General features: G+C 41.5%; 3 protein-coding genes across 6 annotated transcripts in view; 2 read left to right on the forward strand and 1 right to left on the reverse strand.

Moving 5' to 3' along the window:
- The window catches only part of LOC120539958 (protein GPR108-like), a 57,203-nt gene extending 55,917 nt beyond the window's left edge, over positions 1-1,286 (forward strand). The window contains exon 18 of the mRNA XM_039770352.1: positions 1-1,286. This exon is cut by the window's left edge and continues 1,109 nt beyond it. The gene's annotated coding sequence lies outside the window, so the exon portion shown is untranslated.
- A 5,042-nt stretch (positions 1,287-6,328) lies between these two features.
- LOC120539959 (retinol dehydrogenase 8) lies at positions 6,329-16,149 on the reverse strand. 4 transcript variants are annotated; one of them, XM_039770356.1, is made up of 8 exons: positions 16,026-16,144; positions 12,966-13,064; positions 12,431-12,556; positions 10,966-11,127; positions 8,675-8,854; positions 8,196-8,289; positions 7,121-7,301; positions 6,329-6,855 (listed from the first exon to the last, which is right to left on the reverse strand). In XM_039770356.1, exons 3-8 carry the CDS (start codon positions 12,525-12,527, stop codon positions 6,637-6,639), a joined length of 933 nt encoding a protein of 310 aa, XP_039626290.1. In that variant the 5' UTR covers positions 12,528-12,556; positions 12,966-13,064; positions 16,026-16,144; the 3' UTR covers positions 6,329-6,636. The 4 variants fall into 4 exon arrangements, with proteins under 4 accessions (XP_039626290.1, XP_039626289.1, XP_039626287.1 ...); XM_039770355.1 differs by lacking the exon at positions 12,966-13,064 and having other exon boundaries at positions 12,431-12,559; positions 16,026-16,149; XM_039770353.1 differs by lacking the exon at positions 12,966-13,064.
- Positions 16,150-28,282: 12,133 nt separating this feature from the next.
- On the forward strand, positions 28,283-60,024 carry shfl (shiftless antiviral inhibitor of ribosomal frameshifting). Its single transcript, XM_039770357.1, has 9 exons — positions 28,283-28,503; positions 40,004-40,139; positions 43,185-43,234; positions 45,044-45,112; positions 49,468-49,506; positions 53,181-53,336; positions 55,534-55,637; positions 57,604-57,752; positions 59,565-60,024. Exons 1-9 carry the CDS (start codon positions 28,474-28,476, stop codon positions 59,807-59,809), a joined length of 978 nt encoding a protein of 325 aa, XP_039626291.1. The 5' UTR covers positions 28,283-28,473; the 3' UTR covers positions 59,810-60,024.
- The last annotated feature ends 924 nt before the right edge of the window (positions 60,025-60,948 follow it).

Consider the following 60,948-nt stretch of genomic DNA (forward strand, 5'->3'; position numbering starts at 1 on the left):
GGTACCTCGTTACTGCTCGCATGTGCGCGTCTGACGGCGGCTGTCACTTTTCTGATTAGAAAAAGAAAGTTTTACTTAGACTGTAAGATTTTAATTCCAGTAGTGTACTGAAAAAATATATAATTATGAATTCTTTATTTTTTCCCCTCTCATATGAAACTAAAATGAATAGCAGACTTAGTATAAAAAAAGCACTTGTAGAAGTGTGCTTATTGAAAAAAGCTAATATTAGATTGTTTTATTTTCTTTTTCTTCTCTTTAAAGCTATGCACACATGTACAAAGTTTGTATAAATATGATGTACAGCTACATAAAAATAAGGTTGACTTTATATATGGTACTATAACCTACTTTGTCATTTTACAGCTCTTTGGGAAACATTTTTTTTTCAGTACTAAATGTTGAATATTTCTGATTTGCATTTTATAGCTTTTGAGAATTTTGTCCACGCCACATGTCATATTTACAGTTTGTTGAAATGGTCAAAACGCAGCCCTTCTTTGGAAGCCTAGGCAGCACTCTTCTCAGAGAAAGGTATCTGTTTATGTCATATTACAAACCACTTCTGAATGATGATGATGATGATGTGCTTTCTTATTACTTGTTCGATTTAACTATATTTATTTAGTTGGGGCATTCTGAGGGAGCAGTGCAATGAAAAACTGACTTCTGTGAGGCCAAATGTTATCATTTCACAAGGCACTTCATGTATTTATATATAAAAAAAAATGGATAAACGACCAAAAAGTAATTTCACCAATTCCTTATAAAATATGGGTGTTAGCCATGCAGTGACTTGTGAATGCAAAGATTATATCTGTATATTGTAATATTTTTTTGTTGTTGTCCAAGGGAGAGAGTCGCACCTCAAATGTGACACTGCATTTCAGATTATTACTAATTTTTTTTTGTGAGTGGACATCATATTCAGGCATTTAGAAGTACAGTATTTCATTAATAATACATTTTTAACCTTCTGAAGTGCACAGTAGTATCCTGAGAATTCTTGCCACTCTCTGTTCTCTTCCCAGCAATGTCACAAATCTTTTATTCTTAAGCAAGTGTGTAGCCCTTTACAGTGACCGCTTTCCCCCAAAAGGAACAGGAATCTCTCTGGTGGATGATAATGTTAAAGAAATACTTGAGGTTTTGGATTTTATATAAGAAATCAGCTGTTCTTTCTGTAAACTTGGTTACCTTACACTTCAAATGTGAAATGCCTGTTCTAATTTAGTATATTTTTTAAGTCTAATAAATCCGGCTGTGCAATGGCTTCTTTGAATTGACCTTTTGATGTTTTAAATTTGTTCTTTTTTTTTTTTCCCAAAAATGAGGATAGCATTTGAAGACAGGGACAATGAAAATATGAGTAACCGTACAAACCACTGGTGACATCTGCTTTAGGAAAGGGAGAGAGAAAGCAGTTTTAAAAAATGGTGCCCCTGATGATGCTGCAACACAGAAGAGTGTTACCTGCTTGTTTTAAGGTATTTTGATTAGCTCATGAACATTCATTGCAAAAAATTGGTCAAATCAAATTGCCCAGTTCAATTGTTTCATTTTTTTTTTTCCCTCGATTTGCACTAGGGAAATGTGTATGCAAATATTTTTCTGGCAACAGTGCATGAGTTATGTTCTTCCCTGACTTTTATAACTTTTGTTTCCTTTGCCTGTTTTCAATACTTAATGTAGGAAATGCATCCGTTCAAGTCACAGGCAAGGTCATTCAGGGAACTGAGTTGGTCATGTGCATAGCAATCGTTTAACTAAACAAGAAAAAGGAAAGGGACAGTACACAGCCAGATAGTAGCTGATCTTTACCACTGAACAGGCTAATTATTTTGCAGAGAATCTATACTAATAAAAGGCAAAGCCCTCACTGACTCACTCATTCACTCACTGACTCACTGACTCATCACTAATTCTCCAACTTATTCCTTACAGCTTACTTACAAAAGTTAAGCAGGTTTCATTCTACAATTCTACACGTAACGGTCATAACGGTCGACAATGTCCGCCATGTTGAAGTTTATTTATAGCCCCATCTTCACGAAATTTGGTAGGCGGCTTCCCTGCGCTAACCAAAACCGATGTACATACTTATTTCAATGGTATGACGCCACTGTCAGCCTCCATATTGAACTTTCCAACGTCACTAATTCTCCAACTTCCCGTGTAGGTAGAAGGCTGACCCCATCTTCACGAAATTTGGTAGGTGGCTTCCCTGTGCTAACCAAAACCGATGTACGTACTTATTTCGGTGTTATGACGCCACTGTCAGCCGCCATATTGAACTTTCCAATTTGGAAGGCTCATTCCTTACAGCTTACTTACAAAAGTTAAGCAGGTTTCATTTCGAAATTCTACACCTAACGGTCATAACAGTCAACAATGTCCGCCATTATTGAACTTTCTTATTTATGGCCCTATCTTCACGAAATTTGGTAGGCGGCTTCATGCACATACTTATTTCGATGGTATGACGGCACCGTCGGCCGCCATATTGAACTTTCCAACGTCACTAATTCTCCAAATTCCCATGTAGGCAGAAGGCTGAAATTTGGTACTTATTTCGGTGGTATGATGCCACTGTCGGCCGCCATATTGAACTTTTCAACGGTCTTTGTTACTTATGGGCCCATCTTCAAGAAATTTGGTTCGCGGGTTCCCAACGCTAACTGATTCCTACTTACGTACATATATACATCCATAGCCTGCAGCTCGGTCACCGTGTGAGGCGGCATTGGGTCCCCCATCCCAACGCCTCCCACGTTGTTGGCTGCCTGCCTATATAAGGCCATCTGTCGCTCCAGTCTCTACATTCCCTTCCTTGCTTCACCACAGGATTCACGTCTCCCTGCTGATATCTACAGCCTTTTTATTTAATCCATTTTATTAAGATTATAGTTATTGTTTAGGTATATTAGATTTACTTTACATTGTTCAGGTACCCATTTCCTTTATCATTCCAACCGTACCCCCATTAACATGTCTATCGAGGTGATCACCATTGATCAAAGAACTGTCACTTACCGAGTGGTTTCCATGCCCAGAGATGGCACCTACCTTTTCCATTCTCTTTGTTACATATTGCACAGCCATATCAGGCTCACTCTTGATATCCGGAGGAACATTGTGTCTTATGTATTGAATGACTGGGATAGGTTCAAGGTGTGGACTGATGATGGTACAGGAGATAATTATACTACACAAGAGCACTAGAAGAGTGAAATGCTTAAGCCCTTCACCTATGCATCTGCATGTGAGTTGATGGCTTCCAAAGAATTGTTTGGTTGTCACTTTCAAGTGTACCGAAATGGCCAAATATTTTACACATTTTGACAACCGCCAATGCCTCTTAAACATCTTAGATTGACAGGTGACGATTTCAGTAGTGGACACTTTGATGTTTATGAATGTTTAAACTCTCAAAAGCTGGATGTGAAGTTATCGATGAAACCGGTTGTATACTTACAACGCTTGACAGATGGCGAATGTCACTTCAACACAACAAATCCTGCAAATACTGACGTAATTGAAACAAACCATGAAACTCAAACCGATTAGGACAGCAGCAATCCAAGCTGTGAGATTTGAGACAAGATTACTGTTCACATGGCCAACTGTACGTTGCATGCTCAAGAGTAAGCTCAGCGCACAGCTTGGTCAGATTACAACTGGAGGGCCGAACTCACAATGTGGTATACAAAGAGATCCTTAACAAATAATTATTGGCATATTTTCCCTCAGTTTAAAAAGGTTTAATTTTCTTCTTAATAAAAATTTTAAGGCAGTACTTTGCCGCTGCGAAGCGCGGGTATTTTGCTAGTTATTTATATTCTGCATTGGGCTGGCACCCTGCCCGGGTTTGTTTCATGCCTTGTACCCTGTGTTGGCTGGGATTGGCGCTAGCAGACCCCCGTGACCATGTGGTTAGGATATAGCGGGTTGGATGATGGATGGATGGTAGAGCAGTTATTTATCTGCCTGTTAAGCATAATTTTAGTTTGAGCAGACATATTTAAAAATACACTAATCTAATCAAAAGGATAACTCAGTAAATGAACACATAGACACTTTTATAAAATACAGAAATTTAAATGTGAAGTAATTTATGTAGTAAATTTCAACAAAATTCTATTTTTTTATTTGTAGTCAGAGCACAATCAGAAAATCTCATCAACATGAATTCCAAAAGATTTATCCAGCTAGTTTTCCAATTATTATAAGTAGGTTGTGCCACTGCATTATTTCTTGTGGAGAAAGAAGTAAATGCTGATAGATTTTTACATTTACCATACATAACGTGTTAAGAGACTCATTTAATGAAATGTCTGGTGGTTTGTTATTTGTTGTCACTAAGTTGCCCCTTTGTGGGTTTGTGTGCCTTGCAAAGGACTGCCAGCCTGTTCTGGAATGGCCACCTGCTGTGCTCTCGTTACTGGGTGGGGTTGCGTGAGAAGTAGCGTAAACAGTCTGTGTGTTTGGAGTGTGTACAGTATATCGATGTCAGCTTTAGCTTTTACTGGCAGAATAAATGGAAATGTTATCAATGCTCCATATTTAAATCAGCACCCGTTTATGTTTGGAAACAATACTGAAGGCTCTTATTTTCACAAAGACCTATTTTGTACTTTTAGCAATTAGTTTCATATCTGTACAGATTTTTTTTTTTTACTTTTTTGCAATAGCATGAATGAAAATGTATAGTTCTAGTGTGTCAGAAATGCAGTTATACTTTTTGCTAAAATCCAATTTTTTGATTGTGTACAGAGGTGGCCAAAAATATTGTCACTCTTCCGCCATTTAAAAACAATCACATTTTTCCATGAAAAAGTTTAAACTGGCAAAAGTAAGCCGTGACCATCATTCTTTACCTCATAGAGAAAACTCTTTATTTTTCCTTTAAGACTTAATATATTTCAAGAAATAAAATAGATGAAAATGGAATCAATAAAATTACTGAGACCCATAACCTAATATTTTGTAGCATACCATTTTGGGGCAGTCAAGTACTTTCTTTAGTTCTGAGTAATACCTCAGTTCCTCTCAAATGGAAACTTGGGTTTCATGGGTTCCTTCTCTCTGTGGTGAGTTTCACTTCTTTCCATAGATGGATCAGTTCAGTTCAGATCTGGACTCCTAGCAGGCCACTTCAGAACATTCCAGTGTTTTTGTTCCAACCATTCTTGGGTGCTTTCAGTTTTGTGTCATTATTCTGCTGGAGAACGTGCTGTAAAAGTCTGTGATAATTCTGTGATCTCAATGTGTCCCATACAGGATCAAGGTACCTGGTGCCAGAGGGCAGCATAGCAACCTTCCCTGTCCATTTTCAGGTGTTATCTTCTGTCAACATAGAGGTGCTGTGGCTTACCAGAAAGCTTACATTTAGTTTTATCTGTCCAAAGGACTGTGGCTTATCAACATGCAGTTTAGCAAACTCCAGTCGGGGTTTTCTGTGTCTCTTTCTGGGTCTCTACCATGGAGCTCACTTTCATTCAGACAGAGATGGTGGTGCAGATTGCAGCTGTACCTTGATGTTGGAAACCAGCCTGAATCTGTCTTGATGTTTTCATTGGATTATTTCTTTACCATTCAAACTATGCTTCTGTTGAGGCTGGGTTCAATTTTCCGCATATGGTCATGTCCAGGGACGTTGGCTTCAGTGGAAGGGTACCACTATTTATGGGCACATCTCTCTGATCACTATGGTAGCTCGGTCATGTGTAAAGCAGTTACAGGTGGCAGGATCCATTAATCCATTTTCTAATTTTGTTTTCCATTAAAATTAGCCAGACAATATGTGGGTATTAGGCAAGAACCATCTGTGCATGGGATGAATGGCCATCACGGCCATCACAGACCACATTCACTGCTGTTCGTCTACTTCAGAGTATATACAGCCAACGTACAAGAGTATATTTTGAGAGTAGCCTAAACAGACATCGGCAGAATATTCAAACTCCTGTTACACATCACTGTTCGTTGAGACAAAATAACATGCCTGAAGTTTAAACTACACTGCTGTATGTTTTTTAATATATATTCAATATATTGTGTGGCTAAAGACATTAAATGCATTAAGCATGGCAGAAGGAGATCCTTGCAAAATACTCATTACATTCAGTGTCAAAAAATTTTTTCTGCTTATTTTCACCTCTGCTGGAACGCACTACTGTGATCCTCATACCACCATGCTTTGTAAGTCAACATGATACTATATTTTTATTTATTTTGGCAATATTACTTTCTCTTTGTTTATCATATTCACAAAAGATGCAGACAGGTATAGAGCTATTACTTGCTCCAAGTATGACAGGAGTGTGCAAACCTTTAATTTTTTTTTTAATTAATGAAATTCTATTTATTACTTACAAAAGCTACAAACAGACAGTACTGCTTAATTTCTGGTATGCAGTTTTCTGTTGGTTTTTTTACCCTCTTTCTAGTCCAAGAATATGGCATAGAAGTAATGTATTAATACTCTGAAGAAATCTGTCACAAAGCCACTTCTCTTCTGTCACCCTTGGACAGCTCTACAGTGGTCTTAGGCTCTACTAGGGACTGGAGGGTGTAAGCCACCTAGGCTATTTCTAGGGCCAGTTTATGGCACCATAAAGATTTGATCACTGGTCTTCAAGAGTCCACATCTTTTTGCTTCCGCCTTAACAACAGACGCAGCAGCCCAAGGCTGGCATTGAAGATGCGCTTTTGCTGAAATGTCAGCCTGTAGAATGCATCAAGAGGCAGATTGCCACTGGGGTCTGCTTGCTTAAGCGCAATGAAGGGTGCGTATAGACGATTGGTCTGGTGACGAAAAGGAGGATTGTTGGAGGTGATGATCTTCATAGTATGCTGTGAATGAAAAAGAGAATTACATGCCTCCAGCCTTTTCAAACTTTTTGAATTCAAAAGAGTCGATATAATAAATATTGATCTCTCAAATCTAAAATTACTCTCCCTGCTGAGCTTTCAGCCCATTATTCCAATAAAGTACAAAGCCAGTTTAGTAGCCTACATTTTTCAAATGTTGAGTTCTAAATCTTATAGAGAAACTTAAAAATAAAAATACAGGACCATCAACTACAACAAACATACAGTAGATTCTTTATTCACTTACTTCTGCAACAACTTCTGGCTTTTGTCCTATTGTAAAGATTTTTTCTGAATATGGGATGTAAATGTGCTGAAATATTTCGGCTGTTAATTCATCTGCACCAGAGAGATCAATTTTGGCAACATCCTCATAAACCTTGGCCTCAAATTCTGTTGTCACGGGGCCGGGTTGAATAAGACTCATCCTTATTAAAGAAAATGTTTAATCATTGGATTAAATACATATACACCAAGTAATAGTGAAGTAGTATTTCATGGTATTTGTAGCATCTACTTCTAACAAGTGCTACTACTTAATATCAGCTAATATATTTAAACCTGAATAATTTACTTTATTTAAAATATATATATGTTACGGCCAAAACCTGAAGTTTGGCCAGTTCCTGAATTGGCCGGCCGTTTTGCATTTTGGCTGAGAGGTGTGGCCAAAGTCCAAATTACCGGAAATCACCAGCGTACATGCTACTTTGGCCGACCATTTCACGAAGTGGCAAGATCTCCCTGGCCAAAATTTGATGCACTGATGTAAGACTGTCCACTCAAGGTGCGAAGATGCTTAAAAATTTCAGATGCAGATTCAGAAGTGAGTTTTCCATTCTGCATGAGAAAGTGCTCAAGATGGGTCTTGTTCAGAAAGCGGACGCCACTTGAGACGGCCTTCCCCTCGCCCAAACACTAACCGTAAGGTCAATAAAATAGGTCCCTGATGCTAAGGGCAAAAATAACAGAAATATGAAACCTACTTATATACCTAATCTTAATTACTGTGAAACAACCAAGTGGCGTCCACTTTCTTAACAAGCCGCCAAGGCTACACTCAAATCAACTGCACTACTAAATGCACAACAAATCGCAGCTCATGCCATTTTTCTTCTGACTTTGGCCGATCGGCCCATGCCATTTCACAAAAACTGGCTGGCCAAATCTCTAAATTGAGGAAAAGATCGGGACATTGGCCATTTCCCGATTTTGATCGGACACTTCCCGCTTTGGCAGATTTCGGGTTTTGGCCGTAACATATATATTTTTTCCCTTAAATAACTGACGTTGACAGACATTAATATTCTTCCTTTACATACTTAATGTCAAATTTCATTGCTTGCACTGCAAGGCTCTCGCACAACCCTTCTACTGCAAATTTAGAGGCAGAATAAACATCATTGAACAAAAGGCCTGTTAAAAAATAGAGAAAGATAAATGTTATTCCAATTCAACAAGATAAAAGTTTTTGTTAGTAATTAAAGAGAGGTTAATTTAGAAAAAAAAAGGTAAATTAAAAAATGCACCTTACTACACTAGTCCAGACACTTCAGGACAAAGTTCAAAATGTTGCTCATCATGTTCAGTAACTATTCAGTAAGAACGTCACAAACCTGGTAAGGGGACTCTCTACTTAAAGTGCTCAATACACATCCCACTGCCCTTGGTCACTTCTACTGATATCTACATGATGTCTCCCAAACCAAAAACGTCCAGTCGACTAAACTATATATGAATTGTCAAGACAATTCTTTCTTTCTCCTTTAATGTTTCTGAATACAGTTTCTATTTGGCTCACCTTGGACACCCAAAATGCTGCTCATTACCACAATGTGCCCACACTTTCGTTGCTTCATATCTGGCAGGACTTCTTTTATCATTCTGACCAGTCCAAAGAAGTTAGTGTCAAAAAGGGTCTTCATGGAGCTAATGCTCTGTGTTTCCAAGGGTCCGATCATTCCCAGACCAGCATTGTTAACTGTAAAGACACAGCAAGAAACCCCCTGCATCAAAATAGTTTATTAGGCAAAATTCATACTAGTTCACACAGTTATGGCTTCAATAAGTCAACAAGAATCATGAAATACTCAACATGCATGGTTTTGGAATGGGATGTTCAATAAGGTCATATAGGTGTGATGGCCACTAGTGTAGGTACAGTGTCAATTCTTATATACATTACAAAATGGCAGATTTAAAACTGCTGCAAATTTATCTGAAAAATTAATTATTTCCTAGTGAATATATATATATATATATATATATATATATATATATATATATATATATATATAACAAGTCGTTTTTTTCCTATTTTAATAATATATCCTATTTCTACATTTTGGAAATTAGAGATGATGCAATGCGAAGTCATTTGGTTCAGTCATTGGGCTTCAGTTTCTATTGATCACCGGTAACACAGACTGCAGTACAATTGCTTCTTCAGTTCATCTTAGATCTTCCTTTGGTCGACTTGCCTTCTACAAGGGGTTCTGGAAAGGGGTATGGTTTGGTATTCTATTATCAGTCATTCCCCTAACAATCTTGGACCACCTTAACCAGCATTTTCTCACCATACTCTCAAATGGCCACGTTCTTGTCTTTTTTCACAGGGCCGCATTGTTTCTTCGTTTGGAAGGAGTTAGGTTTTAGCATAGACATTGTCTGTGCAAGTCCTGGCCAGGACTGTGGAGTCTTGTCAGGGTCTGAAGCAATTATTGGGCTACTGGAGTCGGAGTGAGTAAAAATGTAACTAATGCGACTAAATGTAAATTGTAATTTTTTAAAATTTTCTATTTCAGGTGTATAGATTTTATTAAACTAATTTTTCTCCTACGCTTTTGATATAGCTTTTTTAAATTTTGTCAGTTTACTCTTACAGTATATTTAACTAGCTGTCCCCCGCGGCTCCACCCACGTAGTAGTGAAACAGGACAAACTTTAAAAATCAATAAAAAAAAATTTTAAATGTAATAATTTGCATTGAGAAGAATTTATATTGATCGCTTTCTTATCTGAGGGCCTCTTGATATACAATATTTTTGGTTTTGCTATCAGGACGAGAATATAGCTCTTTCTCTTTGCCAAAAATGTAAAAAGTTGGCAAGGCAGGTTCGCTCCAACATCAAACAGTGCCACTGTATCTGACCGTGTTCAGCTGTGACAGGAGAGTGTCCCCCACATGGGGAGAAGAGCACGTGGCCGTGATATCTCTGCCAATGAGCAGGTACCCTCTAAAACACATACCCGAGATCTCTCTCTCTCTCAAATAGTCAAATGTTACTCTTTAACAATCTCTGGATGATGAGATCTGCTGAACAAACAGGTATTTCTAGCTAAGCAGAGGCAAGGTACGCTCCAACACGTGGCGATAGGTAGAGGGAATCGAACAGAGGCTGGCGCATGAGTAAGGAGGGTCCTGCCTGGCTCCCTCTCCCCTCGGCCCGCAGCCTTGCGTGAATAAATCGCTCCTACAAGTGAACTATGACACTTAGTGTGATAAGAGAAGTCGCACAATCAACCGAAATGTTCAAGCAAATTGTTGAAAAAAAAAAAACACCTGATCTAAATCTGTGAAGTAGTTCTCACGTGAAAAGTGGACAGACATAGACAGACGTTGGATTTTGTACTGTATATACAGAGATATTACTCAGTGTTTGTAAGCCACAACATCATTATGGCCTTTAAACCTGAACTTTAACAGATTATGGTGCTAAAAAGTAGCCTGGTGATTCAAGCTGGTAGTGATGTTGTATCTTATAGGCTCTCAATTAACATAGTAAATATATTGGTTTAATTACACATAGAGGCATCGGAGTCCATTACACTTACCACGCCATAAGCAACAGCAACCATAATGTGTGTCCTGTGAAAAATGAGTGGTTTATATGTTTTACATGACAGGATGCCAGTCCATCACAGTAAGTTATATTATATATTTACACAAACTGACAAATTTTCACCGGACAGCAAAATCCTAAGGTGCTTTCAAAGGTGGTAGAGGTGTCATTGCTTCTCAGCATGCTGCACTTGGATGTCTACTGCTATGTTTATTCAACAGAAGACAACTTGTAACATTTATTGACTTGCCAAGAACATCTACTTGTCTCCCAGGGATGCTGTTGACGCACTCTTTGATTGATTCCTCGCTGCATACATCCAGCTCTCTGATTTCCAGCGTTTTGTTCATTGCTTCTCCTGCTGCTTCTTCTAGCCCCTTTCGTTTCTCCAGGTTGCGCATTGTAGCAATAACTGCCCAAAAAAGACAGAACACTCCATTTTGTCAAAGACAGGCTTCGCTGAATACACCTAGAGCTGAGCATGCTTAGAATTACAGAACACGTGTACATTCAGTGAGACATATAATCATTTTTTGAATTCTGCTGGATTGCAAGGAACATTTTTAAAACACCATTCTCTCCAGTGTAACCAGGGCCGGATTTAGACTTGATAAGGCCCTAAGCTATTTGAGACATGGGGCCCTTTATAAGTCCAGATATTCTATGTAAGTGCCAAATATGATTTGTTTTGGGGGGCCCCCAAGAAGGCGGGGGCCCTAAGCTATAGATTGTGTAGCTTATACGTAAATCCTGCACTGAGTGTAACTCCTGTAATTGGAGATGACACCTAATTTGGAGCAGAACTACACTATCATTGAATGAAACTAAACTTTTTTTTTCTGTCGTGAAGTACAATCAGAGAGGGGTCTTATTGGTCCCAACATTATTCTGCAGTAGGACAATGTCCCCAAACAAACACCAACATCACAAAGATCTATCCTCCGCAAAAAGAAAAGGTATGTATGGCCTCCACAGAGCCCTCATCTCAACATCATTGAGCCTGTCAGGGATTGTTGCTACGTCATTCCTCTCATTTCAACAGATGGTGCATCACAAACACTTGTAGTAATAAAATGCATTTCATTTATCATTCCAACAGATGGCGTAGCACAAACATTTGTAGTCATAAAATGAATTGCAATTGTCATTCCAACCGATGGCACATCACAAACATCAACACTACTTTTATGAATATTAGACCAAATGGCATATAACAAACATGTGCCTCACATTTGTCCAACAGGTGGCACATCACAAACATTTGTAATAATATATGTTATTGCGACCAATGTTTGTGATGTACCACCTGTTAGAATGACAAATGTGATGTATTATATTACTACATGCATTACGAAAATACATTTCAATAGTGCAGTGCAAGCATTAACACAGAGGTTTACACAATTACTTCGATTTCAAGCCGTCTCAGATGGGTAGCAGAGGCAGTAAGCAACATATGACATAAACTATGCTCAGTTTGATTGTTTTGCAGAAGCTAAACTCATTCCATGTAAATACTTTCTCTTTCTAACTTAAGTTTCACTAAAGAAACACAAAAATAACTAAAACAACAACTTTCCAAAACTCCTGCTTAATAGTTCTTCTATGTGGAAAGAATTAGATGTCTGTCATAGCTGACTAGCAAAAGTATTTAGTTTTAATGCTTACTTTCTGAAATATTTATGACCTAAGCGCTATTTTTATGCAACTCTCACCTTTAAACCTCTTCAGCTCATCCTTTGCTAACCGAACAGCCAAGGCCAAGCCGATTCCAGAAGAGCATCCAGTGATGAGAACATTTCTGCAGGACATTGCACCTCTTTATCCAAAGTATGTACTACCTGCTGAAATGGAAAAAAGAAATGTATACAAATAATCCCATTGACAGACTTCATATCTAACACTGTTGTAGAAGTACAGGCTAATACATTAAATGCATCCATTCATCCGTTAATTTACTAAATCTACTTAACTACTGCTACAAAATCAGTAATACAAAAAGCACACTAGATGATCACAAAAATCTACTTCTCGCATTATGAGTCGTAAACTCGGTTAGCCCAAGCTCAGCGCCATGCTGTCTGCACTGTAAACCCGTGTCAAGTTTTGTCCACGCCACCTCCTCCAACCCCATGAAGCAAAACAACCTGATTTCCTGCTAATTCCTTAATCCTATTAGCCATCCTGGCGAGTCTGCTCCGATGTCTGGGAATTCCAAATGCTTTTTGACGGATTAAAGACCTCACTCACATCAATACCACGTTGTTCTGGCAGATAATCAGGTCACATCACATCAAGCAAGCTCTTCAAGTCCGCTGTGGTTTTTACACAAGATGATGCTCTGGACATCTTAGTCAAGTAAAGAGAGAGGCAGCGATTTATGTCTAGGAGAGCAGCAGATTCTTGCATTAACTCATTTGTATACACATAATCATGCTCCTTAAGTTTTTGGAGAAATACCGTAGATTCATCACTGCTTTCTTTCTATGCCATAAAATGTCTCACACTCTTTATCCTCCTTTATGTTTTAGATGACACAATGGTGTATTTAAGACTACTGAGCAGATTGAGGCCACATTTTGTCAGCTTGTAATCATCTAATACACCTCAACAATTCTGATGTTTGATGGTTCTATTTTTGCTAACTGTACAAGTGAGTTGCTCCATGTGCCTACCATATTGTGTAAAAAAAAAATAATAATTTTTTCTAGCGTTATTGTGATTTTTGACCTCTAACCACCAGTGCATCCTGCTCCTAAAGTATATTGATCTGTGCATTTAGTTTGCACTCTTAATCCAGTTCAGAGGCCTGGATCCAAACTGGGTGAAAGACAGGAATCGACACAGGTAAGGGTGCTAGTCTAGCATAAGTACATTCAACCAGAACCAAATCCGAATCATAGACGAGCTTAACCAGCATGGCATTGAGATGTGGGAGGAAAACATACAGAGACGCATGAAGAACGTGCAAACTCCTGCTGGGGCTTATTACGGAGCTGAGGGAGAGGTCAGGCACAACTGTAAACTAAGAAGACAGTGGATTAAGACCCCATTAGTGACTTTAGAACCCAAAATGAAAGTTACATAAGTACAGCTCGGTGGCGCAGTGGTAGCGCTGCTGCCTTACAATAAGGAGACCTATGGGTTCGCTTCCCTGGTCCTCCCAGCATGGAGCTTGCATGTTCTTCCCATGTCTGCTGGGTTTCCTCCCACAGTCCAAAGACATGCAGGTTAGGAGCACTGGCGATTCTAAAGTGTCCTTGGTTGTATGTGTGCACCCTGGGGTGGGCTGGCGCTCTGCCCAGGGTTCATTTCCTGCCTTGTGCCCTGTGTTGGCTTGGATTGGCTCCAGCTGACCCCCGTGACCCTGTAGTTAGGATATAGTGGGTTGGATAATGGATGGGGGCGGCACAGTGGATAATGCTGCTGCCTTGCAGTTAGGAGGCCTGGGTTTGCTTCCCGGGTCCTCCCTGTGTGGAGTTGGCATGTTCTCCCTGTGTCTGAGTGGGTTTCCTCCCACAGTCCAAAGACATGCAGGTTAGGTGCACTGGTGATCCTAAATTGTCCCTAGTGTGTGCGCCCTGCCTGGGGATTTGTTCCTGCCTTGAATCTTGTGTTGGCTGGGATTGGCTCCAGCAGACCCCCATGACCATGACCCTGTAGTTAGGATATAGCGGGTTGGATAATGGATGGATAAGTACAGCTCTAAGTTCTTAAATAAATGTACACAACCTGTAAAACATTTTGACTTATTGTTCCACTGTAAAAAGGCACTATATCAAATCATATAAGTAACTTCATAGTGCTGACCCAATATGAACGTCACATAAGTAGAGGTCTGACTTGCTAAAAGAAAGACCCAAACCTGTGAAGTACCTTGGAGATATTGTTTATTGGAGAAAGGCGCTATATAAAATCACAAAGTTAAAAGTTTAATTCCACAAGACTGAATTGTAAACCAGAATGTTGTGGATTAAGACCCCCATTAGTGACATCATAGTGCAAAACCAAGATGAAAATCACTTAAGTACAAGTATATACTTTGTAAAAAAAAAAAAAAAGTGCATATAAGCTGTAAATCACTTTGACGTCTTGTTTTTATTGTAAAAAGATGCTATATAAAATCATATGGGACTGTGGCTTAAGGCCCACATTAGTGACACAGGACAACCACTATATGAAAGTCACCCAAGTATAAGTACATGAACATAAAGTGCTTAACAGGTCGAGCTACTGTACATTGTAGAAAGGCACTATATAAAATCATAGGGTTTCATTCCACAAGTGCACGGTAAAATCAGTGAGTTACAACCCTAAGTCTGAGTCATGTCACTACAGGCTAAAATTGTCGAAAAAATTAAATATTTTAAAGTACTCTGAGGAGTTGGCAGAAGTGCAGATTCAATTCCCAGCACTTTTTTTCTGTATGTGATTGAGTTCCCTCGCACTGTAGAAGTATAACATTTCAACTGTACCTGTAAAGGTCCGTGTTCACTATGGAGAGCTGCAGGTTCAGTCCCAATACTACTCACCCTGTGGTAGTCACTTAACCTGACAGGATTCATACCGTACTGTGATATACTCACAATTAGAAAGGTGATAAAAAAGCCACAGTTTCAGTCACCAGCCCGACTCGCGCTAAAGGTGAAAATTGCACGTTACCTGTGTGGTGCCGTGGAATGATGCTATATAACGTCAATCTTCACCTCAAAATCTGACAGTGTGTGGTCAGTGCATCCTGCGGTGAACTGGCGCCCAGTCCAAGGATTGTACCAGCCTAACGCTCTATGCTTAATTGGATAGGCTTCGGCCGTCCTTCCCGCTACCCTGCTCTGGAATCAGCGCGTTTAGAAAATGAGATGGTACGGTATGTTACTTTAAATAAAGAGATAGTTAAATAAATCTTAACACATCCGCGTCCCTGCTGTTTCCGGTCCATTGCTGGTTCGTTTCGCGACGGTTCGAGAACAGTGAGGAGAAAAACTGCGTAACTGTAAAGTTTAGGTTACCCTCAGAGGCGTGCACGGTGACCCGTGCGTGCATCGATGTTGTTGCAACCCCATCGTGAAGCCTGCAACTTTTTTTAACATAAAGATGGAAGGACGGACTATGCGGTCACCGAGTATAACACGGGATTTCGCAAGCAGACAATAAGCGCAGTCGCTGCGGTGCCAAGTGCGCGGAGAACATGGCAGTTCGAAACTGCGTCTTACCAGCATGCTGTGGCCATCACGAGTAATAGATGAGACTAAAAAGACGTAATTGAAGAAAAGCCGGCTACTCGCCCTGCCTACCATCGCACTTACGTACCGTTTATTATTCTTTTTATCTAAATTATTTTGTGATATGATGAAACGACGACTCTTCCGATTCGTACACAACTTGAGGGCCAAAACAATACCCGCTATCTCACTCTTATCCAGGGTCACCTGACCTGCCCTGCCCTGACCCTCCAGGGGGTGTATGACGCATCAGCGGGCGGGATTACAAACGGATAGCGGCGTGGTCTACTCTTGTGCAGAGCATGCCGGGAGCTGTAGTCTTTCAGTTTGAAAATGACTTTCGGGTTTGAATGGACAAATCGGCAAATTTCGTACATATTGTTTTAAATGGCATTGTCTTTTTAAATAAATTCAAGACACTTAACTGACAGAACAATATAGGTTTATTCATCAGTATTAGCTGTGTAAGTATATGATTCATTTTAAAACCTCTATCAAATTTAAACATTTCAGTAGCAGGTAGTGCATATGTGTTAGCAATTTTATTTTTGCATTAAAGGTCACTTTTCCAATTGTTATATATATTTTTATTTCTTTATCACTTTTTCCATCCCATGACCGTATACTTCCCAAATATTTCAGAGCTGTCCACTTCTTCCAAGTTATCTTTTCCCATTTTTATTATTACTGGTCTCGTTCTTTCCTTTGATATTCTCATCACTTGTGTTTACTTGATACTGATCTTCATTCCATACTTCTTACATGTGTAATCTAATTTGGTCATTCATTTCTGTAGTCCTTCTTCACTGCTTGATGTTATTGCTTTATCTTCTGCAAATCTTACCAATGTATTCCATCTTCCAACTTTCAACCCCAATGTGTTGTTTGTCAAAGCTTTTTTAATTATTCTCTCGATGTAGACGTTACACAAAATTGGTGAGAGTGAGCATCCCTTACTCCTATTTGACATGCCATGTTAGTCTATATTAGAACATTAGAACAATCTGGATGAGAACAAGCCTTTCAGCCCAACAAAGCTTGCCAGTCCTGTCCATTTATTTCTTCCAAACAAACTTCAAGTGGTGTTTTGAAAGTCCCTAAAGTCTACCGCACTATTTAGTAGCTTATTCCAAGTGTCTATTGTTCTTTGTGTAAAGAAAAACTTCCTAACGTTTGTGTGAAATTTCCCCCTAACAAGTTTCCAACTGTGTCCCCGTGTTCTTGATGGACTCATTTTAAAGTCACCGTCTCGATCCACTGTACTAATTCCCTTCATCATTTTAAATACTTCAGTCAGGTCTCCTCTTAATCTCCTCTAATGGCTCAGCTCTTTTAAATTTTCCTCATCACTCATCCCCTGTAGCCCTGAATCAGCCATGTTGCTCTTCTCTGGACTTTTTCCAGCGTTATGTCTTTTTTTGTAAAATGGAGACCCAAACCGCACACAGGACTCCAGATGAGGTCTCATCAGTGCGTTATAAAGCTTGAGCAGAACCTCCTGTGACTTGTAATATATGGACAGACGTTATGATAAATAAATGTTGTTATCCAGTTATTATCTATGCCTACTTAATCCAGTTCAGGGTGAAACGGGGGAGCCAAGGCTTATCCTGAATGCAGGAGCAAGTTGGTAGTCCATCATTGGGAACATGGAGGCAAGTTAATGTCACCTGTCTGTTATATTACTGCTAGGGTTTGTTCCATGGTTTGTAGTGAGGCTAAGGATCTGTGATGGTGTCAGGAAGGTTGCCACTTTGAATCCTGTTACTGCCAAAAAGGATCCTACTCTGTTGGGCCCTGGAGCAAGGCCCTTAACCTGCAATTGCTCCAGGGATGTTGTACAGTGGATGACCCCAAAGGGGTATGTGAAGAATAACAAAATCTTAATACAAGAAATCGTAGAAGGTGAAATAAAGAACAAAAACAAAATCCTGTTTGCTTTAATTCTCCTTGAGGTATGTCAAGAACTTAATCGAAGTCCATCTGTAGCCAACTGAATTGACTTGGACATCTTTTAGAAAGTCCCACACGTGTACCTGTGTATAGAAGGTCCCACAATTCATACTGTATGCCTGGACAAAAACTAAGCCATGACACCGATGAACTCTCCATGGACTTCTCTGAACCAAATTATGGTAAGGCACAGGTCAGGGCAAGAGGATCAAACAATTTTTAAAGCCTGTGAGTGTTCACAGAAGCGGAGTGGCATTTTTAATTGTAAAATGGAAGAAGAAGTTTGGAACCACCAGGACTCATCCTAGAGTTGGCCGCCAGGCCAAACTGAGTAACCAGGCAAGAAGCGCCTTGGTCATTGGTCACTCAATGGTCACTCTAACAGAGCTTTAGAAATCCTCTGGTGAAACTGGAGAACCTGGTGGAAGGATGACCATCTCAGCATCACTCCACCAGTCAGACGTTAATGGTACAGCAGACTGCGGTGGGCTGGCGCCCTGCCTGGGGTTTGTTTCCTGCCTTGCGCCCTGTGTTGGCTGGGATTGGCTCCAGCAGACCCCCGTGACCCCATAGTTAGGATATAGCGGGTTGGATAATAGATGGATGGATGGTAGAGCAGCTTGACGGTAGCCTTTCTTGAGAAAAAAGCATATGACAGCCTGCTTGGAGGGTATCCGAAAAATAAATTTGTAATAAAAGAAATTGTATAAGGTGAATAAATAACAACAACAACAAAAAAGAATTAATAAAGCATGCAGACCCCTTTATTTTCTGCATACTTTATAGTGTTGTAGATTTCATTGGCCGTTTTCACACATCAGTCTACACTTGATAACCCATAATAACAAAGTGAAAACCTGTTTTCAGAAAGGTATGCAAATTTATAGAAATCATCCTGTCATTCATGGAGGTCTTGAGACCCTCAATTCAGTACTTTGTAGAAGCCCCTCAATTCCAGTTTCAAGTGTTCTTCATAAGTCTCCATAAGCTTTGCACTCCTGTGGTTATCCCGTGGTTCCTAGGCGAGCCTCTCAATGGTTATTAGATTGAACTGCCATCTTAGTTCTCTCCATGATGTTCTGAAGGGTTTAAGTCTGGACCACTCAAGGACACTCAGTGACTTGTCCCAAAGCCACTCCATCTTTGTCTTGGCTGTGTGATTTGAGTCATTGTCATGCAGAAAGGTGAACTGTCACCCCAATCTGAGGTGGTGTGCACTCTGGAGCAGGTTATCGTCCAGGACCTCTCTGTATTTGGCTGCATTCATCCTTCCCTCAGTTCTGACCAGTCTCTCCACCCCGGCACCCCCACGACATGACACTACCATCACTATGCTTCACCATTAGGATGGCCTTCACTACACTTAGTGCTTGGAGTTCTGCCTGAAGATTTGAATTTTTGCTTCATCAGGCCAGAGACTCTTTCTCTTCTTGCTCTGAAAGTCCTTTAAATGGCATTTGGCAAACACTAAGCAGATGTCAGCCACTCTACCATAAACATCTGATTAATGGAGTGCTGCTAAGATGGTCGTCCTTCTGACAGGTTCTGCGATTTCAGCAGAGGAATTATGAAGTTCTGTTAGAGTAACCAAAGGTGTTCTTGGTTTTCTGCTCATGCCCTTCTTGCCAGCTTACTCAGTTTGGCCAAGTCTAGGAAGAGTCTTAGAGGCTCTAAACTGGTTTTATTCCACAATTGTTGAAGCCACTGTGCTCCTGGGAATACTCGAAGCTTTAGAAATAATTTGATAATTTGATTCCCTTTCCTTGATCAATGAATGCCTCTCTCCAATTTGATGACGGAGGCACACAGAGAGTTCTTTGTTACTTCTTGGCTTGGTTTCTGTCCTGTGATGCAATATGAACTGTGGGACCTTCTATACACAGGAACACATGTACCTTTCTAAGTGATGTCCAGTTAATTCAATTTGCCGCAGGTGGAATTCAATCAAATTCTCAAGGAGAATTAAACCAAACAGGACCACCTGAGCACAATTATGAGTGTCGCAGCAAAGGGTCTGAATACTTCCGTGAATGAGAAAATTCAGTTGTTTGATTTTTAATAAATTTGCAAACCTTCCTGAAGACATGTCTGCGATGGGCTGCCCGGGGTTTGTTTCCTGCCTTACGCCCTGTGTTGGCTGGGATTGGCTCCAGCAGACCCCCGTGACCCTGTAGTTAGGATATAGCAGGTTGGATGATGGATGGATGGATGAAGACATGTTTTCACTTTTTCATTATGGGTTATTGAGTGTAGACTTCTTTGTCTTCTTTCAGCTCCTGCCACAGTGGATCATCTTGTTCCATCTCTTCCTGTCCTCGTCATCTTGCTCTGTCACCCCATCACCTGCATGTCCCCTCTCACCACATCCATAAACCTTCTCTTAGGCCTTCCTCTTCCCTGACAGCTTTATCCTTAGCACCCCTCTCTCATTATACTCCGCCTCTCTCCTCTGCTCATGTCCAAACCAACACAATCTCTCCTCTCTCAACCTGCGCTGACCCTCTAATGTCCTCATTGCTAATCCTGTCCATCCTCGTCACACCCAATGCAAATCTTAGCATCTTTAACTCTGCCACCTCCAGCTCTGTCTCCTGCTTTCTGGTCAGTGCCACCGTCTCCAACCCATTTAACAAAGCTGGTCTGATGGGCAAAAATGGCACATTTATTCAATTGAATTTAAATCACCAACACAAGAAAGTGTGCAGAAAGTGAATACTTTCTGAATCCACTGTATGTGGGTAGTCATTTTAATTGCTGCTTTTGTTGTTTCTAAATTATTTTAATGTTTTACATAATGTCTGTTAATACTGTTATGTCTATTGATTATAAAGTCAGTGTGCAATTTTAAATAGTTGTAACTTTGTAAGTACATGTGAAAGAAAGAATCTGTTAAAAGGAACAGAAAGAAGAAACACTCACATTTTTTATTGTTCTTGTTAATTTTCAACATGTCCACCACCATCAATTCATAAAAAGGATTAGAAAGCTTGATGTATTTAATTTTTTTTGTCTTTAGAAGTTTTATTTTTGCCGTATTTGGGGAACTGAAAATCCACATGAGTCTGTTGAACATGAAAGAGATTCTCCCAAAGTTAGTGTGTGGTGTGCCTTGGGAAAAAATCAAGTCATAGGGCCTTTCTTTTTTGAAGGGCGTGTTGTTAATGGTGATAGCTATTTAGAAATACTGCAAAAGGACTTTATTCATCAACGTGAACGATTAGGACTGATACAGAACACAGTGTTTCAACAAGATGGTGCTCCTTGTCACATTGCTTTGCATGTTAGACAGTTTCTACATGAGAAATTCCCTAATAGATGGATTGGAAGAGGCGGACCATTTTCTTGGCCTCCACGTTTGCCAGATTGGACTCCATTGGATTTCTTTTTATGGAGACGTGAAAACGAATGTTTATTCAACCAAACGTCGATCTTTAGAAGACTTGCAAGCTAGGATAACTGATGTGATTGGTGGTATTACTGAAAATCAGCTTGAAAATATTTTCCCAGAACTACAGAATTGTATTACCCTTTGTATTAGTAATGATGGTGGACATGTGGAAAATTAACAAGAACAATAAAAAATGTAAGTGTTTCTTCTTTCAAATCCTTTTTACAGATTCTTTCTATCACATATACTTACAAAGTTACAACTATTTTAAATTGCACACAGACTTTATGGACACCCTGTATACAATTGTTGTGTATCCCACCCGCCATATCCTAATTACAGGGTCACAGGTGTCTGCTAGAGACAATCCCAGCCAGCACAGGGTGCAAGGCAGGAAATAAACCTTGGGCAGGGCGCCAGCCCACCGCAGATTTAAGTGTGTATGTGAACCTTATCTCAGTAGGGAAATCCCAAGCGGTGGTCCGCTCTGCCAATGATTCACCAATCAAATGATGAGCAGCTCTCTTTTTCTGACCACATTTCTACCGTTTCCCGGTCATGCAGGTTCACGCTGTACAACATCCCCAAGGTCAGGCCTGATCTGACAGAGCAACATCATTACAGCTGTGTGTATACCGAGACACTGGTAAGGCGCTCTGCTCCTTCTCGCCCACTCAGGTCTGCCAGTGAACAGCAGCGTCTGGTGATGCCATCAAGTCTCAGTTCAGACTCTCCTCATGTGTGGCTCGGAGTTGGTGGAACGAGCTGCCCAAGTCCATCTGACATCTGCGGACTCTTTCAATGTGTTTAAGAAGCGATTGAAGACCCCCTGTTCTGTGATGTCTGTTTTAAAGTGGACAGAATCATAGCGACACTTTTTTTTATAAGTCCTTTATTGAATCCTTTGTTACATTTGCTTTCATCTGTTGGTTTAGCAACCTCAGCAATAAGAATATAAATCTTCACATTACAAAAATTTGCAGTACAATTATTGGTTCACAGCCAACCTCTCTCACTGAAATGTACTGCAAACAGGTTAGCAAGAAAGCCAACTGTCAGACAGACGACATCCTCATTGCTTGAAATTCCAGCTAAAGCCATCAAGCTGCAGATTTTGCTTTCCAAAGGTAAAGAGCAACAGATTTGAGAGCTCTTTTATTCCAGGAGCTATAAGCGTTTTGAATTCTGTTACTTGTAGGGATGCTGCCCAGGTGAGCAGAGAGCTGAGGAGACTTTGTGCCAACAAAGCAGTGGGTCCAGATGGTGTATCGCCACGACTGCTGAAGGCCTGTGCGTTGGAGCTGGGGAGTCCTCTACAGCGCATCTTCAACCTGAGCCTGTAACAGGGGAGAGGCCCGAGGCTTTGGAAAACATCTTGCATCACCCCAGTCCCAAAGGTATCACATCCTGGTGAGCTGAATGACTTCCGGCCTGTTGCTCTGATGTCACATGTGATGAAGACCATGGAGCGGCTGCTGCTTCACCACCTGAGGCCACAGGTCTGCCACTCCCTCGACCCTCTGCAGTTCGCATACCAGGAGAGGGTGGGAGCGGAGGATGCCATCATCTACATGCTACACCAATCCCTCTCCCACTTGGACAGAGGCAGTGGTGCTGTAAGAATTATGTTTTTGGACTTCTCTAGCGTCTTTAACACCATCCAACCTCTGATCCTTAGGGACAAGCTGACAGAGATGGAAGTAGATTTATACCTGGTGCCATGGATAATGGACTATCTTACAGACAGACCTCAATATATGCGTCTTGGGAACTGCAGGTCTGACATTGTGGTCAGCAGCACAGGAGCACCGCAGGGGACTGGACTTTCTCTGGTCCTGTTCAGTCAACATACATCAGACTTCCAATACAACTCGGAGTCCTGCCACGTGGAAAAGTTCGCTGACGACACTGCTGATGGGCTGCATCAGGAGTGGGCAGGAGGAGGAGTATAGGAACCTAATCCAGGACTTTGTTAAATGGTGCGACTCAAACCACTTACACCTGAACACCAGCAAAACCAAGGAGCAGGTGGTGGATTTTAGGAGGACCAGGCCCCTCATGGACCCCATGATCATCAGAGGTGACTGTGTGAAGAGGGTACAGACTTATAAATATCTGGGGGTGCAGCTGGATGATAAATTGGACTGGACTGCCAATACTGATGCCCTGTGTAAGAGAGGTCAGAGCCGACTATACTTCCTTAGAAGGCTGGCGTCCTTCAACATCTGAAATAAGATGCTGCAGATGTTCTATCAGACAGTTGTGGTGAGCGCCCTCTTCTACACGGTGGTGTGCTGGGGAGGCAGCAGAAAGATGAGGGACGCCTCACGCCTGGACAAACTGGTGAGGAAGGCAGGCTCTATAGTAGGCACGGAGCTGGACAGTTTGACATCCGTGGCAGAGCGGTGGGCGCTGAGCAGACTCCTGCCAATCATGGAGAATCCACTGCATCCACTGAACAGGATCATCTCCAGACAGAGGAGCAGCTTCAGCGACAGACTGCTGTCACCGTCCTGCTCCACTGACAGACTGAGGAGACCCCACACTATGAGACTCTTCAATTCCACCTGGTGGGGTAAACGTTAACATTATACAAAGTTATTGTCTGTTATACCGCCATTGTTATCACTCTTTAATTTAATATTGTTCTTTATCAATATGCTGCTGCTGGAGTATGGGAAGTTCCCCTTGGGATTAATAAAGTATCTATATCTATCTATCTATCTATCTATCTATCTATCTATCTATCTATCTATCTATCTATCTATCTATCTATCTATCTATCTATCTATCTATCTATCTATCTATCTATCTATCTATCTATCTATCTATCTATCTATCTATCTATCTATCTATCATATAGTGCCTTTCATATCTATCTATCTATCTATCTAAATGTTAAAATTGGCATTATTATTTTGTGTTTTGCTGAAAGTATTTAGTCTTCTTTGTATTGATCTGGAGTGTGTGTTTATGCAGTAACACTGGTTGTCAAATCTTTGTTGTATCTATTGGATCTCTGGAACAATGTCTTCTGTTTGTCCCCCTGGGATAATAAAGTCTCCCTAACAAACCTCACCTAATACAGAAAATAGAAAACATTATGAGATAGCCATTATACTTTCACATACACACGAGATGTTTTGACATACGTACAGGATAATGTTACATATATACGAGATGTTTTCACTTATGTCCGAAATACTTTCACGTGCATATGAGAAGATAAATTAAGATTTAAAAAAAAATTACAAAAGTGTGCTTCGGGTATCCCTTTTCGTAAATGAAAACATCTCCTACATTGTAGGTACATAAACATATCCCATGCATACAAGATATTTTCACATACATACGAGAGAGGGGATTGGGGTTATCCCATAATTTATTTATTTTTTGTCTTTTATTGAATTTATTAAAAGGATATAACGTTCCATACAATCAAGTCAAACTTAACAAAATTAAATTAAACTCCACTCCCACCCATAAGAAAGAGAGGAAGGCCAACAGCCAGAGAGTAGTAAAGAGGGAAAGTCCTTCTCTCCAATATACGGAAACGCTTATTCTAAAATGTTATTGATGAGATCCTGCCAGGTCTTAACAAAGTTTTGCACAGATCCTCTAAGTGAGAATTTGATTTTTTCCAGTTTCAAATTGTAGATAACATCAGTTACCCACGGACTTAAAAGAGGTGGGCTAGGACAGGGGTCGCCAGCTCCAGTCCTGAAAGGCCCCCTGTGGCTGCAGGTTTTCATTCTCACCCTTTTCTTACTGAGTGACCTGTTTTTGCTGCTAATTAACTTCTTTTGAATTCATTTTAATTGATTTGCTCCTGAAGACTCGGACCCCTTAATTGTTTCTTTTTCCTTAGTTAGCAGCCAAACAATAATGAGATACAAAATAAGCCAAAACAGGACCAGCAAACTGTGGGCATCACACAATATCTGAAAATAAAGAAAGATGAAGGTCTCAGGAATGTCGATCTGCTCAGGTCCGCAAAACATTTAACCAGCGCTCTTAGAAAAGAGAAAAATCAGCAATTTGGAAATGTCTGCTATTGCACAACGAGAGCAGCAATAAACCATGGAATTAAAGAACGAGTTTAATGAACGACAAGACTCGGCGCCTAATGAAGCAACTGGTTGGAGTGAAATTGGTTGGAGTTTGAGGCCCTGAATGAGTTGGTCTTCTGTTGGCTCACTCACTTCACATTTCATTTCTGTTGAAGGAAAGAAACGAAGCAATTCAGAGGAATGATGAAGAAATCAATAAAAGAGAAGTCAATTAAAATGAATTCACAAGAAGTTAATTAGCAGCACAAACAAGGCACTCATTAAAAAAAGGGTTAGAATGAAAACGTGCAGCCACGGTGGTCCTCCAGGACCGGAGCTGGCGACCCCTGGGCTAGGATTCTTCCAGTTGAGCAAGATCATTTTTTTCATTATATGGTTTAGAGCTTTCCATAGTGTGAATATCTGTCTAATCTGTGTGTTTCCTGCCTTGTGCCCTGTGTTGGCTGGGATTGGCTCCAGCAGACCCCTGTGACCCTGTAGTTAGGATATAGCGGGTTGGATAAAGGATGGATGGATGGATGATTGAAAAAAAACCAGAAAAACCTTTGCTCTGTGAGATTTCATTTTGTTGGTTGATTTGTTGTTACATTACGTTTAATTGCTTTATCGATTGTTAATCTATGATTGTAAATGTATTAGTTATAATTCTATCTTTTCACTTGTGGCAATCAGCTTTTGTTACCTGTCCTACTACACCTGCTGAACAAGCAGGCTCAGGTCTAATGTTACTTGATTATGTTTACAGCTTTTGTAAGTCACTTTGGAAAAAAGCATCTGCCAAGTAGGTAAATGTACAGTCGTGGCCAAAAGGTTTGGAGAATGACACAAGTGTTGGTTATCACAAAGTTTGCTGCTTCAGTGTTTTTAGATCTTTTTGTCGGGTAAAATTACAAGCATTTCATGAGTTTCAAAGGCTTTTATTGACAATTCCATTAAGTTTATGCGCAGAGTCAATGTTTGCACTGTTGGCCATTTTTTCTTTTTCAAGACCTCTGCAATTCACCCTGGCAGGCTGTCCATCAACTTCTGGGCCCAATCCTGACTGATGGCAGCCCATCCTTGCATTATCACTGCTTGGAGTTTGTCAGAATTGGTGGGTTTTTGTTTGTCCACCCGCGTCTTGCGGATTGACCACAAGTTTTCAATGGGATTAAAGGTCTGGGGAGTTTCCTGGCCATGGACCCCACATTTCGATGTTTTGTTCCCCCGAGTCACTTACTGTAGTTCTCATTTTTGCCTTATGGCCTGGTGCTCCATCATGCTGGATTGTTCATTGTTGGTCACCAAACTGTTCTTGGATGGTTAGGAGAAGTTGCTGTCGTAAGATGTTTTAAAATCAGCAACCCGTGTTATTTCACAGATCTGTTACCATCAATTTATGGTCTGATAAATAAATAAAAAGTTTTTTTTTTTATGTGTCCTTCATGTGGATGTGTCTTCTGGGAAGCAAAAATAGTTTCCCTATGGCAGAAGTTCCCAACTAGGGGTACATTTACAGCAACCCAACAGGGCTGATTCTAATAATACATTTTATTTATATAGCGCCTTTCCCATGCTCAAGGCACTTCACAGAGAACGCACTTTTAAGAGAGAACGGCAGGGTATACAGTACATAGCATTGTACAAACCAAATAAATAAAGAAAGAAGATTAAGACAGTAAATTCAGAGAAAAGCCTAACAGACAACACAATCGATGATCTGGCACACACACACACACACACACACATACAGGTTACATGAGAGGTAAACTGAGAGCAGGGTAATTAAGTCAAGTAGCGCTAAAAGCCTTCCTGATCAGATGAGTTTTCAGTTGTTTTTTAAAAGAATTCATGGAGTCGGCTGACCTGATTAATTTCGGTAGGTCATTCCAGAGTCTGGGCGCTATACAGCTGAAGGCCCTGCTGTCACCCATGGAGTGTAGATTAGTGGGGGGCACAACAAGATGGCCAGAATCAGAGGACCTTAGTGGGTGGGCAGGCAGGCACATAGTGATGGAGAAGGTCACTGATGTAGTTTGGCGTGAGGTTATTTAAGGCTTTGTAGGTTATTAGTAGGATTTTATATGCGATTCTGTAAGACACAGGAAGCCAGTGAAGCAAAAGTGGGCAAAAAAGGTCTAGGCAAGCGTCTAGTGGACAGGGCGCATTACTTGCAGCCCTGTGTTGAGACTCTTTATCTTTGTTTCGTTTAGAAAAAAATTGTCCGGACGGGACCGGAACACAAAGAAATGTTTTATGTTGTGAGCCTCAGCAGCGCAATCTGCTCTGTCAGCACCCTGCACAGCGCAATCTGCTCTCCAGAAACGTCCCTGGGCGACGCGACATTTTTAGACATCGGACTCCAAGCAATTGTCCGATTATATTGTTTTATATTATTTTTGCTTACTAGCGATGTTCGGTCTTAACGTCTGACGACCTACACAGTCCAACAATAACACGAACAAACAACAATAATGATAATTGTCTTTAAACTGTATCATGGAAGAGACGGACATATGGCATCGCTCTGAAAACATACTCTTGACACATTTTTTAAAAGTGAAGAACCACACACAGTCCAGTGCCAATAAAGAACCAGGATTGTTCAGGGTGTACACGTTGCGAAAACTGGCATTGGATCATTCTTGTGCGTAGCCTTTGAAAAATAAATGGCAAAAGAGGAATTGCATTTTCATTTTTTAATTATAATTTTCATTTCCTTTTTTTGCAGAAAATGTCTGCCATAATCAGTTCAAACGTGTCTTTATATTTAAAGACGCGTGCATGTATGTGTTTAAAAACGTTTTCGACCGTTGATTGTATTACTACGTACTGTAAATTAAAAGTGTGTGCTTTTTTTTTTCTACAGCGTCCATTACGTTAATCGCAGGGAGCCGTTCGGGATTTCAAACCGCGACTCCTGGCGGCGCTGCTTTACTTGTACACGTCGGTTGTGAAACTGAAAGTTCAAAAAACTACTTGGACACTTGACACAAACAAGGAAACTGCGAGCTAGGAAGCTGGAGCTGCGTGCAGGGAGGAGCAGAAGCCATCCTCCGTCTAAAGCGTGCGGTCAAAGTATCTGGAGGCGGCCACCTGGTTCGAGTGGCCCGTAAAGTTTCACTTGCGCTAATAAAGAAAGGCAGATGAACCGAAGGCTTCAAGAAGAAATCGAGGTATTGTCGCAGTTGGGTTTCTCTTCTGTGTCTTCTGAGTTCTCCTTCTTGTTTTTGTTTTTTCTCTCCTTGCCTGCTACGTGAGTGGCGCTGAACGCGAGCTTCTTCTTTGCAAAGTCGGTGGCGTTGACGGGGTTTGACGTGCCTCCTTACCCCCCTAAACTCTGACCGACTGAGAGATGCGCCGATGCATTGAGAATGCGACGTCGACCGAAGCGGGATTTACGCTGACGTGTTCATAGCGAAGAGGTCGTGTCCTCCACTTGATTAATTACATTTGTGTGTGGCTCTGTTCAATAACTGACTGTAAACGAATTATTTGTGTATTCTATCCTATCCTTCCATTTTCTGAACTCCGTGCAAATTTTTATGGGGAGTGGAAAGCCAGAGCCAGTTCTGGCTGCATGGGACAGAAAACAGAAACACATTTAGAACTTCACCACAAAGCAACAAGCAAAACTGTATTTGCCAAGTGGAAAATGGCGTAGGTCCTACCAACAGTGTGAACAAAAGTAGGACTCGGTCTGCCCAGGATGCCAGTCCTTCATGGGTCTACTTGCACTGGTAAAAGTAGGGTGCCAGTTATGGAAACTCATGTAGACCCAAGGCTCAGTGCAGAGGTGAATCCCAACTGGGAGCCACACAAGGGTTCAAGCACCATGAAGTGGCAGATCGGCCCATCAAGTTAGCAGTAATGATAGAGTTTTTAGGACATGATTTGAATGCAGCCTTCATCCATTCACCCATTTTGTAAACCCACTTTATCCTGAGTACGGACAAAAAAACAAAACAGAAAAGAACTTGGTGCTCACCTGGATTAATGCCTTGCTTGGGATTCATTGCATTGGGTCAGGGTTTTGGCAGAGCTCTGTACCCCCTGGCAGCTCAGGTATAAAATGCGATGCCACCTTTGGGGTAAGTCGGCTCTTATACTGCCTGGAGCAGAAGGGGCGGGACTGACATTGGATCATTCTTGTGCGTAGAGTTTGAAAAACAAATGGCAAAAGAGAAATTACATTTTCATTTTATAATTTAACTGGAGGGGCAAGCCCACCCGGTGACTTTGGTGCCCAATCCCAGCCAGTCTGCTACTCGCGTTGTGAAGAGGTGGGCTGAATGCATCCCAAGGAGACGCAGTCGCTCCTCCGAAATTCCCTCTTAAACGCTGATACAAAGGGAAACAAGTACAGTGGTACTTCAGTATACGTCCGCTTTGGAATAAGTCCAACTTAGTCTACGTCCGGTTTGGATGTTGAAAATTTTGCTTGGTGTACGACCTTTGTTTGGAACACGACTCGCGTGCTAGAACACCGCGCACTACCCTTGTTTACCTCTCTCGAGACAAAGCCACGACTGCCCACGAGCGTCAGAACGCCAGTTGCCAGCATTCAGTGAACAACCCGTGCTATAACTCTCTGTGAATCTTCACGTGATTTTGTGTTTTTTCATGTAAATTTGAATTGATTGTTGAAAAGTATGAAGGTGGCATGCGTATCTGGGACATGGCTGCTGCATACCGTATGCCGAGAACGACGGTATCAACGATTGTGAAAAACAAAGACGTTATTAAAAAGTAAAGTGAGGTTACCTTTTCATTTATTTCATCTAATTGCTTTTGTATTTATGTATTTTAGTATTAAGCAGTGTTTAAATTATTATATACAACCCCATCAATGTATAATATGCCAATAACGATAGGATTTTTTTTCATCGGAATGGATTAATCATTTTCCCTTTATTTCTTATGGGAAAAATTTGATTGGTATACGTCCTGTTTGGTGTAAGTCGAAGGATCAGGAACGGATTAAGGACGTATACCGAGGTAACACTGTAGTTTTTTGTTTTACCTCCTTTGCTCGATTAGCTGCTGGCTTGCTGCTGCTGCCGTGCCGTGTGATCTGCATCTCGCGCTGCGCTTCGAACATTTAAAAGCCTGTACAGCAGCTGTCCTACTCTTTGTCTTTTATTTCCTGGCCCTGGGCGTGGTTAAATCTCTTGGCACTCTTGGTTAAGTCTCGTCTTGCGGGATGTGATATTTTTGCATGCTTGATATTTTTTAGTTTCTAATTTAAAAACGGAATAAGAATCTGAAAATCTAACAACATCACATTAAAGTTTGATAAATTCTGAAAAGAATGATACCAAACATATATATGTAGGTTTTAAAATAAGCCCGATTTAAAGTGTGACATAAAATCGTTGCACTTTTAGACTTAGGATTTTATATATATATATATATATATATATATATATATATATATTATATATATATATATATATATATAGAGAGAGAGAGAGAGAGAGAGAGAGAGAGAGAGAGAGAGAGAGAGAGAGAGAGAGAGAGAGAGAGAGAGAGAGTAGATTTTCATTTCCTTTTTTTGCAGAAAATGTCTGCCCTAATTGTCAGTTCAAACGCGACATATTTCTCTCTCGCTCAATTGTCCTCTTTGAGTGTCTTCTCCGCACTGTGAGGGAAAAAGTAGGTGAGACCATTAGTGATAGTGCCCCTTTCACCTTGGAGTGGTACTGCATACTTCGGGTGGGCCTAGGAGAGTGGTTCCCAAACGTTTTCGATTCTCGGTGCCCTTGCTGAATCCAGGTTTTCCCAAGGTGCACCAAAGTCAAATTCTAATTCGAGAAATAGCCAATATTTTTTTTTAATTAAAGGGTTAAGTAAAAATAAATAAAACACGTATTTAAGATCACCAAAAAATGTAATTGAACAAATTCAACTAATTATAATTAGTAGGATTGTGATGTTGCGGGTCCGCGGCTACAAAAGACTGGTGGCTTTTAAATTATCCATTCATTGTGTCCATCTCTGTGGGTGCGATTGCGCTGCCGCGGGTGAGTTGATGGAGTAATTGGGGTGAGTGGCACCTGCACGTGAGGGTGCGATTGTTCTCAATTACTAAATCAACTTCCTGCGGTGCGCGATTGAGACACTGCGCCCACGGAGCCATATAAGAACGGGCCGGAACAGAGGGAGATTGAAAAAAAGAGATGAAAAGGAAAGGAAAAAGGCTTGGAGAGTGAGAGCATGGCATTGCGGCAAAAAAAAAAGAGGATGAGCCAGCCAGCCGGCATGAACGAGAGAAGTCTGCGCGATTCTATGTGCCACCTTGTAAGATGCTAGCAATGCATTGTTTGGTATTGATGCCTGCTTATAAAAGTACCTTTTTGTTGATTTTACTTTTTTAACTTTCTGGTAAAGTAGTCAGGAGATTTACTAACCATGCTGGGATGATTGGTTTCTAAATGGCTTTTCAACTTACTTGGTAGCATGCACTCTGGTGCCAAAACTTTCATACACGGTACACACTGCGGCCTCTCTTCACCATGACTTCTGTCAACGTAAAACCAAAGTCCAAATAACTGTCATCATATTTTTGATATTTGTGCTTCTTCACACTCTGGTCGACAGTGTGCTCTCTTTATTTTGACTCGCACAACGTTTATTACTGTTTAGTAAAAAAACGGTCCATTTTTAAAAATACATACGAGAAGAAATACTTCAAAAACTTTACTTGACTTAATCACAACAATATACTGTACAGTTGATACAATCTCCGAAAACTAATTCAACACTAAGACCGCACGAAACCGACAGCTATTTACATACGAACACAAAGTAGCGAGAAAATTCGACAAACTACTAAAACAATTGAGAAGCTTAATTATTCAATCAATCAATCAACATTTATTTATATAGCACATATTCATACAAAAAAATGTAGCTCAAAGTGCTTTACAAAATGAATAGAAAAATAGAAGACACAATAAAAAATAAACATAAGTCAACATTAATTAACATAGAATAAGTAAGGTCTGATGGCCAGGGTGGACAGAAAAAACAAAAAAAAAACTCCAAAGGCTGGAGAAAAATATAAAATCTGTAGGGGTTCCAGACCACGAGACCGCCCAGTCCCCTCTGGGCAATCTACCTAACATAAGTCAAACAGTCCTCTTTGTATTTAGGATTTTCATGGAAGGACCTGATGATGATGGTCACGTAGACTTCTGGCTTTCAGTCCATCAATGTTGGTGCATCAGGATGCTTTGAGTAGGTGGTGGCGCAGGCCGCCACCACAAAGAAACCGGAAAAAGAAACAGAAGAGAGAGTTGGGGTCAGTATGGATTTTAGAGCCACCATGAATAGTTATTATGATGAATTGAACATACAGAGTATCAGGATTAAGTTAAAGTGAAGTTATGAGAAGGCCATGTTAAAGTAATGTGTTTTCAGCAGTGTTTTAAACTGCTCTACTGTATCAGCCTGGCGAATTCCTATTGGCAGGCTATTCCAGATTTTGGGTGCATAACAGCAGAAGGCCGTCCGCCTCACCACTTCTTTTAAATTTAGCTTTTGGAATTCTAAGGAGACACTCATTTGAAGATCTAAGGTTACGATTTGGAATATAACGTGTCAGGCATTGCGATATATAAGATGGAGCGAGATTATTTAAGGTTTTATAAACCATAAGCAGTATTTTAAAGTCAATCCTGAATGACACAGGCAACCAGTGTAGTGACATCAAAACTGGAGAAATGTGTTCGGATTTTCTGTTCCCAGTTAGTAACCATTTGTAGAGGCTTCCGCAAACGGTTATTACTAAGTGAGTTACTGCTTTGCACCAGGTCTGCCAGACATTGAATTGAAAATGGAAGTAAAATGATGACAATTTTGTAATATTTCACAGCTCCCCAGGGCGCTGCAGTGCACACTTTGGGAACCACTGGCCTAGGAGGTGATCCTCAACTGTCCAGCACCATTACTTATCTCACAATGACATCAGCGGGCTTGGGTCCCTTTGACCACTTGAATTAGAATAAAGTTTAGAAAACTACTGGATGATTAAAATCTTAATGTCAATAACTCATATGTGCTCGATCGAGAAGATCTTCAAGGAACACTTTTAGCTGACATTCAGATTCTTTTCCCTTTCACATTCTTAACACATCGGGCAGTCTGTGTTGGCCATTACAGTGGGACATGTTACACACACACACACACACCAACACTTGCATGTGTTCAGATGCCCCCCACCCCATGACTCTGAACTGGATCTACAGGTTAGGAAAAGAATGGATGACTTCTTCAAACTTAATGTCTGCACTACAAACACTCAGCAAGGGGCAGCCATCTTGGAAGCAGGTCCAAAGTGTTGAGGGAGTCACCATGTAATAATTCAGATGGTAATAATAATAATATTAATAATACAGTCCTTTAGTTAAACTTCACCTTCACTCCAAAGACTTTTGCTGTGATCACAGAAGATCAAACAAGGTGGTGCGATCAGGCTGGACGGACAGAAACGGAGGCAGTGGGGTGAGGAGACATACTGCCTTAACAAAATTGAGCACTGTTACGATTTTAAAGGTTTTAAAACATTTTTTAATATCATATTATTTTTTCTGGGACTTACTTATTCTTTCCGTTTCTTGAGATGGTGAGGTGTCCACAAGCTTTTCACCTATTCTTGTAATGGTTTGCTAATGACATTAATTACTTTACTCTCTGGATGTCCTTGCGTCTTAATGAGAGTTTCACAAAACAACAGCACCCTGAAAAAACAAACTAGTAAAGAAAACTGTACAGAATATTTCCTGATAACTGAAAATAACTTCCATCCATTATCCAACCTGCTATATCCTAACTACACAGTCACAGGGGTCTGCCAGAGCCAATCCCAGCCAACACAGGGTGCAAGGCAGAAAACAAACCCCGGGGAGGGCGCCAGCCCACTGCAGGGCGTACACACACACACACACACACACACACACACACACACACACACACACACACACACCTAACCTGCATGTCTTTGGACTGTGGGAAGAAACCTGAGCTGAAAATAATTTTCATTATGAAAACACAATAAAGATTTATTAAAACCTATATGGGCAACACAGTGGCGCGGTGGTAGCACTGTATGGAGAAAGAAAGTGACTGAGTGTGCTGGGATATTACCGGAAGTACGTCAGCTCTGTGTGTAAAGCCTATTAAGCCTTTTTCCTCTATTGATTATGTCCCAATATAGGTTTTAGCCATCCATCCATTATCCATCCATCCATCCATCCATTTTCTAACCCGCTGAATCCGAATACAGGGTCACGGGGGTCTGCTGGAGCCAATCCCAGCCAACACAGGGCACAAGGCAGGAACCAATCCTGGGCAGGGTGCCAACCCACACACACAAACACACCCACACACCAAGCACACACTAAGGACAATTTAGAACCGCCAATCCATTATCCAACCCACTATATCCTAACTACAGGGTTACGGGGGTCTGCTGGAGCCAATCCCAGCCAAAACAGGGTGCAAGGCAGGAAACAAACCCCAGGCAGGACGGCAACCCACCGCAGGGCACACACACACACACACACACACACACACACACTAGGGACAATTTAGGATTGCCAATCCACCTAACCTGCATGTCTTTGGACTGTGGGAGGAAAGCGGAGCGCCCGGAGGAAACCCACGCAGCACGAGGAGAACATGCAAACTCCACGCAGGGAGGACCCGGGAAGCGAACCCCGGGTCTCCTAACTGCGAGGCAGCAGCAGTTGTGATTTTTGTTTAGTGGCGAGAATGTCTGTGAAAAAGAAGTTTTATGTTTCCGGTTACAGAGAGCTCTACAGCTGAACATTGTTGTGTACCTTTATATCGCGCTTCCAGTAACTACAACAAGGTGCTTAGTTTACATAAATTTCCCTCCGAGGTGGAAACCTGATCTAAATGGATCGTCGAGCTTTACAGTTAGTCCCCATACCCCAATTTGTAGCCGGGATTTTAAAAAAAAGAGGATTTCTGCGAGTCAGGGTCTGAGACAGAGCGGCAACTGTCAATGAAGGGAGCAGCAGTGGAACAGTTTCTCCATTACACTTTCAAGACCGGGGGCTTAGGAGAGGAGAAAGTGACCAATGGAGGATGACACACCGGGTGAGGAGGAGGAGGATAAAATCCTTGAAGACCACAGCAATGCTTTGGCGACCTGGCGCTTGTTGAAAACAAGTCTCTCAGAGAGGAGATACTACAGCTGAGGAAACAAACAGAGACCCTTACAATGAAGCAGCGATTCGGCATTTCATAGTTTTGCTGGCTCAGACAGAAATGTTTGCTTTTTCAAAAGGTACGATGTCCAGCAGACTCATGTGATTATGTATTACGCTTACATACACATTCGTCTGTCCCTGAATAAAGTATGACCAAATATTTAAATTCTGTGTTTGTAAGGAAGCCTAATGTAATCACATATTTGTCCCGTGTAAGTTCATAGTTGACACATGTTTGTAATACATCTAGATCTTACCTTCGTAATTGTGGATGTAGCTTGAAACATAGAATTTGAAACCCTTTTCCTTTTTAACTCCTGATGTTTGGCACAGTGTTTGAATATTGCGACTTACGTCATTTACCGTAAGCCTGGGCACATCTTAAAGCGATCGGATGAAAAACGCCATAGCCAGTCTGTTTTGACATCAATGGCGGAAGTGCAGCAACTGGCTGATGCAGAATTCAGAAGAGAGTGTTCATAGAGCCTATTAAGTGTACAAAATTAAACAATAGGTTAATAATTATCTGTCTCGTTTGTCTAAGTTTAGCGCTGCTGCCTCGCAGTTAGGAGACCTGTGGGTTCGCTTCCCGGGTCCTCCCTGCGTGGAGTTTGCATGTTCTCCCCGTGTCTGCCTGGGTTTCCTCCCACAGTCCAAAGACATGCAGGTTAGGTGCATTGGCGATCTTAAATTGTCCCTAGTGTGGGCTTAATGTGTGTGTGCCCTGTGGTGGGCTGGCACCCTGCCCAGGGTTTGTTTCTGCCTTGCGCCCTGTGCTGGCTGGGATTGGTTCCAGCAGACCCCCGTGACCCTGTGTTAGGATATGGTAGGTTGGAAAATGACTGACTGACTGACTTGTCCGAGTTTGTGGATGAGCTCTCTAATCATATTCCTTGTCTACCAGTGAGTTTGAGCTTCAGGTAGCCTGGAATCTTGCTTTGTATCTTCAATGGTGTTTTGGATTGGGCACTGGTGTTTTGGATCTATAAAACTATTTACTGTATTGACCTCGACTAGTCTTTAGGTTTATATTCAGTCTAACGTAACCTAACCCTAACCTTAAGCCTCACCTCCTGTCTCTGTTCTAAAAAATGTGTTTTGGGACCTGCCAGTTTTCATTGGTGGCAGAAAAAACACGCAATAAAGAAAAACGAAAAAGATGTCCTAAAACTAACAACTTCTTGATAGCATCTTTGAGAAACTTCTCTTTTCTTCTTCTTATTTTTTTGGCTGCTCCCATTAGGGGTAACCACAGCAGATCATCTTGTTCCATGTCTTTCTGTCCTCTGCACCCCATCACCTGCATGTCCTCTCTCAGCACATCCATTTTTTTTGTTTGTTTCCTGCCTTACGCCCTGTGTTGGCTGGGATTGGCTCCAGCAGACACCCGTGACCCTGTAGTTAGGATATAGCAGGTTGGATAATGGATGGATGGATGGATGGATGGATGAAGACATGTTTTCACTTTTTCATTATGGGTTATTGAGTGTAGACTTGTTTGTCTTCTTTCAGCTCCTGCCACAGCGGATTATCTTGTTCCATCTCTTCCTGTCCTTGTCATCTTGCTCTGTCACCCCATCACCTGCATGTCCCCTCTCACCACATCCATAAACCTTCTCTTAGGCCTTCCTCTTCTCCTCTTGCCTGGCAGCTCTATCCTTAGCACCTCTCTCTCATTATACCCAGCATCTCTCCTCTGCACATGTCCAAACCAACTCACTCTTGCCTCTCTGACTTTGTCTCCCAACCTGAGCTGACCCTCTAATGTCCTCATTTCTAATTCTGTCCATCCTTGTCACACCCAATGCAAATCGTAGCATCTTTAACTCTGCTACCTCCAGCTCTGTCTCCTGTTTTTTGGTCGCGTATAACATAGCTGGTCTCACTACTGCCCTGTAGACCTTCCCTTTCACTCTTGTTGATACCCGTCTGTCACAAATCACTCCTGACACCCATTACTCTGTACTGTTGATCTCAGGTATTTAAACTCATCCACCTTCACCAACTCTACTCCTTACATCTTCACCATTCTTCTGGCCTCCCTCTCATTCATACACATGTATTCTGTCGTGGTGGTCCTACTGACCTTCATTCCTCTCCTCTCTAGAGCAGATCTCCACCTCTCCAGGGTCTCCTCAACCTGCTCCCCACTCTCACTACAGATCACAATGTCATCAGCAAACATCACAGTCCACGGGGACTCCTGTCTAATCTCGTCTGTCGGCCTGTCCACCACCACTGCAAATAAGAAAGTCTTCTCTTTTAAAGTAAAAATAATGGTTGGAAGGCAGGCTAGAACAGTAACTTGGTCTGCTTCAACTATGGGGCCAAACATGCCAGAAATCAGAATGAAGATCAAATGACAAAAGTAAAACACTAAGCAAAAGTCAAGGTCAAGAAGCAAAACAGATCTCCTTGGATTATTAAGATGAGAGAAGTTTTGTTTTGTCAGTAAACAGCTGTGCTCCGTCCTCTTTTATATGAGGACCCGATATCTGGAGGGGCTCCTAGATGTGACGTCTGATTCCTGCATCTCTTTGCCGAGGCTTTAGGTAACTTTCCTGTCTCTTGTAACTCGGCTCCATTTTTACACTTCCCACCTTTTTTTTTTGTCTTTTCAGTTTTACTGGCCATTCTGATTTGGACCCAGAGTGCAATCAGAAAATATTGAGCCCCCTTTCACTTTCAGTACGCTCCATTTGGTTATATGTTAAATATTAAAAGGATAAAATTACTGTTTTTGCTTGTGAATCTGCACTCAATAACCTATAATGACAAAGTGAAAACATTTTTCAGAAAGGTTTCCACATTTATTAAAAAACAAAAAGTAAACTCTCTAATTTATGGAAGTATTCAGACTTTTAAGTCAGAAGCGTTTGAAAACCCATCTGTTCCATGAATATCTGTTCAAGACTTTGCTCTGTGATCTTTTGTATTGTTGGTTAATTTGTGGTTATATTAAGTTTAATTGCTTTATCAATTGTAATCTATGATTGTAAAATTAATTATTAGTTATTACATCCTTTCACTTGTGGCAGTCAACTTTTGTCACCTGTCCCATTATACTTGCTGAACAAGCAGGCCCAGGCCTAATGTTACTCGATTATGTTTACCTCTTTTGTTAAGTCGCTGTGGATTAAAGCATCAGCCAAGCAAACAAATGTAAATGTACTTTGTAGAAGCCCCTTTGGCAGCAATTCCAGTTTTGAGTCTTCTTGTTAAGTCTCTAGAAGCTTTGCGCGCCTCGCTTTGGGCAGTTTATCCCATTCCTCCTGGCAGATCCTCTCAAGCTTCATTGGCATGGATAGGAAGCATCTGTGAACTACCATCTTCAGGTGTCTCCACAGATGTTCTGTAAGGTTTATGCCTGGGCCACTCAAGGACACTCAGAGACTTGTCCCAAAGACGCTCCAGTGTTGTCTTGGCTGTATGCTTCACGTCATTGTCATACTGAAATGTTGCCCCAGTCTAAGGTCATGTGTACTCTGGAGCAGGTGACAATCAATGACCTCTCTGTGTCTGGCTTTATTCATCCTTCCCTCATTTCTGACTGGTCACCCTATCCCTGAACCCCATAAGAATGATCCTGCCACCACCATGTTTCACAGTAAAGATGATATTAGGCAGGCGATGAGCAGTGCGAGGTTTTCGCCAGACACACTGCTTGGAGTTCTGCCTAAAGAGTTCAGTTTTTATCTCATCAGACCAGACAATGTGCTCAGAGTCCTTTACATGCCTCAAGAGTGGCTTCCATCTACCATAAACACCTAATAGATGGAGGGCTGCTGAGATGGTTATCCTTACAACAGATTCTTCTGTCTCAGTAGAGGAATTCTGAGTGACCATTGGGTTCTTTGTCATCTCTCCGATACAGGATATGTTTGCCATTGTTGCCCATCAATCCACACTCAGTAAACCATTATGACAAAGTGAAAATGTGGTATCAAGAAGGTGATGAGCAGAGCCTAGTCTTTGCCAGACACAGTGTATGGAGCTCTGCCCAAACAGTTCAGTTTTTTATCTCATAAGACCAAACTCCAAGTGGGCTGTCATATGTGTTTGACTCTAGGGTGGCTTCCGTCTGGCCACTTTAGAATAAACGCCTGACTGACGGAGTGATGCTGAGATGGTCACCCTTCCGAAAGGTTCACATCTCAGCAGAGGTCTTCTAAAGCTCTGTTAGAGTGACCATTAGTTGTTGGAGTATTTGGTTGCCTCCTTGACCAAGGCCCTTCTTGCCCGGTTACTCAATTTGGCAGGATTGCCAACTCTTGGGTGAGTCCTGGAGGTTCCTTCCATTTCACAATTCTTCAGGCTTCTATGCTCCAAGGTGCTTCTTGCCTGGTCAGTAAGCTTGGCCAGGCGGCCAAATCTAGGAAGAGTTCTTCCATTTTGCAATTCTTAATTAATTGCCCCTTTCATTTTTTTCTTTTTTTAGCTGGAGAAGAGCGTAAGGCGCTTCCGGGAAAAGTTTCATGGAAAAGTCACCCTGGAGAAAGCTACGGTGTTGATGCGCCGATATAACAATGACCACCCTATGGTTGCCAAGTGCATCATTTTAATGAAGGATCAAGGTAAGGACTTCTAAAAGGTCAGACGCCAGAGGAATGATCAGAGGGTGAAGCTGATGGTGCCTGTAAGTGGCACTAGGGAACAGCTATGGGGGTGGGAGAGTGTTGGGTGTGGGGTCAAAATGAACAAATAAATGGCAAGCCTTGACTGAATGACATACATGTTGACTTAAAACCAATATTTCTACATATCTTAGGACATCAAAAGTGACTTTTGTAGGAAAGGTGGGGAGGATAAGGTATGTTGATTTGCTTTAATGTTGCATCTCAGATCACCCAGAACCTTTAACCTTCTCATTGTTCGTGAGCATGCGGCTGGCACTGTTCCTTAATCCGTCTTTTAACACTACACGCCCTCCTCAGTGTGAATCAACATGCTTAACCGACTGATAGACACTGCTGACGCTTAAATTCAAACGGTACATATTTAAGATGGAGTGTGATCTGACCACTGGCCCCTAGTGAGGGGGTCTGCATGATGGTGAACTGAGACAAGAATGGAGTTCTGAAAAAAAAGCTGCTCCAACAATGACAGAGCAGCTATATTGAAAACACAGAGATTCATGTTGTACGCAAGAGCGGCATTTAGGGGTGGCAGGTGGGGCAGCTGCCCCCGACCCCACGCCTAAGGGGGTCCCGCTTTTGAGGTCTGCGTGACCTGTTCGAGTGGATGTGTCAAGTTATATTCTCCAGTATAGATCAACCATGTCTCAAGACAGGCTTTGCGGTCTGGCGATCCTATCTATAGAAAAAGACATGGCATCCACATTAGACTATGAAGATGTCATCAATGACTTTTCCAGTCGGAAGGCAAGAAAAGTGGATTTTCGTCTCTGAACCTGGAAACCGGTAAGAGATTTCACAATGACACCTGTACGTTAATTTCACACTTCCTGTCTTAACACTGAAACTCACATTTTATTTGTAGGCCATAAACATGTCCGAATATTAATGCACAAAAACATGATAACCGGCTGACATGACATCAGCGTGAGTTATGACTATGACATCCTGCATATCAAGACTCTAGAGCAGGGGTGTCGAACTCCAGTCCTGGAGGGCCGCAGTGGCTGCAGGTTTTCATTCTAAACATCTTCTTAATTCGTGACCAGTTTTTGATGCTAATTAACTTCTTTAGCCTTAGCTTTAATTAGCTCGACTCAGGCCCCTTAGTTGTTTTTTCCTTAATTAGCAGCCGGACAGTAATGAGACATAAAACAAGCAGGACATGACCAGCTCACCTGTACCCATCAAACAGAATCTGAAAATAAAGATGAAGGTCTCAGTAAAGGTTGATCCCTCAGGTTACCGAAACATTTTAGGAGTTCTTAGAAAAAAACAGAATATCAACAGTTTTGGAAATGTCTGCTGTGGCAAAAAGAGAGCAGCAACAAGCCATGGAATTGAATAACTGGTTTAATTAACAGCAAGAATCAGCTTCTCATTAAGGAACTAGTTGGAGTTTGAAGCCCCAATTTAGCTGCTCATCTGTTGGCTCATTTCATGTCTTGTTTCGGTTTGGCTGTCATTTAATGAAGAAAAGAATCAATTCAGAGGACTTAATCCTAAAAAACAGGGCTATTAAAATAGAGGGAAAAGAAGTTAATTAGCAGTGAAAACTGGTCACTGATTAGGAAAAGGGTGAGAATGAAAACCTGCACCCACTGCGGCCCTCCAGGTCTGGAGTTTGACACCCGTGCTCTAGAGTATACTTTTCTAGAAGAGACCCTGCTAATTTTCGCATGACACCGCATCGCATTTCTCACTGTCGTGGTATTGTCATGAATTATGAATTGCACTTTTTTTAACAGATTATATTGTTATATTTTGATAAAGTCTGCGTGATATCTTGCAAAAATTTAGCAGAGAAAATGAGAAATCCGGTGTACCATATATACTCACGTATAAGTCTGGGAAAAATTGATCATAAAATCAGACCCCGACTTATTTGACCATTCAAAAAATATGACAATTAATTTTTTTCTTTTTTTACATCTTCTTGGTCCTCCCAATCTCGCACCAGTTTCTAAGACACATGAAATTTTTTAGCTGCAGCGGATTTACCAATTACTTTTGCCACTTCAACCAGTGTTAATTTAAAACCAGCTTCATATTTGCTTCTGATCAAATGCTCCATTGTAGATAAGGGATGCTCTTATGATAAAGACGTATGGGATGTGAGACACAAAACAGTGCAAATGTCGCTTCAGAATTGTTCGGGTATCACCGTGTGGTCACGTAGGTACAATAGAGAGAAATAAAAGGCTGTGTGCTCCGTGGTTACTCTCTCAGGTGGGTGTTAGCATATCGTAATCTCTTGGACCAATAGCATGAGTTTTCCGCATTCAACTTACACGACCGACATTATAAAATACCGAAAATTATGCAGTAAAATCAAGCCCCGACTTTTCCGCGGGAGAACTTAAACGCAAGTATATACGGTACGTTAACATTTTTTTTTATTAAAATCTCTCACAAGTTTATACAGTCCACACATACCGGTAACATCGTTTGACGAAACCAGCCCCGCATTGGGTTGGTCAGCCCTAGGCCCCATACACCCCTAAGGCCACGTCTGGTTGTACATTTAAAAAGAGTCACGTGGATCTATGGAGTTAGGTCATTGCCCAAAGTCCATGTTCGAGTATCATGCATTGCAAGCGTGCTTAGCACATTTTAAGTGCAGATAATACAGTTTCCAAATAATCCTAATTGTGGTGAAGTGTGTCTGTGATCTGTGGACCACAGCAGGTGCTGCTCAGACTTAGTGAGTGTAGTTGTGTGTGGGAGGAAATGGCGTGCGGCCACGGAGTGCTTAATGGGGGAACTGGGTGATTGCCTGTACACTTGCATGAGCACAATCAGCACAGCCGTCTCTCATTCATACGCCATGATTTGTCACAAAGGTACCTACACTCACAGGCCCATTTATTCAAAAAATGTCGCTTATAGTTTCTTTGGCTGGCACAAACGGTGTGAGATATTCTGTAATTTGTAAAATGATGTTTGATTTTTGCCTTTCCCACAAAGTATTTTCTTTCTATTTAGATCTTGATGAAGAAGATGAAGATGACTTGAGGAATGACCAGATTATCCAGGTAGGGGCTCTCTCTCACTGTACGTCCTCGGCCTTCACTTACAGTGCATTTAGAAAGCATTCAGCTCCCTCTCGTTTCTGCACATTTTATTGTGTCGTAGATTTAATTTTAAAAAGACACATTTGCCATTGTTGCCCATCAATCTACACTCAAAAACTCATAATGCCCAAGTGAAACATGTCTTCAGAAGGGTGGTATTGGGCAGTGCTTGGTCTTCGCCAGACACAATACATGGAGCACTGCCCCAAACAGTTCTGTTTTTGTCTCATCAGAACAAACTCCAAGCAGGCTCTCATATGACTTATATTTAAGAGAGGCTTTCGTCTAGCTGCTCTACCATTAACGTCTGACTGGTGGAGTGATGCTGAGATGGTCATCCTTCCAACAAGTTCTCCAGTCTCACCAGATGATTTCTGAAGCTCTGTTAGAGTGACCATTGAGTTCTTATTCACCTCCTTGACCAAGCTGCTTCTTGCCTGGTTAGTTAGTTTGGCTTGGAGGCCAACTCTAGGAAGAGTCCTGGTGGTTCTAAACTTCTTCCATTTTACAATTACCAAGGCCACTGTGCTCCTGTGAACACTCACAGGCTTTAGAAATGGTTTGATCCTCTTGCCCTGGCCTATGCCGTACCACAATTTGATCACAGAGGTCCACAGAGAGTGCCTTAGATCTGTTTTTGTCCTGACATGTAGTGTGAATTGTGGGACCTTCGATACACAGGACACGTGTGGGCCTTTGTAAAAGACGTCCAGTCAATTCAGTTGGCTACTGGTAGACTTCAGTCAAGTTCTCGACACACTTCAAGGAGAATTAAAGCAAACAGGATTTTTTTTTGTTCTTTATTTCACCTTCTACAATTTCTTGGATTAGGAATTTGTTAGTTTTCGCATGCCCCTTGGGGTCAGAGCACAGGGTCAGCCATTGTACAGCACCCTGGAGCAATTGCAGGTTAAAGGTCCATCAGAGTAGAATCCCTTTTGGCAGTAAAGGGGATTCGAACCGGCAACTTTCCAGATACCAGCGTGGAGGATGCACCTGATGACAACTTGAAATGTCAAAGCCAAGGGTGTGAATACTTACAAGATGGACAGACTTCAGTTTTAATAAATTTGGAAACCTTTCTGAAAGCATGTCGTCACTTTGTTATTTTGGATTTGCAAAAATAGCAAATGTGTCAATTTAAAATGAAATCTACAACGCAGAGAGTGAAGAGAGCTGAATACTTTCTGAATCCTTTGTACATCTGCTGTACTGCAACCCTCCTTTATGTTCACATCACGTCTTGGATAACCGATGGTGACATTAGGTGAGGACGGCACGGTGGCGCAGTGGTAGCGCTGCTGCCTCTTGGTTAGGAGACCCGGGTTCGCTTCCCGGGTCCTCCCTGCGTGGAGTTTGCATGTTCTCCCCGTGTCTGCGTGGGTTTCCTCTGGGCACTCCGGTTTCCTCCCACAATCCAAAGACATGCAGGTTAGGTGAATTGGCGATTCTAAATTGGTGTCCTGCGGTGGGTTGGCACCCTGCCCAGGATTGGTTCCTGCCTTGTGCCCTGTGTTGGCTGGGTTTGGCTCCAGCAGACCCCTGTGACCCTGTATTCGGATTCAGCGGGTTAGAAACTGGATGGATGGATGGACTTTAGGTGATGTTTCACACTTTAAATAACTGATCACAAAATGTTAGAAACAGGAGCTCAGTGCCCTTGCAGTGTCAATCTCCTCCACCTTTTATGAATTCCCATTTTGCAGTCTTCACTCCATTTGCAGTGTGGAAGTTTTGTACTCTGTAATTAATCCTTTTCTGCCCTTGCAGAATGTGGTCAGGAGAGTCCAAGCAGAAGAACAGCGGCAGCTGCAGGCACAGAGGAACATGCAGCAACAGGTAATCCAGCAGTTTAATCAGTAGGGGGCACTCTTGAGTGATTCTCCTACTCCCAATAACAACAGGTGAGACCAGAGATTATTAAACCAAGGGATTTTAGTAACGGGGTGGATTAGAAGGATGGTTGAAGGCAGGTAGGTATGCATTGATTTATGTCCCTTGAGGGTCTAATGAAACAATCGTGTCCTTGGTCCAGTTGATTTACAGTTTGTATTGAAGGTGAATTTTGCAAAAATGTTACGAAGTTTCTCTTCACAACCTATGGCCTCACTTATCTCTCTCTATATAAAAAATCCAGCGTCTGTCTGTATGTCTGTCCTCTTTTCACGAGAGAACTACTTAACGGATTTAGATCGGGTTTTTTTGTATAATTTGCTTGAACATTCCGATTCTCTCATCGCGCTAAGTATTAGAGTTCAGTTGCAGCAACGATGTATTTGCACAAATCCAAGAGACAGGCTGGTCCAAGGGAAGGTGGAGGTGGGACCTCAGGAGTAGGGAGCCGGGCGGGGCCCTCCTCACTCACGTGCCAGCCTCCATTCGAGTGGCTCTACCTCTCGCCACGTTTTGTAGCGCACGTTGCCTCCGCTTAGCTAGTGATACCTGTTTGTTTAGCACACATTATCATCTACACGTTGTTGAGCAGTAACGTTTGACGTTTTTGAGAGAGGGAGATCACAGTTATGTGTTGTTTTAGAGGGTACCTGCTCATTGGCAGAGATATCACGGCCACGTGCTGTTTCTTCTCATGCAGGGGACACTGTCCCATCAGAGCTGAACACGATCAGATACAGTGACACCGTTTGATGTTGGAGTGTACCTGCCTTCTGCTTGGCCAGTGATATCTTACCAATTTTTTACATTTTTGGCAAAGAGATCATAGCTACATTTTTGCCCCTGATAGCAAAACCAAAAATATTGAATATCAAGAGGTCCTCGGATACGACAGCTATCAAAATTAATTCTTCTCAATACAAATTATTACATTTTTAAAATTTTTATTATTGATTTTTAATCTACTTTTTTCACTATTACACGGGTGGAGCCATGGGGGAAGCTATAGTTTAAAGTAAAAGTCTATATATTATTATTTTTCTGGTTTTTCTTTTACCCTTTGAGTTGAGCCACCAGCTTTAAAATTTCCGTGCATATAACAACTGTGTCCATTCTGGTTGTTTACAGGACGTCTTCTGATTTCTTAGCCATCTCTTACATCCTTTACTACATTTTGTGTATTATATCAACTTTTCTTCTGGTACATTCTTTATTTACTTGACCATCACAGTAGTTTTCGAAAACCAATTCTTATATATTTCAATGTACACCCTTCAAACTAAAATACTTAGCTATGGTTACCTTTAATTATTCTTTCACAGTTGATGTGCCACACTTTTGTGACCTTACAGAGCGGCCAGTTCTTTTTAATGTCATGAAACTCTTCGTTACATGTCCTTGGTCTATCTGAGCTGCCTTCCTAGTCGTAGGGCTATGACTGTCAGATCATCACAGATGTTCCAGTTGTAGTTGTTTATACTGTTTGCAAATACTTACAATATGAGAGTGTGGTGTTATGGGTCCACAGCTCATTGAGCGAAGGCCATTTTTAAATAATCACCACACCCGAGGCGGCTTCGTGAGGGGGGGCGATGTTGTAGCGAGCCGCGGGGCAGTCGTCGATGTGGGCGTTTCTCACCGTGTGCACAGGTGAGGAACTGCCCACATTCGTGATTGCTCCCGTGGCTAATGCTACAGCTGTGATGGCCCCTCACGTTTTAAAAGAAGCGCGAGTCAGTAGTGTGGGGAAAGGAAAAAAATGGAGAGAGGATGAAAAGAGGAAAGAAAGGAAAAGAGGACGGAGGTTACAGGGAGCGAGGAAGCAGGCGGTGCGTGCGTGTGTTGAGCGCGCGATCGAGGGCAGCTGTAAGGAAGCTGGGTGTTAGGCCAACACCCAGACGTTTGAGTTGATGTTGCTCCCGCTGAGTGACCAGGTAGCGGGAGTGCCTAGAGGAAAGCGACGAGCCGCAGAAGGCCGTGGAAAGGCAGCGGAAGTCGGGAGGCTTGGTGGTGGAGTCCCCAATGTGTGCGTCCTGGTCATTGGTGGACATCAAGTCTCGGGGACTGGGATGAGTGCCAGACCGAAGCCAGGGATCGGGAGGTCTCCAGTCTCATGTGTGTTGTAGGAGGGCAGCTGCAGAGAGCGTCTTGCCTGCTGCTAAGCCCATACGGGATAAGCAGGTGAGACGCTAATAAAAGAAGCACCAGAGTTATTGTCGTTTTAAGACTGCTTCCTGATCATTTTCACCTCTCTTTTTAAAGGATTGCTTTTTCTTATTGTTGTTTTAACCTCCACGTTTTCATTTTATGGATTATTTATTGAAACTGCACTATTTATGGGACACTGTTTTTGTTGACTGTTTTTAATAAAAGCACTTTTTACCTTCCCCTTGCTGGAATTATTTGCCTCCATTGACTAGCTCACTCGGTAACATTATCGACGGTGTTGGGTTCAAGGGTTCCCAAACATCAAAGGGAGCGGGGAGCCAGAACTCACATCGTCACATTGAGGAAATCACAAAAATACAGAAGGGGATTGCAATAAAACAGTACGTGATAGGAAAATGTAAAAGTGATATTCGTGATACACCCAAAAGTGTTCAGGAAGTGTCCAGTGTAATAAAAGTGGTCAGATAAGATATGTACACAAATGACCAGATAACACAAAAATAAAGAAAAAAGAAACAAAAATCACACCTTTACTTTGCTTGTAGTATTTCATGCTTGGTCGTAATCAGGTAGCATTCACAATCTTTGTCTAACAAACAGGAACATTTTATCCCAAGATTATGTGACACATTTGCTGTTTTTGTCCGTCCAAAATGACAAAGTGAAAATGTGTTTTCAGAGAGGTTTTCAAATGTATTAAAAATCAAAAACTGAAGTCTCTCATTCCTACAAGTATTCAGAACCTTTGGCTTGGAACTCCAAATTGTCATCAGGTGCATCCTGTTTGCTTTAATTCTTCTTGACATGTGTTGAGAAGTTGATTGAAGTCCAACTGTGGCCAACTGAATTGACTGGACATCTTTTAGAAAGGCACACGTGTGCCTGTGTATGGAAGGTCTCATAATTCACAATGCATATCCCAACCTTTTTTCACAATTAGCGCATTACTCTTACTTTTAATTGATCTTATTGTTTAGTTATCTGGCCTAGAAATATTTCTTTTAAATTGCTAAATATTTGTATTCTTTCCTATAACTTAAAATGCTTACATTTCTTTTATCAAACTCTTTTTTTTTAATCAGTCTTTTTCTATATAGTTTGCTCTCTAAATTATTTCTACATGGTAATGATTAGCAGTGAGCAGTGCAGACTCGGGTGCCAATAACATTAAATGCCAAAGGAGAACAGCTGCTTCACTGCCATTTCTACTTATCTACTCATTTAGAAACCTTTCCTGTAACTGAGCAGACAAGTGAATATGGCGGCGAAGTGATTGTTACAATTAAGGGTGCAAACTCTATAGACCAGGGGTCACCAGCCTTTTTGAAACTGAGAGCTACTTCAAGGGTACTGAGTAATACGAAGGGCTAGTTGTTTGATACAAACTTCCTGAATAACATAAAGTTGCACGGTTCACCTTTAATGATATTATTAATATACTGGAAATTTTCCTGAGCATTTCTGCCATGTTTGTATTTATTTTTACGAGGTAAAAACTGCGTTTTATTCCCCATCGTTGCTATGCCAGTTTGCTTGTCTCACCGAAGAGTGAGGTGGAGGTTTGTCTTGTTTTAGATATTGAACTTTAACCACAGACAACCCTCCAATCTTCAAATGTTATTGATTCAAAAAGAACAGCAACACAAGTAAATGCAATTTTTAGATGGAGCTCCATGGTGTCTACTGCTATTTTTAGAACATGCCTTGCGGGCAACTCATGTGGTCTCTGCGGGCGACCAGGTGCCCACGGGCACCATGTTAGCTACCTCTGCTATAGACAGATTTGAAAGACACAATATAATAGATACACAGATAGATTTGACAGGCATTATGATAGACAGATGTGAAAGGCACTGTATGATAGATAGATAGATTTGGCACAATGTAAAATAGGACATGCGCTGGGTCATACATAAGCACTAAATCACTATATGATAGATAGACAGACAGAAATGAACTGCATTATATAATAGAAAGATACCAGTTTCACAAGTTTCTGATGACTCAAGAGGCTAGATAGAACCACAGTCCCACATTTTGACTAATTTATAATGTTTAGACAGATCAGTGGAGATCTGTTTTATTGCCATATGTGTGTGTGTGGTTTCTAATTATAACTCTTCTTTTTGCAGAATGCCAGGGCCACACTGTCCCAAGACAACGACATTCAGGTATTTTGTCAATTTTTATATATTACACACTTACTAAGTTTTATCAGATTCACATAAAATAATTGCCATTTCATCTATGATCAGTGACAAGGGTCACACAGTCATGGTGGCACTGTGTGAAACACCTGACAAAGCAAAACTAAGTATGACCATCACACAAGGCTCAAAAACAATGACATACAGTAAGCACAGAGGAGTATATAGGAAAGTGAACGTAATGGAAGTTTGTGACAACATTTTGTCCATTTTTATCCTGTAATGGTTTGTCCTTCATGTCATGTAATTACAAAATGTGATAAATATTTGTAGTTTGTCACAAGCATACATTGAGTGGCAACATTTTTAGGTCCACCTATCAAGCACTGGACACGGCCCACAATTACCTCAAGAGCGGCTTGCATTTTCCCCATATGTATTCAGAAGTGCACAGGAAAAACTCTTTAGGGATTTTGATCCATGCTGATTCAGTGACATCACACACTTGTTAACCTCCCCTTCCACCTCATCCTAAAGGTGTTCTGCAGGACTGAGATCAAGAGACTGATACATCTGTAGGCATTTAGAGATATATGAGACACATTTTCAGATATCTCAGAATAACTTTCTGTGCATTTGAAGATCTCTCAAATACATTTTCAGATATCTCAAAAAACAGCGACTGTGTGGCATCTATTGGCGAAGAGAGACTCGCTGATCTTTACTTTGCCGACAATGCTGTGATCTTCGCGGAGTCAATGGAGGCTCTGATCGGGGCACTCGAGAGACTGAGTGAGGAATTTGAGTGTCTGGGGCTGCGAGTGTCCTGATAAAAACCAACATCAGGCCTTTAATGACCTCTTAGGCACGGCCATCAGCAGTGTGTCTGTCCTCGTCGAGAGGTTTACTTACCTTACAGTGACATTCATGTCTCTGGTGACTCTTCTTATGAAGTCAGTAGACGGATTGGGAGAGCATGGGGGGGTCATGAGATCGCTGGAAAGGGTGTGTGGCGCTCCTGATATCTCTGCAAAAGGATCAGGGTCCAAGTCTTTAGAGTCCTGGTGCTTCCTATTTTGCTATATGGTTGGGACACATGGACGCTATCCAGTGACCTGAGATGAAGACTAGACTCCTTTGGTACTGTGTCTCTTCAGAGAATCCTTGGGTGCCGCTGGTTTGACTTTGTGTTGCTCATGGAGTCCTGAATGAGGCACATGACCTGCATTGTGAGGGAGCGTCAGTTACAGCGCACAGGATCCTAATTGTTAAGGACCAGAGTGGCTGGACCAGGCCAAGGGGACACCCAACTAACACCTGGCTGCGGCAAATAGAGGGTCATTTCCAGAGGGTGGGACTGGACCGCGGGTCTGCATGGGGGGTTGCCAATCAGGATCCCGAGCTATTTCGTCATGTGGTGGGTGTGGCAATGTTCTGTACCAGTGCCTGCTCCCCAACCTGACCTGACCTGACCTCTGTCTGTTTTATATATATATTTCAGATACCTTGAAATGCACAAGAAGTTAATTTAAAATTTATAGAAATTAATTTGAGATATCTTAAAATGTGTAACAGGTTATTTTAAGATATCTGAAAATCAAAATGAATTTGAGGCACCTTAAAATGAGCAGGAGAATTAAGATATCTAAAAAAAGCATTAATGATACAGTACATTAAAATATGCTGTTGTTTGAAATATCTGAAATATATTTTTAGATTCATTTCAGATATCTTAAAATGTATTTCAAGATATCTTTTGTTTTCTTTCCAATACATTTTAAGATATTAAGATTTTAAAATGACATGAAATTATTTCAAGATATCTCAATAACATTTTCAGGTACAGTACCTACAAGTACAAATACATTTCCAGATATCTCAAAATATCTTCCTGTCCATTATAAGAAATCTCAAATACATTTCGATATACCTTAATGAACAGGAAATTTTACAGGAACTTAAAATACATGCAAGGTCAGTTTGAGATATCCCAAAAGGTACTGCAGATTAATTTTACAGTGTAAAGAAACATATTTTTAAACATCCTTAAAGGAATTTCAGTTATCTTATTGAGTAAACTACATTTAAAGATATCTGAAGTTCAATTTGAGGCATCTCTAAACCTTCATTTGGCTTGTGATACACTACGTGACTATTAATTAATGTTTATTAATGTTTATACATTTTTTTTATTCTCCCAAGGCATAATCTGTCTCACTGTAGACAGCTTCTTTGAACCCTAATAAATAACAATACCCAATCAAAACATCCTGAAGTGACGTCTTACTGCACTTAAGAATAAATGTGTGACACTTTCTCCATCATTGTTCCCCTAAAAAACTGAACAAAGTCTGATGTATCAATCCGCCACAGCGGATCATCTTTTTCCATCTCTTCCTGTCCTCTCCATCTTGCTCTGTCACACCATCACCTGCATGTCCTCTCTCACCACATCCATAAACCTTCTCTTAGGCCTTCCTCCTCTCCTGTTACTTGGCAGTTCTATCCTTAGCACCTTTCTCCCAATATACCCAGCATCTCTCCTCTGCACATGTCCAAACCAATGCAATCTCACTTGACTCCCAACTGTTGAACCAGAGCTGACCCTCTAATGTCCTCATTTCTAATCCTGTCCATCCTTGTTATACCCAATGCAAATCTTAGCATCTTTGACTCTGCTACCTCCAGCTCTGTCTTCTGTGCCACCATCTCCAATCCATATAACATAGCTGGTCTCAATACCGTCCTGCAGACCTTCCCTTTCACTCTCGCTGATACCCGTCTGTCACAAATCACTCCTGATACTCTTCTCCATCCACTCCACCCTGCCTGCACTCTCTTTTTCACTTCTCTTCCACACTCCCCATTACTCTGTACTGTTGATCCCAGGTATTTAAACTCATCCACCTTCGCTAACTCTTCTTCCTGCACCATTCCATTGACCTCCCTCTCATTTACACACATGTATTCTGTCGTGGTGGTCCTACTGACCTTCATTCCTCTCCTCTCTAGAGAAGATCTCCACCTCTCCAGGGTCTCCTCAACCTGCTTCCTACTTCTCACTACAGACCATAATGTCATCAGCAAACATCATAGTCCACGGGGACTCCTGTCTAATCTCCTCTGTCAACCTGTCCATCACTATTGCAAATAAGAAAGGGCTCAGAGCTGATCCCTGATGTAATCCCATCACTGTCAATCCTAACGCAAACCTCAGCACTGTCACACTTCCCTTGTACATATCCTGTACCACTCTTACACACTTCTGTGCCACTCCCAACTTCCTCATACAGTACCACAACTCCTCCTGAGGCACCATGTCATATGCTTTCCCTAAGTCCACAAAAATACAACACAACTCCTTCTGGCCTTCTCTCTACTTCTCCATCAACACCCTCAGAGCAAACAGTGCATTTGTGGTGCTCTTTCCTGGCATGAAGCCATACTACTGCTCACTAATCATCACCTCCCTTCTTAACCGAGCTTTCACTACTCTTTTCCATAACTTCATACTGTGGCTCATCAGTTTTATCCCTCTGTAGTTGCTACAGCTCTGCACACCCCCCTTATTCTTAAAAATCTGTATCAGTACACTTCTTCTCCACTCCTTAAGCATATTCTCACTTTCCAAGATTGCATTAAATAATCCAGTGAAACATCAAACCTGTTCATATTTGTTGCCTTTCTGTTCAATGCAGCAAATCACGGATATGCTGAGGGTACTTCCTCTCACAGAGAAGAATGTGCGCATGTTTGACAATGCTCAGCAAAACCAGATCCCTTTCGAGGACCGACAGTTTGCCTGTGAGACCTGCGACAGGGTTTGGTGGAGGAGAGTCCCGACCAGGAAAAAGGTATCCCGCCCTGACACAGAGGCTCAGTTTCCTTTTGGTAGCCTGATATCTCCTAAAAACCATAACCTAAGAAGGGGTATCCTTAGGACTTAAATTGGATTCACTTTGTGTTGTTGAGAAAGATAATACAAAGTTCATTTCAGTTGAATTTAAGTGATGATGAAGAGTGTGATACTCAACATCAGAAAAAAAGCAATGGATTTAAGATGTTCCATAAGTTGTCAGTCCTTTGTGTTTTTACATAATCCATGAAGACCACTCAATATATACTTACTGAGCAAATTCTTAGGACCACTGTACTAATACTGGATGGGGCCTCCTTTTGCTCCCAAAACAGTCTCAATCCCTCATGGCATGGACTCCACAAGATGATGGAAACATTTGTTTGAAATTCTGGTCCATACTAATATGGTTGCATCACACCATTTCTGTAGATTTGTCAGCTGCACACTCAATGCTGCCCATCTCCTGGTCAACCACAGCCCAAAGGTGTTTTTGTCTTGGATTAGTTCTGGTGACTAGGAAGGACCCAAAAGAACACTGAACTCATTGTTATGTTCATGACACCAGTTTGAAACGACTTTTGCTTTGTGACATGGTGCATCATCATGCTGGAAAGTAGGTATTAGAAAATAGGTATAATGTGGCCATGAAGGGATACACGTGGTCAGCAACAATACAATACTCAAAGCGACCAATGATTGGTTGGTAGTAACAGGCCCAAAGTGTGCCAAGAAGACACTCCCCACACCATTACAGCACCACGACCAGCGTGACTGTTGACAAATAGCTGGATGGATTCATGCTGTTCTAACCATTCCATTTATGAGCCTCCACAGAAATCGAGACTCATCAGACCAGGCAAGGTGCTTCCAGTCTTCAGCAGTCAAGTTTTGGTGAGTCTATGCCCACCACAGCCTCAGCTTTTTGTTCTTGACTGACAGGAGTGGAACCTGGCATGGTCTTCTGCTGTTGTAGCCCATCAGCCTCAAGGCTGGGCGTGTTGCACATTCGGAGATGCTTTTCTGCTCACCACAGTTGTACAGAGTGGTTACCTTTCTATCGGCTCAAGCCAAGCTGGCCATTCTCGTCTTACCTCTCTCAGCGTTTCCGTTCACAGAACTGCTGCTCACTGGATGTTTTGTTTTTTTTTTTTGTTTTTTTTTTCCAGCATCCTGAGTAACATCTATGTGTATGAACATCCCAGGAGATCAGCAGTTACAAAAATGCTCAAACCAGCCCGTATGGTGCCAACAATCATGCTACAGTCGAAATCCCTGAGTTCGCATTTTTCTCCCCATTCTGGTGTTGGATGTGAACATGATTATATGCCTTGTGCTGCTGTCACATGATTGGCTGCTTAGATAATTGCACAGATAAGCAGGTGTACAGATGTATACTCCTTAATAATTTGCTCAGTGAGTTATGTAGGCGACACTAGAGGACTGGTCAAATACACACAGTTGTTGGCATGTTTCCCTCTCAGCTCTAGAGTCCTGTGTTTAAGTCAGTGTAGAGCTTTATCGTTTTTCCTGTGTCTATAAGGTGCGTACTTCCTGCTGAATCCCTAAAATGTGCAAGTTAAATTGATGGGTCACTCTGAAATGGCTTGACCTAAGTAAGTGTGACTAGCGATGGACAGTCGTTCCCTTCAAGGCCGGTTCCTGCCTTGCACAGGCTGCAGCTGGGATTGGTCCCAACCAACAATGACCTTATACCCAATGACCATCATCATCAGGTCCTTCCATGAAAACCCTAAATACAAAGAGGACTGTTTGACTTATGTTAGGTAGATTGCCCAGAGGGAACTGGGCGGTCTCGTGGTCTGGAACCCCTACAGATTTTATTTTTTTCTCCAGCCTTTGGAGTTTTTTTTGTTTTTCTGTCCACCCTGGCCATCGGACCTTACTCTTATTCTATGTTAATTAATGTTGACTTATGTTTATTTTTTATTGTGTCTTCTATTTTTCTATTCATTTTGTAAAGCACTTTGAGCTTCATTTTTTTGTATGAATATGTGCTATATAAATAAATGTTGATTGATTGATTGATTATACTTGCTGGCTAATCCACACATTGAGGCTTTGGAGATTACAATACTTAAACCACATGCAAGCGTGAATGTGCCGTTTTGATTCTAATTGTAATACATGTTAAGATGAGTTTTCTCTTTTAAAGTAGTGTAGTTTAATTGCAGGTTTCCAGATGTCCGTCCTGCAAGGTGAAATATGACCCAGTGCCTCTAGGCAACATGTGGGGATTTGCTGAATTTATGTGCCCTCATTGTCATCGAAATTTCAGGTAAACCGTGTCATTTTAAAGGAACCATTGTGTTTAATGAAGTCAAGATTACTGTATATGCAGCAGCAGCAGTTTATTGTGTCATATATCTGTCATTATACAGTTCTGTCAGAAAGTAAGTACACCCCATAAAATGTTTTTTTTTTTTAATATGTGGATGTATCTGGGGCGGCACGGTAGCGCTGCTGCCTCGCAGTAAGGAGACCGGGGTTCGCATCCTGGATCCTCCCTGCTTTTGAGTTTGCTTGTTCTCCCCGTGTCTGCGTGGGTTTCCTCCCACAGTCCAAAGACATGCAGGTTAGGTCCATTGGCGATCCTAAATAGTCCCTAGTGTGTGCTTGGTGTGTGTGTGTGTACCTTGCAGTGGGCTGGCACCTTGCTCGGGGTTTGTTCCTGCCTTGCACCCTGAGCTGGCCGGGATTGGCTCCAGCAGACCCCGTGACCCTGTGTTAGGATATAGCGGGTTGGATAATGGATGGATGGATGTATCTAGATCTGATCTTCATTTAAAAAGTTTCTAAACATAAAGGTCACATAAAAAAAACAATGAAAATTGGACTGCGCAATCATTTATTCAATGGAAAATGAACTGATATGCCATTTCCATCTGTAATAAAAGCAAGCCCCAATTTGGCCCTAACAGCTAATTTTGTCCCCTAAAGTAGGAGTTTACAATAACTGTCTAGCAATCTCTGACATCAACTGGGAGAGAGTTTTGAAGAATTGTTTTTGCTGTGCAATGCTTGAGGTGCGCAGCATCTCAACAGAAAATGATTTGGCCATTCCAGAACCTTTCATTTCTTGACAGATTGGTATGTTTAGGGTCACTGTCATGTTGCCAAGTCCAAATAAATAAACTGATTTATTTTACATTTACATTTATTTGCTCGGCAGACACTTTTCTCCAAAGTGATTTACAAAAGCAGTAAATATAATCGAGTAACATTAGGCCGGGGCCTGCTTGTTCAGCAAGTGTAGTAGGACAGGTAACAAAAGTTGATTGTCACAAATGAAAAGATGTGATAACTAATAAATTGACAATCATACATTATAATCAATAAAGCAATTAAACTTAAAACAACTAATTAACCAACAATATAAGGAGTCACAGCACAAAGGTCTTTTTCAATCAATTAGACGTTCACAGAACAGATGGGTCTCCAAACATTGAGGGAGTCAGCAGTCTGAATGAATGTTGAATGTGGGCAGCTTGTTGTACCAACTAGGAGCTATGCATGAAAAAGAGTCTAGTTTGAGACTTGATATCACGCAGAGGTGGCATCACCAGAGGCTGTTCCCTGGCAGACGTGAGTGGGCAAGAAGGAGCTGAACACCTCACTGGTGTCTCCATATACTGAGGTGCTGACCCGCTGACTACTCGGTAGGCCAGCATCAGAGATTTGAACTCAACATGTGCTACTACAGGGAGCAAAAGTAGCAACTTCAAGAGAAGAGCGACATTTCACATGTGCCCATCCCGGCTGGTTAAATACAAGGTGGGCTGCTGCATTGTGGACCATCTGCAGCAGCTTGATAGCACATGCGGGTACATTTTAAATCTGTTCACACTGCAAAAAAAGTTTAATGACCTATTGGGATTCTGACTGGAATAATTTCAGTGTTGTGCCCATATGGGAGTGGGTGAGCTGGCACAATGCCTTATGAATACCCATGTGATGAGTGTGCAGCTACAATGCCTCAGGACTGCTTTATGGCATTTGACAGTTGAATGTTGGTTGATTAAGCTTGATATATTAGCTGGAAAGGCCAGAATGCTTAGTTTAACCTGCATGATTAAAGCGAGAATATCACCTTACTGAAATTGTGGGCATACTCAGATAATGAGTTGGTATAGTACACGCCAAAGGGCACCATTAGATACAACCGTGAATCATCTAACCTGGGAATTCTTTTGAAAATCCTCTTGTTTATTAAGTGGTAAAATTCCATCTCTTTTTGTCTTCAGGGGCTTTGCAAAGATGGACGTGCTCTCGCCGTGCTTTTCCTGCAGGATGCTTCTGAGGCCTATTCGCATTCTGCCACCGACGAAAGGCACAGGCCAACGCACCAGGAACACACACAGCTGCTGCGCCGAGGACTGCTTCAACCGCAGAAGTGAGAAATGGTTTTTCTTAAAGCAGAAGTTCCCAAGTTCTATCCTTTGGGATGCCTGGGAACCCATTTCTGATTGATTGATTGATTACATGAATCCAAAGCCTGGTGACAATAAAGTGCATAGCCCTTTGTTTTTAGTGACTGAAATAGTCGATGATAGGTAGGTGTGTTTTATAACTGAATGTAGTTTTGCCATGAAGATTGAGGTGGGGCCATAACAGAATTTTTCTGTATGTGTTTTGAAAGGGCGCCCGGACACAGACAGGCGGACATCGTTGTTCACCCAACACACGTTTATTTACAATGATAATATTTACAAGAAAGTTCAGTGCACATCCCAGTGCCTCCAGCACCGATCCCCCAAAGTCCTGGCCTCACAGTCCAAATGCCTTTCCAGCCGCCTCCAGTCCTCTCTCCAGCTCAGTTCTTCTTCCACCCGACTTCCGCCGCTGAATGAAGGGAGGCGGCCCCTTATATAGGAACCCGGATGTGCTCCAGCTGCTTCCCGACAATCTCCTGCGGACACACCCCCGTGTGGCGGAAGTGCTGGCTGCGCACCTGGAAGCCCTTCAGGTGTCTTTGCTCCTCTTCCCCCCAGCACTTCCTGGTGTGGCGGAAGTGCTGAGGTCCAGGGTTGTTCAGGCACCGGGGCGCCGCCTGGCAGTGGCCTCGGGTCCCTACAGGGTTGGGCTTCCAAGCCCTCTACCCGTGGCCCCCAACACAACCAGGGCAGTCGCCCCCTCGCGGTCTGGAGAAGGTACAAGCCCTCCTCCGGTCCTCCTGGGCGTCCCGGCTGGGCTCCACCCCCAGCCGCATGCAACAGTGTGCAGACTCCTCTAACGTGAACACAAACTTGCCTAGCTAATAATGTCCCAATTTTGCTAATGACTAGCGAAGCGTACATACGTTACACAAAAATATCAATCTGACAAAAGGAAGCTGGTTCCTGGTCTGTCTCGAATGGCATCAGATTCATCATCATCTGACAAAAATGATGCCATAGCAATTTTAAGGCATTAAACAAGCTGAGATCCTTGCAGCCTCCTACTGATGAGGAAAGTCTCTTGGCTATGAACTACCTAAAAGAATTGGTTTTCTATGTACGGGACATACCTTGGACTTGGTGCTTCTTTGAAACAGCAGCTTCAGAATGCTGACATCTTTTCCATGAACTGGAAGGAGCACATGTAAGCTTTCTAGGTGGCTTTTTCAAATTCATTGTGGTCCTTCTCAGCGGTGGGTGTCAAATTGCAGAGTAATGTTTGTGAATGATGTATTCTGGATATTGATCAATTTTCTTTTTTTAAAAATGTATGTTTATAGATAGAAGTAAAAGGCACTATATAATAGATAAAGAAATATGAAAGGCACTATATGATAGATAGTAGATAGATAGACAGATAGATATGAAAGGCACTATATGATAGATAGATAGATAGATAGATATGACAGGGACTATATGATAGATAGATAGATTAGCAGTGAGCTGTGAAGACTCAGGTGCCAATAACATTGAATGCCAAATGAGAACAGCTGCTTCACTGCCATCTCTACTTATCTGCTCATTAAGAAACATTTCCTGTAACTGAGCAGACAAGTGAATATGGCGGGTGAAGTGATTGATACAATTAAGGGTGCAAACTCTATAGACAGATTTGAAAGACATAATATAATAGATACACAGATAGATATGACAGGCATTATGACAGACAGATGTGAAAGGCACTATATGATTGATAGATAGATATTGTATATGTATAAGTCTGCTCTTGTCTTGGACCAATTTGCCTCTCTTTTTTTTTTTTTTTGCAGATCCCTATGTGCCGGGAACACACTGTGTTCATCCCAAGAGTCGGCAAATCAATCGCAAACCACGGGTGGTTCATCCAAGCTTAGTCCACATCAGCACAGGCTCCACAGTGGCAACATGCTTGAGTCAGGGCAATCTTTTGGAGGATGATCTCGATGACCTCATTGTGTCAGACTTACAGTCTATACCTGAAGAGGAAAGTGAAGATGATGATGATGATGAGAATGGAGGAGCCAATGAGGGCTGAATCTTCAGATCAAAAGAAAAAACAAAGGGACAGTTCCAGTCCTGACCTGGGTTTCGTTCACAATTATTCAAAAATTGGGTTAATAAGTAAGCGCTTCTTATTGCTGTCGTTTAATTCATTTGGTCTTTACACATTTTTGCAGTGTTCATTCTCATTGACTTAGGCTATTGTATATACAAACAGTGAGTTATTAAAACAATTATGAATACACTCAATTTATGTTGGTGGTAAAGAAACAAAGAAATAACTCAGAATCACTCGTATTACATGCTGTAAAGAAATTACTGGCAGACCAAAGAAGACACCTTGAAAATGCACCAAGCCCATTTTGAGGGGTAACTGTATGTAGCAGAGCAGGCCTTTCTTAATAATATTTAAAGAGTAACAGGCAATCTGATTTAATTGTTCATATATCACCTTCAAGTGCTGGGTACAAATCTCTGTCTGGTCATTTTCTCTGAGGAGTGTCCATCTTCACACTGTGTTTAAATGTGTTTAACTCCTGATAACCTAGTTTTTCACTCAAATACCAAGGATAACTGGTGATTTTAAATTGACAGTGACTGTCAATGTGCCCTGTTATGGAGTGGTGCCACATCCTGGACTGGCTTATATCTTGTACATGATGCTACCACAATAGGCACAGGTTTAGGTAAAAGAACAACTGTGCATGGGATTGGAAATGGAACCATTTCAAATTAACCACACAATACATTACAGTCATTTCTAGTTTATTTTGACCTATGCTTCAAAAGTGTTGCAAATATTTCTGAGCAATTTTTGTATTTCCTTATCTAATATATCACAATTGCAGTATATCTAACTTATAGTAGCTTTCTCAACCATTATATAGCACCATTAAATCTGTCATATCTCTCTATCATACAGTGCCTTTTACATCAATCTATCTGTCATATAGTGCCTTACACATCTATCTCTCTATTATATAGTGCCTTTCATATCTATCTATCTATCTATCTATCTATCTATCTATCTATCTATCATGTCAGGTGAAGTGGCCCTGAGGTAGTGCCGTTTCCTGCTTGGTGACCCTGAGTTGTAAGTTTGCTGATGTTCTGTTCTTATGAAATGCACGCCTTCAGCAATGAAATAAAGTCCTGTAATATGACACAAAGAAA

This window comes from Polypterus senegalus, chromosome 12 (genome assembly GCF_016835505.1).
Source record: "Polypterus senegalus isolate Bchr_013 chromosome 12, ASM1683550v1, whole genome shotgun sequence".
Classification (NCBI taxonomy): Eukaryota; Metazoa; Chordata; class Cladistia; order Polypteriformes; family Polypteridae; genus Polypterus; species Polypterus senegalus.

Excerpts from the sequence above, each read along its gene's own strand:
- LOC120539959 (XM_039770355.1), bottom strand. The coding sequence starts at position 12,527 with ATGTCCTGCAGAAATGTTCTCATCACTGGATGCTCTTCTGGAATCGGC. Across the intron at positions 8,855-10,965 it reads GAGACAAGTAGATGTTCTTG|TTAACAATGCTGGTCTGGGA; the intron begins GCAAGTCAATAA and ends GTGTCTTTACAG. Across the intron at positions 8,290-8,674 it reads CAGCATTTTGGGTGTCCAAG|GCCTTTTGTTCAATGATGTT; the intron begins GTGAGCCAAATA and ends ATTTTTTAACAG.
- shfl (XM_039770357.1), top strand. The coding sequence starts at position 28,474 with ATGAACCGAAGGCTTCAAGAAGAAATCGAG. Across the intron at positions 45,113-49,467 it reads AGAGGAACATGCAGCAACAG|AATGCCAGGGCCACACTGTC; the intron begins GTAATCCAGCAG and ends TTCTTTTTGCAG. Across the intron at positions 57,753-59,564 it reads GGACTGCTTCAACCGCAGAA|ATCCCTATGTGCCGGGAACA; the intron begins GTGAGAAATGGT and ends TTTTTTTTGCAG.